At 38.9% G+C, this 72,089-nt stretch overlaps 1 protein-coding gene across 1 annotated transcript; it reads right to left on the bottom strand.

The window, feature by feature from the left end:
• Positions 1 to 21,428: 21,428 nt before the first annotated feature.
• LOC311296191 (uncharacterized protein) lies at positions 21,429 to 41,476 on the bottom strand. The gene is made up of 7 exons (XM_084417869.1): positions 41,010 to 41,476; positions 28,937 to 29,063; positions 23,989 to 24,408; positions 23,104 to 23,163; positions 22,573 to 22,692; positions 22,457 to 22,483; positions 21,429 to 22,256 (listed from the first exon to the last, which is right to left on the bottom strand). The coding sequence occupies exons 2-6, from the start codon at positions 28,974 to 28,976 to the stop codon at positions 22,473 to 22,475; spliced, it is 651 nt and encodes a 216-aa protein (XP_084273995.1). The 5' UTR covers positions 28,977 to 29,063; positions 41,010 to 41,476; the 3' UTR covers positions 21,429 to 22,256; positions 22,457 to 22,472.
• Positions 41,477 to 72,089: the final 30,613 nt, after the last annotated feature.

Raw genomic sequence — 72,089 nt, 5'->3', positions numbered from 1 at the left:
CCCTTCATAGGTTTGCTCATTCTGTCACTTGATTCCTGTTTAGAGTGACCCTGACTATTACTGTATTTATTTTCAAATAATTTTACTGTATAGTTTTGGAGAAATGTAAAGGCCAAATCACCCCAACCACCAAAGTGCATTCTAGCACTTATAACATGTCCTATTTTCAAACACTCATAAAAAGTGTTCCTTCATAGGTTTGCTCATTCTGTCACTTGATTCCTGTTCAGAGTGACCCTGACTATTACTGTATTTATTTTCAAGTAATTTTACTGTATCATTTTGGAGAAAAGTAAAGGCCAATCCACCCCAATCACCAAAGTGCATTCTAGCGCTTAAACCATGTCCCATTTTCAAACACTCATAAAAAGTGTTCCTTCATAGGTTTGCTCATTCTTTCATTTGATTCATGTTCAGAGTGACCCTGACTATTACTGTTATCATTTTCATGTCATTTTACTGTATAGTTTTGGAGAAAAGTAAAGGCCAAATCACCCCAATCACCAAAGTGCATTCTAGCACTTACAACATGTCCTATTTTCAAACACTCATAAAAAGTGTTCCTTCATAGGTTTGCTAATTCTTTCATTTGATTCATGTTCAGAGTGACCCTGACTATTACTGTATTTATTTTCAAATAATTTTACTGTATAGTTTTGGAGAAAATTAAAGACAAACTCACCCCAATCATCAAAGTGCATTCTAGCGCTTACACATGTCCCATTTTCAAACACTCATAAAAAGTGTTCCTTCATAGGTTTGCTCATTCTTTCATTTGATTCATGTTCAGAGTGACCCTGACTATTACTGTTATCATTTTCATGTCATTTTACTGTATAGTTTTGGAGAAAAGTAAAGGCCAAATCACCCCAATCACCAAAGTGCATTCTAGCACTTACAACATGTCCTATTTTCAAACACTCATAAAAAGTGTTCCTTCATAGGTTTGCTAATTCTTTCATTTGATTCATGTTCAGAGTGACCCTGACTATTACTGTTATCATTTTCATGTCATTTTACTGTATAGTTTTGGAGAAAAGTAAAGGCCAAATCACCCCAATCACCAAAGTGCATTCTAGCACTTACAACATGTCCTATTTTCAAACACTCATAAAAAGTGTTCCTTCATAGGTTTGCTAATTCTTTCATTTGATTCATGTTCAGAGTGACCCTGACTATTACTGTATTTATTTTCAAATAATTTTACTGTATAGTTTTGGAGAAAATTAAAGACAAACTCACCCCAATCATCAAAGTGCATTCTAGCGCTTACACATGTCCCATTTTCAAACACTCATAAAAAGTGTTCCTTCATAGGTTTGCTCATTCTTTCATTTGATTCATGTTCAGAGTGACCCTGACTATTACTGTTATCATTTTCATGTCATTTTACTGTATAGTTTTGGAGAAAAGTAAAGGCCAAATCACCCCAATCACCAAAGTGCATTCTAGCACTTACAACATGTCCTATTTTCAAACACTCATAAAAAGTGTTCCTTCATAGGTTTGCTAATTCTTTCATTTGATTCATGTTCAGAGTGACCCTGACTATTACTGTATTTATTTTCAAATAATTTTACTGTATAGTTTTGGAGAAAATTAAAGACAAACTCACCCCAATCATCAAAGTGCATTCTAGCGCTTACACATGTCCCATTTTCAAACACTCATAAAAAGTGTTCCTTCATAGGTTTGCTCATTCTTTCATTTGATTCATGTTCAGAGTGACCCTGACTATTACTGTTATCATTTTCATGTCATTTTACTGTATAGTTTTGGAGAAAAGTAAAGGCCAAATCACCCCAATCACCAAAGTGCATTCTAGCACTTACAACATGTCCTATTTTCAAACACTCATAAAAAGTGTTCCTTCATAGGTTTGCTAATTCTTTCATTTGATTCATGTTCAGAGTGACCCTGACTATTACTGTATTTATTTTCAAATAATTTTACTGTATAGTTTTGGAGAAAATTAAAGACAAACTCACCCCAATCATCAAAGTGCATTCTAACGCTTACACCATGTCCCATTTTCAAACACTTATAAAATGCGTTCCTTCATAGGTTTGCTCATTCTTTCATTTGATTCCTGTTCAGAGTGACCCTGGCTATTACTGTTATCATTTTCAAGTAATTTTACTGTATAGTTTTGGAGAAAATTAAAGACAAACTCACCCCAATCATCAAAGTGCATTCTAGCGCTTACACATGTCCCATTTTCAAACACTCATAAAAAGTGTTCCTTCATAGATTTTCTCATTCTTTCACTTGATTCATGTTCAGAGTGACCCTGACTATTATTGTATTTATTTTCAAGTAATTTTACTGTATCATTTTGGAGAAAAGTAAAGGCCAATCCACCCCAATCACCAAAGTGCATTCTAGCGCTTACACCATGTCCCATTTTCAAACACTCATAAAAAGCGTTCCTTCATAGGTTTGCTTATTCTTTCATTTGATTCCTGTTCAGAGTGACCCTGACTATTACTGTATTTATTTATAAGTAATTTTACTGTACCATTTTGGAGAAAATTAAAGACAAACTCACCCCAATCATCAGTGCATTCTAGCGCTTACACCATGTCCCATTTTCAAACACTCATAAAAAGTGTTCCTTCATAGGTTTGCTCATTCTTTCATTCGATTCCTGTTCAGAGTGACCCTGACTATTACTGTATTTATTTTCAAATAATTTTACTGTATAGTTTTGGAGAAAAGTAAAGGCCAACTCATCCCAATCACCAGTGCATTCTAGCACTTACAACATGTCCCATTTTCAAACACTCATAAAAAGTGTTCCTTCAAAGGTTTGCTCATTCTTTCATTTGATTCATGTTCAGAGTGACCCTGGCTATTACTGCTATCATTTTCATGTAATTTTACTGTATAGTTTTGGAGAAAAGTAAAGGTCAATTCACCCCAATCACCAAGTGCATTCTAGCACTTACAACGTCCCATTTTCAAACACTCATAAAAGTGTTCCTTTATAGGTTTGCTCATTCTTTTATTTGATTCCTGTTCAGAGTGACCCTGACTATTACTGTATTTATTTACATGTAATTTCTGGATGCGATCATTCCCTGTCCCCCCATATGGACGATCACAATGGTTGTATCATGTGTTTGTATTATATATGTGTAAATAATATATATGTATATATTCAGCACGTTGAAGCGGCTTTTGTGGATAGTTTATGTTCTCATTGTGAGGATATTACTATCACGGTGTTGAGATCGAGACTCGGAGTCCCCATTACCACGCCTCGCCCCGCTACGGCGCCGTGTGGGATGGGTGATCAGAGGATCATAGTGAGGCTACCCCGCCCGGTTACCAATCCCTGTGGGCCCCTCACTCCTCTATCACATCGCAGACAGTGGAGCCCAGTTGAGCACGCTGGTCCCTCTGTAATGGACAAGCTGTTTCATTCGGGCCTCTCCAGGGGACAGGATGCCGATTGCAGCATCGGAGGGTGAGCTGACCTTTGGAAATGATGACTCGGCTGCATTGTCTCCCTCTAGGAATGTAACGTTGCCCGAGCCATATCCAGAAACATCAGCTAGGCTGAATCGGGCTGCCGAGGCTGTTGGGCTCAACTGTAATCTTCCACCGTGTCCTGAACAGTCTCGGTTGGATGATTGGTATCTCGGGACGGGCCGCGCTGGTTCTCTGCTTGCTGCCCCAGTGCCTTTCTTTCCCCGAAGTGCATAGAGAGCTTACCAGGTTGTAGCAGTTTTCTGCCGCCCAAGCGCAGACGGAGGCCATCCGGCACATCCTGCCGCGGCAGCCCTCTGCTGCCACCCCGCCACCGGTGGCAGTTCCTCCACCTGCTCATCGCCAAGCATTTTCCTCAACCGCTGCTCCCGCTGGGCCTCCGCAGCAGCCTCCAGCCAGGCCTCAGCATAGAGCCGGCCGCAGTAGGGACGCCCAGCCCACTCTAGGTGCTGCCAAGCCAGGTGGCAAGAGACAGCGAAAGCGTTCCTGAGCGTGCCGCTCAGGGATGGAGGAGGGTGCTTTAGAGTTGGTCATCCACTCCCTCCCCCCGGATGAGGGCCGGGTGGAGTCTTTGTTTGTGTGTGTGTCTGTTCCACTGCTGGCTCCCAAAAAAAGGGCGGAGAAAAAGCGGTACCCACACTTCAAAGAAAGAGCAAATTCCCCTGTTCCTGGGCCCCAAGAGGGCAAGTCTGGTGGTGTCCACCTAGTGGAGTCAGGTATTTGTTCCCCCACACACTCAAATAACGCTTCGGGTTGCCTTCGGGCCTCTCAAGCCAGATCCCTGTCCTCCACCTCGCTGCCCCACCTCGGTACGTCTGTGGTTCCCTGGCCCTGGTCCGGTTTTGTCGAAGTCTAAAACGCTTCCAACCGATGCCCAGCCTGGCCCTATTCGGTACCTTCAGACCCAGCTTGGCACTTGGCACTTAGACGCTTTTGCATCTGAACTCTTCATTTATAATGCAATCATATCTGACATATACTGTAAAGCTTCATTGTTAAACACTTAACTTAAAATATGTATATTAATTTCTTTGAATTTTTATTGAATTGCAATGCAGCTTCCTTTAAGTCAAATTCGAATTGTAATTCTAGATCCTGTTTTTGACCAATTCAAATTCAAGAATTGAATAGGAATTAAGGAGTCATTCTCAATTCAATTCTGAATTGTGCACAAGCCTGTCCTCTGAGCACATTCTCAGGGATGCAGCACGATGGCACCCGCGTCTAGACCTTGGAAAGTTCCAGGTCTGGTTTTAGTAAGAACGGGACGCGGAGGTTCTGGTCTACTGCAATAATTGTTATGCAGTAGAGACCATCACTTCTGTGAGCACCCTCTAGAAAGATGCGAGCTTCTCTAATAGAAGTCGAACCTGTTCATTGAATTGAGTCTTGAATTGAGTCCCGAAGGTGTTTGATCACTTCAGTGCTCCCTTTTAAAAAACTGCTTGTGGTTTGGAGTGAGGGCTGTCCCCTCCACTTCAAAATGTTGTGGCTTCTATATTGATGCACAATGAGGCAGTGGATTTAAATCCAAGCGGAGTGCGATTTGATCATCAGGTCCCTGAGGCAAGCAAGGAGATATATTCGCCTTGCGTCCCCTCCTTACCTTCTTGGGTCTTTTTCTCTGGTGCTACTGCACTGCAGAAGACCACCCCTGAGCCATCGCAGGCAGTGAGTTAAAAATTCTGTTTTTTTTAAGAAACAGTTCTCCTGCTCGCATGGTCTCCACTAGAGGGTAGGGACTTGCTAGCTTTCGGTCAACGAGTTGTGCCTGGAATTCGGGCCGGCTAACTCTCACAAGTTGAGACCCCGGTCTGTGGAACAGCAGCCTCGCCCTTCTCCACCTCAGAGTTGCAGGGGGACTAGAGGCTTTTACCCAGGCACTGGAAGGTGGCAGCTCTAGTGGCGTTTTCCAGGGTTAAAGATCCCATTCAGTCGACATCGACTACATCTGACGTTCTCGACTGAAAGGGAATGTCCTGGTTGCGCATGCAACCCACCATTCCCTGAAGGAGGGAACGGAGGACGTAGTCCCTTTGCCACTATAGCCGGACCACCGCTGACTCCGAGTTCCGCTCGGCTCCTCAGCGAATAACAAGGTGTGTGTGCATCTGCTTCCGTATTTATGCCCGCGCGCAGGGGCGGAATGCGCAATGCGTCTCACGCACGCCAATGTGCACATTGGCTTGTTCTAACATGCTCGAAGAAGACAGGCTCCTTAGCGTGATCCCATTCAGTCTACGTCGACTACGTACTCCGCTCCCTTCTTCAGGGAACGGTGGGTTGCATACGCAACCAGGACGTTCTTCAAGATGCACATAGTTTTTTTTCTGAAATAAGAAAAGCAAAGAATTTATAAAAGTGTGATCATATTCAAGGTCAAGGACATGACACTGCATCAGTTTCATTTTACTTTGTGTTATCAACTCTCTTTCCTTATCTCTGTGACCTGTCACTTGCTGTTTGTGGATTTTCATTTAGAAAGATAATTTTAGAGTTCATCTCAATACCATATAATTGTAATGATTCTGTCAAGGAGGAGGGGAAATGAGGAATTCCATTTGAGCAGATTCAATAGACTGCAGATTAAGGTAAACATAAAAAAAACAGCTTTGCAGACATAATCATCATAAACAAAGACAACAACCAACAACAAAAGACTAAACTGACAGGTATATAAAACGTAGACATAAGAAACTAAACTAAAGGTGAGGAATTAGTAACCATGGACAAAAAAAAGGACTTCTCAAATGGATGGATGATGAACATAATATATTTTTTATAGTTAAAAACAAGGTTTTCACTAAATTAAAATGACAATAATACATAAAATGCAAGAAGACATTGTATGATGTATTTCCATGTAATTTTGTAAACTACTGTACATTAAATAATTTTAAATTACATGTGGTAATTATAAAATATGAAATAAGCATGGTATGTTTGCACTACAATGCCTTCAAAAATAAAAACCATTTAGTCTTTAACAATGGTTCATAATGACATGAAGACTGATACAGTAATAGTCAGGGTCACTCTGAACAGGAATCCATTGAAAGACTGACCAAACCTCTTTAGGGTTTGATTTTTGGGGTGAGTTTGCCTTTTCTCCAAAACCATACAATTAAGTGACTTGAAAATAAATACAGTGATAGTCAGGGTCACTCTGAACAGGAATCAAATGAAAGAATGAGCAAACATATAATAGAATGGTTGTACGTTCACGTTGTAAGTGCCAGAATGCACTGGTGATTGGGGTGATTTGGCCTTTACTTTTCTCTAAAACTATACAGTAAAATGACATGAAAATAAATACAGTAATAGTCAGGGTCACTCTGAACATGAATCAAATGAAAGAATGAGCAAACCTATGAAGGAACACTTTTTATGAGTGTTTGAAAATGGAACATGGTGTAAGCGCTAGAATGCACTTCGATGATTGGGGTGAGTTTGTCTTTAATTTTCTCCAAAACTATACAGTAAAATTACTTATAAATAAATACAGTAATAGTCAGGGTCACTCTGAACATGAATCAAATGAAAGAATGAGCAAACCTATGAAAGAACCCTTTTTATGAGTGTTTGAAAAATGGGACATTGTGTAAGTGCTAGAATGCACTTTGGTGATTGGGGTGATTTGGCATTTACTTTTCTCTAAAACTATACAGTAAAATTATTTGAAAATAAATACAGTAATAGTCAGGGTCACTCTGAACAGGAATCAAATGAAAGAATGAGCAAACATATAATATAATGATTTTTATGAGTGTTTGAAAATGGCACGTTGTAAGTGCTAGAATGCACTGGTGATTGGGGTGATTTGGCCTTTAGTTTTCTCCAAAACTATACAGTAAAATTACATGTAAATGATAACAGTAATAACCAGGGTCACTCTGAACAGTAATCAAGTGAAAGAATGAGCAAACCTATGAAGGAACACTTTTTATGAGTGTTTGAAAATGGGACATGGTGTAAGCGCTAGAATGCACTTTGATGATTGGGGTGAGTTTGTCTTTAATTTTCTCCAAAACTATACAGTAAAATTACTTATAAATAAATACAGTAATAGTCAGGGTTACTCTGAACATGAATCAAATGAAAGAATGAGCAAACCTATGAAGGAACACTTTTTATAAGTGTTTGAAAATGGGACATGTTGTAAGTGCTAGAATGCACTTCGATGATTGGGGTGAGTTTGTCTTTAATTTTCTCCAAAACTATACAGTAAAATTACTTATAAATAAATACAGTAATAGTCAGGGTCACTCTGAACATGAATCAAATGAAAGAATGAGCAAACCTATGAAGGAACCCTTTTTATGAGTGTTTGAAAATGGGACATTGTGTAAGTGCTAGAATGCACTTTGGTGATTGGGGTGATTTGGCATTTACTTTTCTCTAAAACTATACAGTAAAATTACTTGAAAATGATAACAGTAATAGTCAGGGTCACTCTGAACAGGAATCAAATGAAAGAATGAGCAAACATATAATAGAATGATTTTTATGAGTGTTTGAAAATGGCACGTTGTAAGTGCTAGAATGCACTGGTGATTGGGGTGATTTGGCCTTTAGTTGTCTCCAAAACTATACAGTAAAATGACATGTAAATGATAACAGTAATAACCAGGGTCACTCTGAACAGGTATCAAGTGAAAGAATGAGCAAACCTATGAAGGAACACTTTTTATGAGTGTTTGAAAATGGGACATGGTGTAAGCGCTAGAATGCACTTTGATGATTGGGGTGAGTTTGTCTTTAATTTTCTCCAAAACTATACAGTAAAATTACTTATAAATAAATACAGTAATAGTCAGGGTCACTCTAAACATGAATCAAATGAAAGAATGAGCAAACCTATGAAGGAACACTTTTTATAAGTGTTTGAAAATGGGACATGGTGTAAGCGCTAGAATGCACTTTGATGATTGGGGTGAGTTTGTCTTTAATTTTCTCCAAAACTATACAGTAAAATTACTTATAAATAAACACAGTAATAGTCAGGGTTACTCTGAACAGTGCATATCAAGTGAGTGAACGCTGAGCGTGACTGTCGCCGCTACTCACCGGTAGAACTTTGGCACAAACTTTGACAATACCAGCGAATTTTCAGACAGACAGTGTTTCAATCTGACTAAATTGAATCATTACATCGTCTGTACAACATTGGTTGCTGCTTATGACCAGTAACTGTTGGAGTATCGCTCTTCTGTGATCCCGACTGCGTTCTAACATTTTCACCGCTGATGCATACCTGAGGATCTCCGGCCCCCAAGCCTCTCTCCTGTGCAGGATGACGTGGATTCTCCGGTCAAGTTTCTGGTTCGTGCTTGGCTGGCTTCTGGTGTCTCTTGCCCACCTGCAAGCCGATGCTCTGTTCCAGTACTCTGTTGCTGAGCTTTTGAAGCTCCGACGCTATGTTGATGTCCTCCAGCCTTTACCTGGTTGCTCCATTCCTTCGGACATCTTCTTCCAGCCAAACCGGAGATACATCCACCGTGGATCGCGCGGTAAGCGCTTTTACAAGAACTCTTATTCCTCCATCCCAACTTGGCTTACCACACGCCGCTGCTCTCGTAACGCTAGCCGGGGAGCTAATCACAGTAGCCTGGCTAGCCTGCCCAAAGTGACTAACTCTGCCTGCAAAAGTAGCTTTGCCACCGTCAATTTCGGTCTCTTGAACATCCGCTCTCTCAATAACAAGGGTCCTCTAATCAGAGATGTCCTTATGGATTATAATCTTGATTTTTTATGTCTGACAGAGACCTGGCAGCTGACTAACGATTTTATTCCTCTTAACGAGTCTGCCCCGCCGGGGTTTGTTTACAATTGCCAGCCCCGTGCTTCCGGACGTGGCGGATGTCTTGCACTGTTTCATCGCGAGACCTGGAAAGTTGTGCCGATTCCTGCTTCTCCTCTATTTTCATCCTTTGAGTATTCTGCTTCATTGTTGCCTGGACCCTCTCCCACAGTTGTGGTCACTGTTTACCGTCCCCCAAAATATAACAAGGATTTTCTGAATGATTTCTCTCAGCTTCTCACCCATCTTTCAACCCTCTCCCATAACTTAATCATCCTGGGTGACTTCAACATTCATATGGACAATATCAGTTCTTTGCTCTCCAGAGACTTTTCATCTTGCCTGGAAAGCTTTGGTCTGCATCAATATATTGACTCTTCAACTCATTGTAAAGGGCACATACTGGATTTAGTCTGTTGTTCTGGCGTCACCCCCTCTGGCTGTAAAACTCACTCCGTTGCTTTTTCCGACCACATGCTCATTACTTTTAACATCACCCTCCCTCTATCTAAAATGACCCTCCCTCGCACCATCTACTTCCGGAATATCAAGGACATTAACATTGCCAGCTTTGCATCTGATATCAATAATTTTCCCAGTATATCTGCCTGTTGTTCACCTGATGAAGTAGTTTCTTACTACAACAAAAATCTTCACACTCTCTTGGACACCCATGCTCCTATGAGATCCAGATCAGTTTCCTTCACCCGTTCAGCACCCTGGTTCACTCCCGCCCTACGCCTTCTGAAATCTCAGGGCCGTCAGCTGGAACGCCTTGCCAATAGAACTGGACTCACCATTCACAACAATATGTACAAGGACCATGTTAATCTGTATAAGGACTCCCTCTCCTCAGCTAAATCTGCCTACTACTCCCATTTAATCCACTCTAATCATCACAATTCTAAAACCCTCTTTTCCCTTCTCACCTCCATTTCAAAACCTCCTGACTCTCTTCCCTACCATATGCAATCCCAGGACTTCTGCAATAAACTTATGTCCTTCTTTGTCTCTAAAATCACAGATATTCATAAACACCTGACTTCATCTGGAGTTGCAGTTTCTGGAGGCAACCTCAACACCCCTTATCCATCCTCAATAACTACTTTTTCCAGTTTCGACCTTCCCTCCGTTCAAGCCATTTCAGATATTATTCATAAATCTAAACCCTCCACATGTCAGCTCGACCCACTTCCCTCCACCCTGGTTAAATCATGCTGCTCTTCACTTGCCCCTCTCATCACTGAGATTATCCACTCCTCCCTAAGATCCGGTTCAGTTCCCCCTTCACTCAAAACTGCCTCGGTCACACCCATTCTGAAAAAACCTGGCCTGGACCCCACCAATTTCAATAATCTTCGTCCCAAATCCAACTAACCCTTCATATCCAAAATTTTGGAAAAATCTGTCGCTTTTCAACTCCATAATCACCTCATGTCCAACAGCATCTACGAGCAGTTCCAATCTGGTTTCCGTCCACTTCATAGCACCGAAACCGCACTCCTCAAAATTACTGATGACCTTCTCATGGCTTCTGATTCTGGACTACTTTCAATTCTCATTCTTCTGGACCTCACAGCAGCTTTTGATACCATTTCTCATCCTACCCTCCTCAGTCGACTATCATCCATTGGTATCACCCACATTCCCTTAGCCTGGTTTACTTCATACATTTCTGATCGCACACAGTTCATACAATTCAAATCCCAGAAATCCGTTACCTTCCCCGTCTCTGCTGGAGTGCCCCAAGGCTCTGTATTGGGGCCTCTCCTTTTTATCATCTACATCCTCCCTCTTGGTCACATCCTCCGTAAACACAACATTAAATTCCATTGCTACGCGGACGACACCCAGCTCTACCTCTCTACTAAACCTTCCTCCTCACTCCCACCAACCTCCCTCACCCTCTGTCTCCAAGAAATTCACTCTTGGTTCTCATCCAAATTTCTCAAACTGAACAGTTCCAAAACCGAAGTCCTCCTGGTAGGCACACCTCATACCCTCTCCAAAACTAATAAAGTTTCCATTGCCATTGATAACTCAATTGTCCTTCCCTCCCCTCAGGTTAAGAGTCTGGGTGTCGTCCTCGATAGCACACTATCTTTCCAGTCTCACATTAATAGCATCACCCGGTCTGCCTACTTCCACCTACGCAACATCTCTCGTCTCCGTCCCTCTCTCACTCCCCAAACCACCGCCATTCTGGTTCACAGTCTCGTCACATCTCGGATAGATTATTGCAACTCACTCCTGTTTGGTCTCCCCAATAAGTCGCTCCAGAAGCTGCAGCTCCTCCAGAACTCTGCTGCACGCCTGATTACTCTGACCCCCGTCTCTCATCACATCACTCCCATCCTGCAACAACTTCACTGGCTTCCCATCAAACAGAGGATCATCTTTAAAATAATTCTCATCACTTTCAAAGCAGTTCATAACATGGCTCCTCCATACATCTCAGATCTCCTCCATTTAAACATCCCGACCCGTTCACTCCGATCCTCCCATACCTGCCAGCTTTCCGTTCCCCCTGCCCGTCTTGTCACAATGGGGAGCAGGGCGTTTAGTCGCTCTGCTCCCCATCTCTGGAATTCCCTCCCTCCTGACCTCCGTACTATGGACTCATTTCACCTCTTCAAATCCAAACTCAAAACTCTTCTGTTCAGACAGTCATATTCCACCTGACCCATATCAGCTCATTGTTGTCTTGCCGCGGTTTAAACTTATTTGACTTTTTTAATGTTTTGATCTGCTTTGTACAGTGTCCTTGGGTGTCCTGATAAGGCGCTTTGAAATAAAATGTATTATTATTATTTTATTATTAACAGGAATGAAATGAAAGAATGAGCAAACCTATGAAGGAACACTTTTTATGAGTGTTTGAAAATGGAACATGGTTTAAGCGCTAGAATGCACTTCGATGATTGGGGTGAGATTGTCTTTACTTTTTCTCCAAAACTATACAGTACAATTATTTGAAAATAAATACAGTAATAGTCAGGGTCACTCTGAACAGGAATCAAATGAAAGAATGAGCAAACATATAATAGAATGATTTTTATGAGTGTTTGAAAATGGGACATGGTTTAAGCGCTAGAATGCACTTCGATGATTGGGGTGAGATTGTCTTTACTTTTTCTCCAAAACTATACAGTACAATTATTTGAAAATAAATACAGTAATAGTCAGGGTCACTCTAAACATGAATCAAATGAAAGAATGAGCAAACCTATGAAGGAACACTTTTTATAAGTGTTTGAAAATGGGACATGGTGTAAGCACTAGAATGCACTTTGATGATTGGGGTGAGTTTGTCTTTAATTTTCTCCAAAACTATAGAGTGAAATTACTTATAAATAAATACAGTAATAGTCAGGGTTACTCTGAACATGAATCAAATGAAAGAATGAGCAAACCTATGAAGGAACACTTTTTATGAGTGTTTGAAAATGGGACATGTTGTAAGTGCTAGAATGCACTTTGATGATTAGGGTGTTTGTCTTTAATTTTCTCCAAAACTATACAGTAAAATTATTTGAAAATAAATACAGTAATAGTCAGGGTCACTCTGAACAGGAATCAAATGAAAGAATGAGCAAACATATAATAGAATGATTTTTATGAGTGTTTGAAAATGGCACGTTGTAAGCGCTAGAATGCACTTTGATGATTGGGGTGAGTTTGTCTTTAATTTTCTCCAAAACTATACAGTAAAATTACTTATAAATAAATACAGTAATAGTCAGGGTCACTCTAAACATGAATCAAATGAAAGAATGAGCAAACCTATGAAGGAACACTTTTTATAAGTGTTTGAAAATGGGACATGGTGTAAGCGCTAGAATGCACTTTGATGATTGGGGTGATTTGGCCTTTACATTTCTCCAAAACTATACAGTAAAATTATTTGAAAATAAATACAGTAATAGTCAGGGTCACTCTGAAAAGGAATCAAGTGACAGAATGAGCAAACCTATGAAGGAACACTTTTTATAAGTGTTTGAAAATTGGACATGGTGTAAGCACTAGAATGCACTTTGGTGATTGGGGTGGATTGGCCTTTACTTTTCTCCAAAATGATACAGTAAAATTACTTGAAAATAAATACAGTAATAGTCAGGGTCACTCTGAACATGAATCAAATGAAAGAATGAGCAAACCTATGAAGGAACACTTTTTATAAGTGTTTGAAAATGGGACATGGTGTAAGCGCTAGAATGCACTTTGATGATTGGGGTGAGTTTGTCTTTAATTTTCTCCAAAACTATACAGTAAAATTACTTATAAATAAATACAGTAATAGTCAGGGTCACTCTGAACATGAATCAAATGAAAGAATGAGCAAACCTATGAAGGAACACTTTTTATAAGTGTTTGAAAATGGGACATGGTGTAAGCGCTAGAATGCACTTTGATGATTGGGGTGAGTTTGTCTTTAATTTTCTCCAAAACTATACAGTAAAATTACTTAAAAATAAATACAGTAATAGTCAGGGTCACTCTGAACATGAATCAAATGAAAGAATGAGCAAACCTATGAAGGAACACTTTTTATGAGTGTTTGAAAATGGAACATGGTGTAAGCGCTAGAATGCACTTTGGTGATTGGGGTGATTTGGCCTTTACATTTCTCCAAAACTATACAGTAAAATTATTTGAAAATAAATACAGTAATAGTCAGGGTCACTCTGAACAGGAATCAAGTGACAGAATGAGCAAACCTATGAAGGAACACTTTTTATAAGTGTTTGAAAATTGGACATGGTGTAAGCGCTAGAATGCACTTTGGTGATTGGGGTGGATTGGCCTTTACTTTTCTCCAAAATGATACAGTAAAATTACTTGAAAATAAATACAGTAATAGTCAGGGTCACTCTGAACATGAATCAAATGAAAGAATGAGCAAACCTATGAAGGAACACTTTTTATGAGTGTTTGAAAATAGGACATGTTGTAAGTGCTAGAATGCACTTTGGTGATTGGGGTGATTTGGCCTTTACTTTTCTCCAAAACCATACAGTAAAATGACATGAAAATGATAACAGTAATAGCCAGGGTCACTCTGAACATGAATCAAATGAAAGAATGAGCAAACCTATGAAGGAACACTTTTTATGAGTGTTTGAAAATAGGACATGTTGTAAGTGCTAGAATGCACTTTGGTGATTTGGGTGATTTGGCCTTTACTTTTCTCCAAAACTATACAGTAAAATTACTTGAAAATGATAACAGTAATAGCAAGGGTCAGTCTGAACAGGAATCAAATTGAAGAATGAGCAAACCTATGAAGGAACACTTTTTATAAGTGTTTGAAAATGGGACATGGTGTAAGCGCTAGAATGCACTTTGATGATTGGGGTGAGTTTGTCTTTAATTTTCTCCAAAACAATACAGTAAAATTATTTGAAAATAAATACAGTAATAGTCAGGGTCACTCTGAACAGGAATCAAGTGAAAGAATGAGCAAACCTATGAAGGAACACTTTTTATAAGTGTTTGAAAATGGGATATGGTGTAAGTGCTAGAATGCACTTTGATAATGGGGTGAATTGGCCTTTACTTTTCTCCAAAACTATACAGTAGAAAATAAATACAGTAATAGTCAGCGTCACTCATATGAGTGTTTGAAAATGGGACATTATGTAAGTGCTAGAACGTAAAATAAAATGGCAAAACTGTGACCTTTTATATGTAAAATGGCTGTGTGTGTGTGTGTGTGTGTGTGTGTTTTGAGTATCATATTTCATATATCAGGTATGAATGTATATTTCGTAGATCAGGTTTGTAGCTCATAGGCAATTCAATGAGAATTAACAGATTAAAAGGCACCAAAAGCCTGTTGTGTCATATTTGTCATTTACTTTAAAATGTAAGTAAATAAATAAATAAACAAACAAACATTAATACATGATGTATAATAATTAATGAATACTTTATATATACAAACATTAAAATCAGCAATAAAAATGCAAAACAATGAATGTATGATACACTGAAAAAAATGATTTATTGACTAAGTTCAACTTGATGCATTTGTTTAAATGTAGCTAAAATCAATTGCGTGGAACCACTTACGATAAAAACATTTAGAAAATTCAATGAATTTACTGAAATCATTGAATTTACTAAAAAAAAAATATCGTAAGTGGTTCCACGCAATTGATTTTAGCTACATTTAAACAAATGCATTAAGCTGAACTTAGTTCAACGTAATGCATTTGTTTAAATGTAGCTAAAATCAATTATGTGGATCCAATTAACATAATTTCTTTTAGTAAATTCAACTAGTCAATGAATCATTTTTTTCAGTGTAACTAACATTAATAATTGAATTTACATAATTGTATTTAAATTAAATTTACATTAATTAATAAAGTATAATAATTAATGTATCATATATTAAACATTAAAATTGACAAAAAATGAATGATGTATAATAATTAACATTAATATGAACATGAATAAATTATGTAATAATTAATGTAAATCATATATAGGCCTACAATTATTAAAATAATTAAAAATAAACAAACATAAAAGTCATATCTTAAAAAAATCATGAAAATGTAAAAAAAAGAATGATGTATAATAATTAACATTAATATGAACATGAATAAATTATGTAATAATTAATGTAAATCATATATAGGCCTACAAACATTAAAATAATAAAGATTAAACACAATTAAAAGTCCTATTTAATACAAAAATCATGACATTTAATTATTTATGTCCTAATAAGATGGAAAATAGCAGAAAATGTCAATTTTTCAATTTTTTTAATCAATTTTGGCCTCTTCCAGCACCCATACCGTAAGTACACAAATAGACGCGCATACTAAAAAAAATGTGCGGCTGGCTTGACCGTGTATTTTCAACGCGCGGCCCACTTGACCGCAGTAATATTTTCTTCTTTTTTTTGCGGTCCGAGTTGCGGGCGGGTTAGTTGAAAACGTCGGTCGGGTGCGGGTTGTTTATACATTGACCCGCGCATCACTGATGTGTATGTATATGACCTGACAAAAGTTAATGTGACTGAATGTATGACCGAGACATAAAGTCTCCATTCAAGGGTATAACATGATTAAATATGATAGACAAATCTAAACAATGTGTTAGTTATAGCTAAGATGTATCTTGATGTAGCCTCAGGAAAACAACCTTGGGGGAGGAACGACTACCTCCCACTCTTTGTCACACTCTGAGGCACTTTGTAATGACTGTATGACTGCTGACCTTTCCTTGCAAGGGAATAAATAATTGCTAAAGACAATTGATCCATGTTTGTCTCTCATTCAGTATTAGAAAATTGTTTGCCACCACATCATCATCATCATCATCATAAGGATTGCCAAAATGTGAACATGTTAACATCACTGAACTCTGTCATATGAGCTTTTTTAAATGTGAATCTAAAAATGAAACTAACTTACTCATGTCATTCTAAACAGGTTTGAGTTTTTGTAGATATATTTAGCTGGTATCTGAGTTCCTGACAGAGAATAAAATCAGCTTGTTGAAAATCTAAATTTAATTTATCATTTGTTTCATTAGTTTCTCCAGAAGTCCACGCCCCCTGCTGTGATTCAGTTGAAGCTGTGCTGCGATTGGTCGTCACTGCGCTGATGGGTGTGGCTTCTGCTGTTCTTCTGGTCAATGCATAGACAGTAAAATAAATGGACACAGCGACCCCATTGGATTCAATGGAGACAAGTGAAGTCAATTAGAAGCTCTCACTTCCTGATGGTCGAGCGTACTGCGCAGACTCAAACTGAGCTTGATGACGTAGATGTGACGTGACAACCCGTCTGTCTTCTAGTAGCTGTGCCAAGAGAAATCTGAATCATTCCCTTCCGAAACTTGCAGAGACGGAGAGTGCAACTCACTAAGGGATTTGAGAGTGCCACCATACTGTTGGTAGACTCATCCAGACATTGCATAAACTTAAACATCAACTCTTTGGGTTATGCAATTTTTAATTTTTTATAAAAAAAATAAAATAAAAACACAAACATTGATAAACATGTATTTGGAATGGAATTAACACTAGAAGTGCCAGAATTCCATAACTACTAGAACTGCCGCAAGCGGTCATTTTGACCGCTAGATTCCAAACTCTATATCTTTAATGATAAATACCCAATTGAGAGATTAATGCATTTATTGTATTAGGATATCTTTTAAAAACAAAACAACATCAAACTGTACATTTAAACAAGTTTAATTATACATCTATAAATAATAATATCCGTAGATGTCCAAAATGACGGGGCAGCTTGTTTTCATGTTTAGACTGTTCGATCGCGCCCGCGCCTTACACACACACACACACACACACACACACACACACACACACATTGCAGCATTGCAATCTTGACATCGCAGCCTGTTCATTATAGCCATAATAAAATATAATAATAAAATAGTCAACCTAACATATAAAAAATCCACTGCTCTGTTTATATAGTCAGTAGCAATTCGTACCATTTTGCGCATGTGAAGATTTTTTCCGTCGATATTGGAACGTGAGTGAAGTAGCCTACAAAGCATAATAAAGAATAGTTTACCATCCAAATACATCGCAAATGCTGAAACATTTTTATTCTAATTAGAGAGTTACGTGAGCCCAACGCCGCTTACTTTCACTTTCGCTTGAAAGTAGCCTATTTCATTTTGGCTTGTTTATAGTTATTTTTTTCATTCTTGTTCTGTTCTGAATATCATTCCATTTAAATGATTTGTTGTGGAATATGTTTTGTGTATTTTTTACCACATTTTATTGTTGTGTATATTGGTATATGTATAATAATACCGCGAAATTCAGTGCGGTCAATCTGACCGTCTATGGCCGAAATAGGTAAATATGTTCATTTGTTTTTTTGCCTTATGTGTAATTTATATGAAAAACATTTTAAATGAAAATACAGACACTTTCAGGAAAAGTCAGGTACCAGCAGGATTTTATTTATTTTTTCAACAAAGTTATTGCAGATATAAAATTCAAAACGGTCAAAATGACCGCCATGGCAGTTCTAGTGTTAAATAAGTATTTTGGGTGTCTTGTTCATTTTATTTATTTTCATATAAAAGCAACACAACTTGAATTACATCCAGTTTATAGCAACACTGTGCACGAGCGTGAATCCCGCGATATCCATCTTTGATCTCACAGGTATATCTGCCCCCTTTAGAGTGTTCAATGGTGTCAGGCAGGGAGGAATCTTGTCCCCTGTCTTATTTAATTTATATATGGATGAACTGTCAAGGAGACTTAATTGTTGCAACACTGGCTGTATGATTGGTGGTATGCTGGTGAATCATCTTATGTATGCAGATGACCTTGTTCCTTTTAGTCTGAGTAGTGCTGGGCAGCAGGAGCTTCTTAATATACTGTATGCTCTGACTATGGGGTGGAATTTGCTATAAAATACAATTCCAGCAAAAGTGCTGTTTTAATATGCAGAACGAAAACGGATAAATGGCTTAATTTTCCTGTGTTCATGCTAGCCAATAATTGTCTTGAGGTCTGCAAAAAGATTAAATACCTTGGTCATTGTATTACAGATGATATGAACGATGATGATGACATATACAGACAGTGTTATAAGTTATATGCACAGGCAAACACCATAGCACGTAAGTTTAGCTACTGTTCTACTCAAGTTAAAGTGGCTCTGTTCAAAGCTTACTGTACACCACTCTATACTGCCCATCTGTGGTCTTCTTACAAAAAATCCAGCATGCAGAAGTTACAAGTTGCCAAATGATGCAATGAGAATTTTACTCAAGGTTCCCAGAGGAGGGAGTGCTACTCAGATGTTTGTATCTGTAGGAGTAACCACACTGAAAGCACTTTTAAGAAATTTGATGTTTAAGTTTATGCAATGTCTGGATGAGTCTACCAACAGTATGGTGGCACTCTCAAATCCCTTAGTGAGTTGCTCCAGGTACACATCCAGACTGAGAGTGCATTGGATGAAATGTCTGTATGTATTTTAATTCTTGTATTTGCTTTTTTTTAATTTTTATTGTTTGTTTGCTTGTTTGTTTTTATCTGTCCTGTCTTGCGTGGCTTTTAGACATGAGTCTGGCAAATAAACTGAATTGAATTGATCAAAGCAACATGGACATGTTTTAACACGAACTGCAGAATTCGGCAACTTTAGTAATATCATGTTTATTTATCTATAGCACTTTATACAATAGCTTAAAATCAAGCAGCTTTACCGTATTAAACATGAAAAACAGTGTCAGTGTCTCATTTCAGCAGAAGTACAACTTTATTTTCTACTATAAAGCGGCTCAGTGTGTTCATGTTTTCACTCGTGAGGATATCTGACCTCGACGGACTGAAGAGGAGAAATTAACCAGAAAAGATTTCCATGTGAAAGAAGGTAGAGCCTCCGTGCACACCTACCCAAGTAGTGCTCACTGCAGAGTCAAATGACGACCAGCTCCTCCTCTCTGGACATCTAAAGGGGTGGAGCGATAGAGTTGTGGATAGGGTTAGGGTGTGGTTGGATATTCTAGCTCCACCTATTAGGCCCAAATTACATTCGCTCATCCTCACTGGAGCTCTGGATTTTATAGCTTCATTCATTCTTTTTTATCAGTCCTCAAATGTGGTTTTCCTGTGGAGTTTCATTTAAAATAAAAATCAAAAAATCAAACAAAAAGCTGAGGAAATCGTGTTTTCGGAACAATGATCAAAACACAGATTAAGATCGGTCCGTGTAACGCTTTGTTAACATAAGTTATCTTGCGCTTTTAATTGCCTCGGCTATCGTCCTGTCAATCATTCTCATTCTCGCGGGTCGCGGCTATGATTACAGTTTCAGTAAAAATGTATTTCACCATCATCGGTACCCACCCTCAGCCGATTGGCATTACAGTATTTGCACCCACCATCCCGTGGCAAAACGGAGCGTCTAAAAGAAAAGTTCTGACTGCTGATCTGAACATTGGTCAGTGAGCCTCTCCCGCTCCGCGCTGTCAAGCGCAGCTTCACCACACACAGCTAAATAAAACAGGCTGGTGGCAAACTAATAATTAATATTTCTGATGTAATGATTTGATTTCTGTGAAACGTGTAAAGTTGCACAGAAGAAAGCCCAATAGGACCTGCCCTGTACAGTTTAAGAATCTGTAGCCATAGTAGAGGACTATTATTTTGTTGAACAGACCTGACCAGGGGTGCGTTTCCCGAAAGCATCGTTGGCCAACTATGGTCGCAAGTTCCGTCGTTACCAATAGAGTTCAATGGACATTGCGATGAACTTGCGACCATAGTTGGCCAACGATGCTTTCGGGAAACGCACCCCAGAGCGACAACTGATGACGTCACATGCTCAGATTTGCTTGACCAATCGGCGGAAGGGGGCGTGTCAGGCCGCCCAGATGTGGAAAACGAATTTTGAAGTCATTTATTCGTTTTTTTGCCTGTGAACCAAAAAAACGAAAAATCAAGCCGAAATCTCGTTTTTTCGTTTTTTTGAAAAAACGAATAAAGGGGCCGTTTTCTCATTTCTGATTATTAAATTTCAAATTGAACAAAGAACTGCAAAGCGTTACACGGACCAAGATCAAATCCATCAACAAAGCTTGCGTTAGTGTTATTTGGTGGCCAAAAACATGAACATTCTTTAATATTTCATTTTATTCTTTAATGCCTTCCATTTTTTATTTCTTTAATTAGGCCAAAAGACCTACTAATTTTTCTCATTTTTTATTAAATGTTGCTATTTTCATTTTGTTTCATAATTTTATGCAACAACGCAACCCCACGAATACAAATGTAAAAATATTTGTCATGCCAATAAATCCCTGTAGAATTGAAGAGAAAACTGAATATTACCGAACTGATAAGAGACGACTCGACGCTGGCGATGTTTATGCCCTAAATCAATACATGATTAACTAACTGTATTTCTCAATGTACATTTCTGAAATGCACTTTCTGTAAAGCTGCTTTGAAACAATATGTATTGTGAAAAGCGCTATACAAATAAATTTGAATTGAATTGAATTGAATATATATCTGAATCATACATATGCTTTTATTATAAATAAAGGGGTGTCATAAGAATAAACTATGAATTCAGAATCAGATTTGAATGACGGTTGAATAAAAACACATTTACAGCATTAAACAGTTTATTAAAAAAACAAAACAAAAAAACAAAAAACAAAGCATAAATGTACACCTCTTCACATATGGGGAAAAAATAAAATGTAAGAGTCTGTTGTTTCTGGATGCATTTTTTTTCCCTATTTACTTTCTCCGTAAGGAATTCGCTAAAATAGTTCTAAACCATTCACCAAACCACCAACAGGAATCAGGAATAGGAATAGGAACTGTGTATGAAAATAAAGAAATAAGGTTTTAAGACTGTTCTAAATATAATGAACTACAATTCCACGATTGAACATTTGCCACAATTCTATGATTCATTTTTCTTCATTTTTCTTCAGGGTTATGGGTAATACAAATTATATTGTGTACTTTGTCAATGAAATACATTTGGTTACTTATGTTGAATACTGACTGAAGGTTTCAGCAGATCCATACACCTTAACTTCAGACATCACAGTAAATCTTAAAGGTTTATACAGAATGATTAAAAACATTTTTCTATCTGGAGAAAATTATGAGGACTTTAACTTCCAGAACCAACAACAATAAAAGTGCAATTCAAGTCATTCAAGTTTCAAAAGTGTCTGTAAATATTACAGATATTAATATCATTACTTTTTTAAAAGAGAAAGTGAAAGTTCTGAACTGTGTCATAACAGCCAACAGTAAGTGCTTTATCATTAATAAGAAACCTGCAAATCATTTCATGTTTCAGCTCATTTTCCCATAAATGATTTTAGAGGAATATTATAGGATACGTTTGTTGTAGCTGATATTATTCTATGGGAATAATGTTGCTGTAGCGATCCTCTCAGATCATGCGTCTTTCTCCGTCTAAGAAAGCAACAAATCACAGATGATAAAAGAAATTAGTGCTGTTTATAGCTACAGAAAATCAGCACATCTGTCATCTATCAGTGAATGAGATCCTATTTGAAATGTTTATTTCCCTATCAGGATGAGTTTTTCAGTGCATGTGAAATCAAACACAGATCTATACAGTACATACACACTACAGTAGTGCAGTATTTTACCTCATATGTGGATTTTCTACGGAACCCCTGCTTTGACAAATAAACACAAATAAACATCAATTTTGCAACATGAAAGAATGTTTCCTCTCAATACAGTATCTGTAGGTGATACTTGCCCCTTCTAGAGCTCCAGTGGCAATGGTAAATCACACCAGCAGCAGTTACACCTGCAAACACCAGAACAGCAACAACTATTCCTGCAACAGGACCTGGAGACAGACCTGAAGCTGGATCAGCTAAAGAGAAACAGACATTAGTGTGAGTGAATCTGACTGTGTTTCTACCATTATCCCTGGAAATAACCCATTCAAAGCAACTTGATTGAAAACGTAACAGTGCATTGATTAAACACTGATTTTCTACTGTACTGTTTATTTTAAGCCCTTTTCCCTGCAATTAATTTTAATGGTGTATACCTTCTTTTAACATTATTTTATCTTTTTTAATATTTTCTTTTTAGCCATGAATCTTTTTGATTACTATAAAAAAATAAATAAAAAAAAATTACGTAAAAACTTTGAATTATCTTTTGTATAAAATGGTCTATAAATAAACTTGCCTTGCCTTAAGAACATACATTTTTTGTTCAATTTATTTTAAATTGGGACAAAGGATGAATATAAATTACAAAAAAGAATGAAACATACTCTTGCCGGTCTCTGGCTCTTTTATTTCCTTATTGGGATCTGCCTTACCAAGATCAGCAGCTGGAAAACACAAGAGAATAGAAATAAAGAAATACAAAACACAGATTAGAAAGAAAAGAAACTATGGATAATTATGGCTTTTCTCTTCATTTGCAGCTGCATAAAAAAAAAAAAAAAAAAACCCAACAAGCTCCCTGCAGCGGCTCATCACTAATACTAATATCACTCATCACTAGTATCAGCATTGCTGAACAAGATAAGGAAACATCACAAGTCAGAATGATCAGTTATGATGAAAAATGTAAAGCATTCAGAAAAAGGTTCTTAAAAAAAACAATTACTCATTTTCAAAAACATTGTATGAAGTATTTACAGAATATTTCTCCTAAATATGACTTGTCAGAGCAGGGATGGGCAACTCCGGTCCTGGAGGGCCACTGTCCTGCAGAGTTTAGCTCCAACCCTAATTAAACACACCTGAACAAGGCAATCAATGCTTTCAGGATTACTAGATAGACAGGTGAGTTTTTATCAGGGCTGAAGCTAAACTCTACAGGACAGTGGCCCTCCAGGACCGAAGTTGCCTATCCCTGTCATAGAGTGTCAGTTTATTTTTTTACCAGAATAGAAATACAGTTTTTAACTATATATGTTGCAATTAAACGAACAGCTTGGCAATGAAAGTTGAATATCTGTTTAATGTTGATTACTATGACAGAAATCAGTTTGTACAGTAAAACCGGTTATGTATATATGAGCAATAACATACAGGGAAAGAGTAAACAGATCTGATATTCCCTCTTAAAACAGTCCAAAATGAAAAAAAAATAATTTACAGTATTCAATCTGCAAAATACTTCAGAGTAATTACATTGATTGACTCACCACTGACAGTCACGCTAAATATTTTGAATGTGGTGCCCATGTTGCTGTTTTTTTTGTTAGTTTTTGTGGGGTCACACTTGCTGTTTCTGTTCAAGCTTTGGCTGGTTCCTGAGCTCTTGCTTTGGATGATATTTGCTTCATAACGTCCAGCATGTTCAGTTGTGATGTCTCTGATGGTCAGAGATCCAGTCTCATAGTCCACCTCCAGTCTGCCTCTGAATCTCCCGTCTTCTCCATCATATAAACAGCTCTTACTGGCCTCTCCGTTGATCATAGCTATGCGAGTGTCGTTGAAAAAAAACAGCACTGGTTCATGTTGTTGTTTGGAAACACTAGTGTTTAGAGTGACTGAACCTCCCATCATCACTGACACTGACACTGGCACTGGCTTCTCTTCATCTGTAACACCAAACACACCTGCTGTGCAGACACAAATAAACAGCTACTTTATGTTTGTGAGGACATGAAATCATGCGTTTCAGAAATGCGTTAGAGCTTGACAAAACTGGTAGACACAAATTACAGAACAGTTCTTTCACAGCTTTCTTTTATATATTGAAAACCTAAATATACAAAGATCCTACTGAAAGTAGTATAAAGAATTATTATTTATCAGTTCAGAATATAGGCTAGAACAGAATACAGAGTTCTGCACTGTAATCCCAGACACATTTATAAAACACGTTCAAGGTGTACATCAAACCGGATCATCATCTACTCAACAATAAATCAAACACTGTGTGGGCATAGGAAATTTGAAGTCAGGTCAACTTTATGCTAATGAGCTATGACGGGGTTCGGCAGAAACCAATCGGAATGTAGAAGTGCTCCGCTTGAGAAGACTCCAGAGAACGCAGTCCTGTAAACTTTGTTTCCGACCAAACATTAGTTCCTGTTTGCAAGCCGCTGTGACGGGTTTCCCTATAATAGCCTATACGATGTGTCCCATGCATTTAAAGGGATAGTTCACGCAAAAATTAAAATTAGTCCATGATTTACTCCACGCCCGCCGACAGGGGGGGACAAACGGGTCTGTTGTCCCGGGCCCAGGGTAGAGGGGGGGCCCAAAAGTGGGCCCTCATTAAATTATTAAATATAAAAATAAATAAGGCCTATTTGTGGAAAAAAATATGTAATATTTGAGTTACATAAAAGCTTTTTATTTGTTTTCTTCCTAATTGTCCTTGAAGGCCAAGAACCCCCCCACCCCCAACACAAAAATGGTTTGGCCACTGATCAAAAATTTGATGTTGACATTTGATTTGAAGTTCAGAACTCTCAAAATGTCCGGCCAGCACAAGTCCGGTGCTCAGAAAATGAAAGAAAAGAGAAGAAGAGAAGAAGAAAATAGAGCCCTGGGAGATTTTCTAAACAAATATTTTTTAAAAAAGGTGGTGACGGTGAAGCTGGAACTAGTAAAGTCAACGGAGAGCAAGGTAAGAAACAGCGCAGCCAACGTTTACGAGCCTTGTCAGGAGTTTTCCTGCGTTGAATTTTTTTTGGCGGCCGCCAAAGCAAATTTTTGTCCTGCCAAAGCCTTATTTGATCGGTAAGTGATGTAGAATAGAATGACTCAGAGAGAGAGAGAGAGCGCCACGGTCGCGCGCGCGCGCTCTCTCTCTCGTCTTCAAACAACACGTAGAGCGCTGTCTTGCTCTCTCTCCCTCATGCATATTAATCAAAATCAATTGACACTATAGTAAAAGGTCGGAAGACCGCAGTTTCACGTGGAGCATTTGGAGATTTTTTTCTCCTGAATTAGCCGAGTGACTTGTGCTAAAAAAAAAAAAGAAAAAAAAAATTGCCTTATTTTCTCTAAAAAGCGTGCCGCCCATTCGGACATAAACCACAATTTCAGTAAACGAAAAAACCTATCCAGTGATGAAATGTTTTCTGTGTTGACACAAATCTTGTGCGATGTCCTAAACTGCCGAGATAATCACACAATGCGTGCCGTAGGCTCATAGACTGTGCGTAGGCCACAAGTCCACCAATGACACCACGTCCGATACGCATAATACGAATGATTCCTTTGAACCATTCACTTTAATGAAGGGTTAAAACAACTGATCTGTCCAACACTGAATTGGTGTATTTAAAAAAAAAAAAAAAAAAAACCTTTACAATAATCTTCCATTTATTAAACTCTAGTTAACTACATTAGTTAACATACTATTAATAAACTGCACTTCACCGGCATTCTTAAGGGATAGTTCACCCAAAAATGAAAATGCTGTCATCATTTAGGCTACTCTTCCTCAAGTTGTTCCAAACCTGTATAACTTTCTTTCTTCTGCTGAACACAAAAGAAGATATTTTTTTTCCTACTATGTAAGTCAATGGGGTCCATCAGTCGTTTGGTTACCGACTTTCTTCAAAATATCTTCTTTTGTGTTCAGCAGAAGAAAGAAAGTTATACAGGTTTGGAACAACTTGAGTAAGTGTAAAAGATGACAGCATTTCCATTTTTGGGTGAACTATGCCTTTAATATCAATTTTAATATTCTTGCTACTAATAGCCTACATTATTGAAATCAAAAGTTGTATTTGTTAACATAGTTAATGCAGAGGAGAGGAAGAGCAAGGGAAAAGGATAGATCTGGGCGCCGGGGGGGGGGGCATCTAAGATTATCTCGTCCTGGGCCCAGGCAAGACTGTCAGCTGGCCTGATTTACTCACCCTGAAGCCATCTTAGGTGTACTGTGTATTTGACATTCTTCTTTCAGACGAATACAATCAGAGTTACATTAAAAAAAAAAAATGTCCTGGCTCTTCCAAGCTTTATAATGGGAGTGAATGGCTGTCTGTCTTTGAAAGTCCATCAAAGCGCATCCATTCATGATTCGAGTCTCTGGGGTTAATAAAGGTCTTCTGAAGTAAAGCGATGCTTTGTGTAAGAAAAATATCCATATTTAAAACTTTCTCGATTAAAATAACTAGCTTCTGGCAGACAGATGTACGCATCAATTTACGGTGGAAGAGTGACCCTTGAACTTGAACGTAAAGCTAGTTACTTTGTCAATAAAGTTATGATGATACGATCTCAGCCAGCGATACGATATTTGCTATTCTAAAGATAACAAATCAAAGATACGATTCGATTCAGGGCTATATCAATCGATTTATTGATATCGACATTATATGCGGCAAGTTTACAGAACCAGTTACTTTTTTTTAACTCAAGTGCAGCCAAAATATATATCATGAACATTTATAAAACCATTTAAAAACTGCACACCCTCTCCCGATTGGGAAATTTAAAACGGAAGAGTTTATTTGCAAAAACAGATCATTCCGTTCTTGTTAATTTTCATAAATGATGTTTTTATTTATTGTGCATTCCAAGTCCATCAATCAAATTGCAGCTGGGTTGTTTTAAGTAATAATAACTAAAAAAATACAGTGTTGTTGGCATGGCAGCAAGCCATAATTGTGACGCTCTCGCCGGCAGCGGTGTGACTGTGAACGCACAGTAAGATGCCACCAGTGGTCTCTATGATGCTTTTGGGAAACAAACGCCCTGAGATGTCAGCATCCTTGCCTAACTCATCATCAGGGTTGGGGAGTAACGGAATACATGTAACTGCGTTATGTAATCAGGAAACAAAAATCCAGTAACTGTAATCCGTTACAGTTACGTCAAAAAACGTAGTAATCAGATTATAGTTACATTTTGAAAAAAGGGGGAATAATTTCAGGATTACAATGGTTTCATTTAAAACTAAATAAATAAGTATTTTGGCATAACACTATATTAAGCGCTGCTTGATTATACAGTAGTTCCTGGTTCTGTTGCCAGTAATGACTTGGGTGTGCCACGCGCTGGTGCATGCGCAAATAACAGCTTTGTACAATCTCCTCAGACGCAGATTGAATCACTGCTGCTAGTAGAAACGATGCTGCCTGCGGGTAAAATCGATTTTAATTCATGGAAATCCCGCTGCTATTTTGTAGAAATTAGGAGAGTAGCTTTTTTAGTACCCAAAATGTCCTTTCTTAATCTTTTCTCGCGTAACGGGATGTTCGCTGTAACGTAGGGGAACTCCCACTGCCAGTGCCAACGCCCCAAGTTCAGTCAGGCAAATTAAGAAAGATCACGGCTTTAGTCAACATGTAGGCCTATTTTAAAATAAACTTATATGTCGATTGTGTAAATTTTTTAAATGTTGTGTTTTTATTTTTTAGTTAAAAATTAGTTAAAAATAAAACAAAATAATCTGTAATACCATACATTAGCCACTAGATGTCTGTATATCCCTTTACATAAATATATATTCAGGCCTGTGTGTATATTTTGCAAATATTGTACACTGCACCAAATTCTTAATAAATAAAATATATATATTTATTTTTTTAATAATATTCCTTCTTGCTTGACTTTATTTATATACTTGACCTTGAAGTAATCCAAAAGTAATCAGTTACATTACTTTCATATTATAGTACTTGGATTACGTTACTGAATACTTTTTTTATGAAGTAATTTGTAACTGTAACGGAATACAGTTTTAAAGTAACCCTCCCAAGCCTGCTCATCATTGCCTAAGTGCAAATATGAACTTTCAACTATCAAAAAAAGTTAACATTGAACTTACAGGTTCTATAATGATCCATTGATTTTTTGCCAGTTCTTTTTTTAACCTTTTCACAGAGATGAGTATAGCATTTATTGCCTTTGAATTATTATTATTATTTTTTCTAGAATATTACAAGTTGTGGATAAATGTTTTGGTGGGGCTCTGCTGCCCCTTTCGTAAGAACTAGTTCGACCACCTAGCAGAGCCAAGCCTACCTTTTGGACTGACCAGCCTATCTTTTCATGTAACTAACTTTGAACATTAATGACATAAGTCATATAAGTCTTTGTGAAAAGAATTAATGACTAACTTAGTCTAAACTGTTTATACAACCTGCCATATTAGTAAAGAATCATCACTGCTTTACTTACAGAGGGTAAGGAGCACAAAACAGCCAGTCATTTTCTCCATTTGAACTTCTTCTTTAATGTTTTATGGCGGTATGGCATATTCCACCACCTACTGGGATGGAATCTGGAGCATTGACGTTGAGGAAAACTACATCAAAAAAAACAAAAACAAACAGACAAACATAAATTTTACAAAATTACATATACGTCTTAAATCCTGTCCATTAACTCTGTGTCTTTAAGATATTTAAATAGAATATTGAACACTCTTACTGTGTGTTCACACCAAACACAAATAGAGTGTCAAATTCGCATCTATCGCGTCTAGTTGGACGCTTGAACATTTTAAATCCATTCGCACATCCAGAGCGAAATTGCCGCGCATGAAAAGCAAAAGATTGAAGAGAAATTGACACGTCTGAGGCGAAATCAGCTTCTTGTGGGAGGGGCAAGTGCTAGGCGGTTGTCTGTTTGCAAAATGGCTGATGTTGATCGAGCATTCTTCGAGAGAGTTACCGCATCGGAGCGAGGATCACCCTTGCGTGCACACATGCGCAAAAACAACAACAACAAAAAAAAACGCCTGAGCACAATAGAATAGGAGCGCAATAATTATAACAAAAATATACATATTTCTAAAATATTTTTTGTTGAACAATAAATGTGCCGTATGAAGAATTTTAAACCTACAAGCAAGTTATTACTATAACCCATTCTTATAATTAATTATTAATTTATTTAAGTTTGTTCATCTAAAACTTTATTTGACAGTCTAGATTTTTGATGACCTGTTTTGTGCATTTAATATTTAGACTCTAATATAGAGCCTCGATTTCTGTTGAGACATTCAGATGGTAGAGTCAGAATTTGGCGTTAACAGAATGAGAACATGGATCCATCATGCCTTGTTACCACTGTGCAGGCTGGTGGTGGTGGTGTAATGGTGTGGGGGATGTTTTCTTGGCACACTTTAGGCCCCTTAGTGCCAATTGGGCATCGTTTAAATGCCACGGCCTACCTGAGCATTGTTTCTGACCATGTTCATCCCTTTATGACCACCATGTACCCATCCTCTGATGGCTACTTCCAGCAGGATAATGCACCATGTCACAAAGCTCGAATCATTTCAAATTGGTTTCTTGAACATGACAAGGAGTTCACTGTACTAAAATGGCCCCCACAGTCACCAGATCTCAACCCAATATAGCGTCTTTGGGATGTGGTGGAACGGGAGCTTCGTGCCCTGGATGTGCATCCCACAAATCTCCATCAACTGCAAGATGCTATCCTATCAATATGGGCCAACATTTCTAAAGAATGCTTTCAGCACCTTGTTGAATCAATGCCACGTAGAATTAAGGCAGTTCTGAAAGCGAAAGGGGGTCAAAAACAGTATTAGTATGGTGTTCCTAATAAACCTTTAGGTGAGTGTATGTGAATGGACGAAAGACCCAGAAGCACAACCACCTTTCACACACCCTGACATAGTCAATTACCTGGTTTATGCTATCAGTGCATAAACGATGCAAGAGTTTAGAAGCTTTAAGTCATTAAGCTTATGAACAATTCTGCAAGACTTACAAACCCACAAACCTGTAAAAGTTTGGGGCTCAGTCATAAGTGAGGTTTCAGGCTGGTTTAAAGTACTTCTTCCTGCCTCTATTGGCGCTTTTCCACTGCATGGTACGGCCCGGTTCGGCTCGCCTCGGCGCGGAACGGTTCGGCTTGCTTCGCTTTTCCACTGCGTGGTACGACTCGACTCAGTACGGCACGGTTCGGTTCGCTTTAGCTCGGTTGCTTTTCCACTGCAGTTAGTACTGCTTTAAAGTGGGTGGGACTGATCGTTATAGTTGCCGTCTCTACTGCCATGAAATCATCAAATTAAATGCGAATTTTTCATTCCGTGTTTCCCCATCCGCTCTTCGGCAACCAACGAGAGGAACGTCTGCCGCTCGTCCACTGACCACTATTCAGCCATTTATTTTTTTGAAGTTTATACTCTTTTTTTTTTTTAAGCAAATACTTTTAAAACAGGCGCTACAGTGTTGGCTGTTGTCTACTGGCTATTTAAATCTAGCGGGTTTAGTGTCTCGTGTCATAAATACAATGACGCTGGTAGAGATGATTCTGTCTGACCAATCAGTGATCTGCAGTGTTTTCACGTCACATTTTAGTATCGGTACGGTACGCTTGGAACCTCAACAGAGGTGGTACCATTTAAAGCGAGCCGAAGCGAGCCGTACTGTACCGTGCAGTGGAAATGCGCCATAAGTGAGCCGTGCCGAACTGAGCCGTACCGTACCATGTAGTGGAAAAGCGCCATTAGTATTAATGCTCATGGGTAGCCTAAATGGGTTCCATTCAGACCTTAACATTGAGTATTTTACTGTTATGTGTCAACAAGATTCAACAAGATATTTTCACCTGGCTATACACAATGTTTAGATCTGTTGTGGTATTTATGCAAATTAGCACATACGTAATTAGATTATGCACCGTTTGTCCATGTTAACAAACAATTTAAAAAAACTTGTAATACAATTTTTGTTTGTCTTGATGCAAGTAATCAACTCAGTAATGTTCATGGTGATATCTAAAGGTTACAATTTTTGCCCTATTCACATGCACAGTAAAATCTCCAGTGTTGAAATCCTGGTGTTAAGGACTTTTAGAGTAAAGAGTTCATTTTCTGGTGTTGAATTTCAAGGGATTAACACTGCTAGTGTAAACCGCACCCTCTGGCTGGTGAAAATATGTGGAGTTAAATTAATAACACAGAGAGAGTGTAATTAGTTACATCCGGGACATTTACGCGCTGGGCGCGATCCAAACGATCTGAAACTTTTTTCAAAGACGCCATTTTCTTTGACTCGCGATGCAAGGCATACGAGGAGGGAAAACGCATCAATTAAGTGTTTTATCACATTTATACATGCATTTTATAACATCATATTGTTTTATAACAATATGTATGTGCTGTGCACTGCTAAACCGCTCTCAGAGGGACATTTTCCATGACGCGCTAAGCGGAGCAGTCCAGGATGATGTTGCTTTTTAACAGGGAAACGACGAAAGTAAGTGTTTTAACTCATTTACAATGTATTTTATAACATATTGATTTATAGCGATATTTAAATGCTCCGCACGCTTAAATGAGACGAAACTTTTTTCAAAGGCGACGTCTTCTTTGACTCGATACGGACGTCATTGATTGACAACAGACACGGAAGAGAATACAATGCTGAATAAAGTCGTAGTTTTTGTTATTTTTGGACCAAAATGTATTTTCGGTGCTTCAAAAAATTCTAACTAACCCAACTGATGTCACATGGACTACTTTGATGATGTCTTTATTAGCTTTCTGGACAAGGACAGTATACCGTGCATACATTTTCAATGGAGGGACAGAAAGCTCTCGGACTAAATCTAAAATATCTTAAACTGTGTTCCGAAGATGAACGGAGGTCTTACGGGCTTGGAACGACATGAGGGTGAGTCATTAATGACAGTTTTCATTTTTGGGTGAACTAACCCTTTAAAAATATCATCATTAAGTGTTCCAAAGATGAGCAAAACTCTTACTGGTTTGGAAAAACATGAGGGTGAATAATTAATGACAGAATACAAATTTTTGGATGAATTAAGTCTTTAATTTACTTGGAAATCAGTAAATTCAAGTCTTAATCTAACCAAAATAGTTTCTTGTTTGAGTCACAAAAGTCTAAGATGGCTGAACTTTTTCCACCATAAACTTGCTGTATTTATAAAACACAAATTGTATTTATTTTTAATTGGTCTGGTTTTGTGTTGTCTAGGGATCCAGCACTCCAGGATTTTTCGAGAAAGTTGGATATGCACAGCCTTGAAACAACTATGCACTGTACTTTACTGTTGGCAACTGGACACAACTGATCCACTCATATTCTGCAATTGTTTTTCATCTGCTGAATGTTGTTGACCCAAGCACTGCTGTACTGTTGCAAAGTCGAAGGTACTGAATCAACTTCACTGACACAGAGCTTACATTCACTGACATGTACAGGACTTGAGGTATTACATACCATTTGAATAAGCAGCTTTCATATAATTCTGGTGACAGAAATGCCCATATTGTGCCTTCATCATTTATTTTAAAAGTTAACCTATGATGTGAAGGGGCTTGGTAGTTAATAAAAAAATAGTTTGTTAAAACAACTCTTTGCATTTTGCCTTTATTTTTAACTTAACAATGAACAGAATTCTACTATGATCCCAGACTGAGGTTACAATTTAACTTTCTGGATTGTTTTGAAATAAAGGTTTGAAAGAGTAATGTAGAGTGATGCGTTTATTTCAAATTGAATTTATTCTTTTCAGATTAAATTATTTAACAGTTCTTTAAAGTGGGTAATGCAGAACACTAATTAGAAAAACTGGTAACTCCTTCGTGTTTTTATTTGTAAAAATGTGTTTCATCAACACCAGGATGGTGTAATATTTGACTCCTATAAGGTTTGTGATAAATGTTAGGTCAACACCAGAAGAGTGTAAAATTTTAACTGCACCCAGGCCCAGCTCTGTAACAGTGTTGTTGTTCTCTGCATTGGTGTTAATATTTTAATCTCTTAGTGTTCATATTGTAACACTGTGTCGGTGTTGCGAGAGGCAACACTTTTGAAAGTGTTGAACTAACACTTTGTGGGTGGTTCCCATATACACACTTTTAAAGTGTTGAAATTAACTCTATTGGTGTTGATTTCCGGATTTCAAATTTACTGTGTGAGTAAAAGAATGAATAGGCGTATGAGTAGGCTATATTTGGGTCTTTTTCAAAACTTTCCCCTAATGGGATTCTTCGGGACTTTTTTTTTTTCCTTACTCGGGACATATTGAGGATACAAAATCAGTTGAGTTTGCAATTTGTTCAACCTTTTTTCATAAAATGACTGTACTATACATCACAGACACAGATAACGTGTTCAGATCACTGGTAACACAAATATAAAGTGTAGCGCACCCTACCCTTAACCTTTAATAGGGCGGAGCACCCAGGTTCTAAACAATGTCTCTCGACTTTATTATTGTCTCTCCTATTACCCTAGTTGCCTACTAACCCAACAGAGAAAAACGTACTTGGTTACTTACGTAACCTCGGTTCCCTTAGAGATAAGGGAACGAGTACTGCGTTGCAAACGCTGAGGGAAAACTCCTTTTCTCGAGAATATTGAAGCCTTTATTTTAAAACGCATTGCTGCAGCATAAGCGAGAGCATCAAGCTCGCGCGAGCTAGCTGATAGGCTGTGCTGCAGGCAACTGCACGAACCAATGGCGAGAGAGCAGAGGCGCGTGAACCAATCAGAGAGCTTGGCGCCCTGCCATACTCGAGCGCGCCAAATAGGGCGTGGCAGGAGAGTATAAATACAGAGAAATCTCGCCATAAAACAGGTCTAATCGACTGAACGAAAATACCTGATGTTCGAGAATAGCACGGCAGGGCAACGCAGTACTCGTTCCCTTATCTCTAAGGGAACCGAGGTTACGTAAGTAACCAAGTACGTTCCCTTACGAGAACGTTCTCTCGTACTGCGTTGCAAACGCTGTGGGAACACTTTTTAAAACGCCGTGCTAAGTCTCGTGACTACTCTAATCCAGGGATCCCGGGATAGAAAGAGTAGCCAGAATACCACAGACCAGAACATCGGGCCTAAAGATATATAGCGTGTACATAGACTAGGGCAAAAAGGCCAGCCTACGTAAAGTTCCCTTACAACTTAGAGAACTAACCTGGATCCAGAGAGCCAGGGTTAGATGGAGAGAACTCGTGCTTGTAAAGCCGGGATCTCTAAGTTATAAAATCTTGCAAATGTGGACGGAGTTGACCAGCCTGCCGCCGCACAAATGTCTTCAATAGGGACACCACTAGTCCAAGCCCACGAGGAGGCGATGCCTCTCGTAGAGTGAGCCCTGACACCTATGGGGCAGGAGAGGCCCAGTGAGGTGTATGCAAGAGCAGTAGCATCAACTATCCATCTGGATAGCGTGAGTTTCGTGACCGGCAACCCCTTGGTTCGGCCCCCGAAACAGACAAAGAGCTGTTCAGACTGTCTAAATGAGGCTGAACGCTCCAAGTAAATTCTCAACGCTCTAACAGGGCAGAGCGTGTGAGCATCACTGTCTTCCCCCGAAGCTGGGAGAGCTGACAGCGAAATTACCTGTGCTCTGAACGGAGTAGAGAGCACTTTAGGTACATAACCGTGTCTTGGCTTTAAAAGGACTTTAGAGTCGTTAGGGCCAAACTCAAGACAGGAAGCGCTTATGGAAAGCGCGTGTAAGTCCCCTACTCTTTTGACTGACGCCAGTGCCAGTAAAAGAGCGGTTTTCAGGGAAAGGGATTTTAGGTCCGTTGACCTTAAAGGTTCAAAGGGAGGTCCCTTCAGGGCCCGTAGAACCAGTGAAAGATCCCAGGCCGGCACTGAGGGCGGCCGAGGCGGGTTGAGCCTCCTAGCTCCTTTAAGGAAGCGAACAATAAGGTCGCATTTTCCCAAAGAAGAGCCAGCCACCAGAACGTGAAAAGCCGCGATGGCTGCCACGTATACTTTGAGTGTTGACGGGGAACGTCCCGCGTCCAGCATCTCTTGGAGAAAGGAAAGAACCATTGGCACTTCACAAGTGTACGGGTCGAGGTTTCGAGCCTGACACCAGCTGGAAAACACTGACCATTTAAGGTGGTAGAGACGTCTAGTAGACGGAGCTCTAGCCTCCAGAATAGTATTCAGGACGCCCTCTGGGAGGTCCTGGGGTAGCCGTTGAGTGGCCAAGCATGAAGGGCCCACAAGTCGGGACGGGGGTGCCAGATCCTTCTGTTCGCTTGAGCCAATAAGTCGCTCCTCAGAGGAATTGGCCAAGGGTCTGAAACAGACAGCTGCATCAACTCTGGGAACCAAGATCGGGACCGCCAGAGAGGAGCTATCAGGAGGGTCGCACACCCCGTGTTCCTGATCCGTTCGATGACCTGAGGTAACATCGAGACCGGAGGAAACGCATAAAGGGGACGATTGGGCCAGTCGTGGGCCAGCGCGTCCCTTTTCTTCGAAAAGAAGATTGGGCAGTGACAGTTGTCTTCTGAGGCGAAGAGGTCTACCTCTGCCTGCCCGAAGACTTCCCATAATAGGAGAACTGTCTGGGGGTGGAGTGACCATTCCTCTGGGGGAACGTTGCCCCGAGAGAGCATGTCTGCTCCTATATTCAACGTGCCCGGCACGTGAGCTGCTCTGAGCGAGCGCAGATTGGTCTGAGCCCATAGTAGCAGCTGAGTCGCTATGGCGAACAGATTGCGGGATCTGAGGCCGCCCTGGCGATTTATGTAGGACACCACCGACATGTTGTCCGTCCGGACCAAGACATGGTGTCCTGCCAGGTGTGGAAGGAAGGTTTTTAGGGCTAGAAAAACTGCTCTCATCTCGAGGCAGTTTATGTGTAGGCGTTTCTCCGAGCTCGACCAGAGGCCGGAGGCAGGCCTGCCCTCGTACAGGGCTCCCCAACCTGAGTTGGAGGCGTCTGTCGAAATGACCCTCCTTTCTGAGACCACTCCCATGCTTACGCCCTGCTGATACCAGCTGGCGTTCATCCAGGGGGCCAGTGCTAGGATGCAATGCTGGTCCACCCTGATATTCAAGATACCCGAACGCCAAGCGTGAGGGGGCACCCGAGGTGCTAGCCACAGCTGAAGAGGACGCATGCGCAGTAGGCCTAGTTGGAGTACTGAAGCTGCCGAAGCCATAAGGCCCAAAATCCTCTGATACGTTCGAAGGGGTACATAAGCGCCCTTCGTGAACGACGCGGCGAGCCGCTGGATCGAGAGAGCACGGGTTGATGTGGGCCATGCTCTCATAAGTACGGAGTCTAGAACTGTTCCCAGGAACGTGATACGTTGACTGGGCGACAGAATACTCTTGGAGAAGTTCACTCTGAGCCCCAGGCATTCCAGATGACTGAGAAGCCAGGCTTTGTGAGTATTGGACTCCGCCTCTGACTGAGTCAAAATGAGCCAGTCGTCGAGGTAGTTCAGGATGCGCATTCCCCGCTGTCTTAGGGGGGAGAGAGCCGCATCCATGCATTTCGTGAACGTACGAGGTGCCAGTGCCAGTCCAAAAGGTAGAACTGTGTACTGGTATGTCTGCCCCTCGAAGGCGAATCTCAAGAATGGCCTGTGGTGGGGGTTCACTTGTATGTGAAAGTACGCATCTTTTAGATCCACTGAGAAGAACCAATCGCCTGGGCGAATTTGCGCCAGGATGTGTTTGGTTGTAAGCATTCTGAACGGCCGTGTCATGAGGGCTTTGTTCAGATGTCTGAGATCTAAAATGGGTCTTAAGCCGCCGTCCTTCTTCGGAACGAGGAAGTAACGGCTGTAAAACCCTGACTCGCTTAGTGCAGCGGGAACTCTCTCGATAGCCCCCTTTGCCAGCAGACCCTGTACTTCGGTGCGGAGGACGTGGGACAATGTGCTCCTTACCGAAGTTTGAATAACAGCTCGAAAGCGTGGTGGTCTGCGGGAGAACTGAAGCGAGTAACCGCGCTTTATAATGTTCATTACCCACTCTGAGACTCCGGGTATGGCCTGCCATGCCATAGCCCGATGAACCAGAGGTATAATCATGTCTGAAGACTGAGCGCCTGGAGACGGGGGCTCGACTAGACATGGAAGTGAAATTCTGCTCGATTTGTGCTTTTTGTGGGTCGCTGTTAAAACAGCGTTTGTGTGCAGAGGTGCATGAAGAATAACAGGCCCTATTTCTGCATTTAAAACCACTCCAGCCGCCTGAGCTGAAGAGGGGGCTGTGAGAAGCGTTCGAGCGATCTTCGGGGCTGGTCCGGCCGCGGCGGGACATGAACCCCTCTTCCTGTCGGTTAGGACGGCTTCTTAGGCTCGTGGTCGAGCGTGAGCTTCGGCCTGGGTCCCTGGCGCTTGGGGAATGGGTACCGTTTCGCCTGCTTTAGGTGCTGACCGGTTTCAGCCGCTGGGCGGGGCTGGTGAACCTGAGGCACTGGCTTTTCCGGCCGCGGCGCGCTCTTGGGGCGCCGTGAAGCCGAGCTGGAGCGTTTGGGGAGAAAGTGCTTCATAGCACTTGAAGCCTTCTGTGCTTCAGTGAAACGCTCCGCGAAGCCGTTAACAGATGGGCCGAAGAGACCAGATGTGGAGATCGGAGAATCCAAGAAGGCGGTTCTATCTGCGTCCTTGATCTCCGTCAAGTTGAGCCACAGGTGGCGCTCAAGCACAATCAAACTGGCCATACTGCGGCCGAGGGCTTGTGCGGTGGTCTTCGTGGCCCGAAGCGCCAAATCTGAAGCACTACGGAGGTCTTTCAGGGTGTCCGGGAAAGAGCCTGACTCATCCAAGGAGCGGAGGAGCTTTGCTTGGAACGCCTGAAGTGTAGCCATGGCGTGAATCCCCGAAGCAGCTTGGCCAGCGGCGGTGTAGGCGCGGGCGGCCAAAGCTGAGGTAGCCCTGCAAGGCTTAGAGGGCAGCGCCATTTTGGACCTCCAACTGCCTGCAGTGGGAGGGCACAAATGAACGGCGACCGCTTCCTCGATGGGGGGAAGAGACACGTAGCCCTTCTCTTCAGCGCCGTCGACAGAGGAGAGAGTATGAGAAGCTGAAGAGCGCGTTCGCGCTGAAAAGGGCGCGCGCCAGCTTTTAGTGAGCTCCTCGTGAACCTCCGGCAGAAAGGGGGCGGCGCGCTGACGGGGGGCCTGTTGGCGGCCCGGCAGGTACCATTCGTCGAGGCGGCCTCTCGTAGGTTCAGCTGGGGAAAGCCAGTTGAGTCCTAGTTCGTCGACAGCGCGAGACATGACACGGCAAAGTTCGGCGTCAATGCTCGCACGTGCGTCAGGACGATCACACAGAGAGGAGGGGGCGGGGTCCACAGAGCCCGACCATTCCTCGCTCTCAGATGCCGCCACAGAAACTGCGTCATCATCCTCCGCGGATCCGCCAAAGGAAACGAGTCCCACCGCTTCGAGAGAGGGGCGTTGATCGCTCCTCGCGAACAGAACCGGAGATGGGGGGGAGGGCGAAGCACGCGGGGAGAGACCCGGCGTGAGCTCTTCAACCTCACCGCTTTCAGGGATCCTCTGATCTCGTCGCTTCTTCCTACGGGGCTCGTGGGGCGCCGAAGACGGAAGTGAAGCGGGTTCACCCTCTGAAGTAGCGAGGGTGAAACGTGACCGGAGAACCGCCATGGTCATGCTGTCACAGTGTGGACAGCCGCCTTTAGTGAGCGCTGACTCGGTGTGCTCAGGACCGAGGCAGACAGCACACAGTGTGTGTCTATCAGACACGTGCAGGGAAACCCCGCAGGAATCACAAACGGGCATTTGAATCAACGCCGTTTACGCGCTGTGAAAACAGCGATTTGCTCTTTTGTGAGATAGCAAAAAAGGATACTCGTCGGATGCCACAGGGAAACGCTCAGCCGGCGATGCAATGAAGATCTGCCAAGACGCGAAGCTGTTCCGCTGAAGGGCTTTTCCACGACGAGCGGCTTCTCTCTGGAGATTTCAGCGAAGAGGTGAGTCTCGAAGCTGAAGGAGATTAGATCTGTTTTATGGCGAGATTTCTCTGTATTTATACTCTCCTGCCACGCCCTATTTGGCGCGCTCGAGTATGGCAGGGCGCCAAGCTCTCTGATTGGTTCACGCGCCTCTGCTCTCTCGCCATTGGTTCGTGCAGTTGCCTGCAGCACAGCCTATCAGCTAGCTCGCGCGAGCTTGATGCTCTCGCTTATGCTGCAGCAATGCGTTTTAAAATAAAGGCTTCAATATTCTCGAGAAAAGGAGTTTTCCCTCAGCGTTTGCAACGCAGTACGAGAGAACGTTCTCGTAAGGGAACACCCTCAATCCACACAAAAGGTAAGTTTAAAGAAGTTAACAATAGGATTTATTAAAACAAAAAAGGAAACAATAATAAAATAAAATGAATAGTGATTCAATTAAGACTGTATTGAATCAGAAAGTCTGATGTGTATTTTACATTGATAAATACCTCTTAAAATACCGTTTAAAGTCCGTGTGAACCGGAAGTTGCAAACGACTTTTCTCCAGTGTCGTGACGCATTTCCCACTGAAAAGGAATATTGAACAGAGGGCAGACCTATTTTTTACAGTCTATGGGGCAGACACTCTAGCGCTCCTGCTCTCCATCTCTGAAAGATAACGACGGCTAACAATTTTGTTCTGTGTATTAACTTGCACGGATTAATTTTTCACCATAAGACTAGTAATATGCGCTAACAAAGTAGGGTCAATCTTGATTTCAGTTGGACTTTAACTATTTCACGATCTCAGCAATAGGCAAATAACCGGAATGAATTTCACATTAAATGGTATTCATTCACTCCATGGAACGCACTGAGCGTGATAGTCACTCATTTCGGTCTTTTGTCACGCACTCCGCCACACGTTGTATTTCACAAGCGGAAAAACTATTTATAATATATTTAATTTGCCGCAGCGCCCAAAATTTCTCTGGCCGCACCGCGCTCACTATGAAACCGGCAGAAGTCAAGCGCGTCTCCCCGGGAGTTCTGGACTGGTTCTTTAGTCGAGCCTGCCTCTTATCAGCAAATCAAAAGAAAGAAAGAGGCTACACAATAGCCAATCAGAAAATAGCACTATTGTATCTGGGTGAGATTTAACGCAACAAGCAATGAAAAAAAGCATATCCTGGAATGTTTCACTTGATTCTGCTACAGCCGTCTTTCGAAAGTTTCGTTCACAGTCAGGAAACCACTCCGAGCACAGAGTAAGTCATGATCTCCTGTTTTAATGTTACAACAAATGCACAACTTGTTTAACACAAACACTGACAGCTTAGAAAATGTTTCCCAGATAATTAGCATTAGTTTTTCACGAGTGTCTGTTAGCCAGCCTGTTCACTGACCTGCTCAGAACAAGTAGTCTCTAGGCCTAGTCATATTTTCATTATCACACGATGACTGACATAGTCACATAAACATCTCTCTCTCCAATAGGCTTAGTAATTTTTATTTATAATTATTAATAACAACAACAAAAAACACTAATATTAATGAAACAACCCCAATCAACAGATCACCTGAACGCCTGATGAACTCCGAGATTTTCCTCCACGGTAGTCGGCAGAAGGGCGGCGCGGTTCTCTCCACTATGTCAGCGGGTATAAAAGTGCGGCCTGGTCCGGATCAAGGAGCACTATTTCAGACACAGAAATTACTTGTCCTCGAAATAAACTAAACTCAGATGACTATTTGCGGTCAAACGCTAGTTAGCCGTCTGGTTTCTCACTCTCAGTCTCAATAATGAACGAAGCTTCGTGCTGTGCTGGGAAGCAGGCTCAGATGAAAAATAACCGTAGCCTACTTCTCTTGTAGCCTACATAGTATAAAACACAAGCAAAAACAAAAAAAAAAGCCTTCAAAACACTGGATATAAGTTTAACACACTAATTGAATAGATAAAATCGCTATCTTTTTAGTCTTAACCTCACAACTCGCGGAACTCTCACATTTAGTGATGGGTCGTTCGCGAATGACCAGGTGCAGTGAACATGTGAGTCCTATAGACCTTATGTAGCCCCGCCCCTTTTCAGCGCTGCGCTCGTTGTCTTTTGACTTCCTGTATTTTCACAGAAAATCTTGCGTATTTATGAATGAACGGCTTGTTTTAAAATCTTCTCGGTCTACTAACAGTTGTTAATACATCTGCTTTAAACATTACAATCCTCATGATAACTTTCGTTAACTTTACATTAAGTAAATCCACTTCAAAAGCTATTACTCTTGGACAGCAGTGACATAGGAATATACAGAGCGACCGCAAAAACGGAAGTTCAAAGACAATATTCTTAAGAGGGCGGCGCCCTCGTTTCTTTTTTTTTCTTTCTTTTTTTCTTGTTTTTTCTTTTTTTTTCTTTAGCTAAATTACAAACATTTCAAGTACAATGCAACAAAAAACAAAATGAATACAAGGCATTGTAAATACAATTCAAAATATAAACCAAAGAATAAGAACATCAACTTAAGTATAAATGTACATAATAACAATAATAATAATAATAAAAGTAAATACAGAAATCAAAGTTGATAATATCAGGGCAGTTATATGTATTTGAAAAGTTTTAAAATTTGTATTGTTTTTATAAGCTTTTTGTTTTGTGATCTCATGTTTGAATATATAGTATATTGTGAGATCAGTGTTATAAAAGGTAATATAGGAGGGTTTCTTTTGAGTTATTTTTGTCTTATGAATATAAAACTCAGCCAAAATAATTAAAAGATTAATGATATATAGTAAGACATCTGTTTAATTTTTTTTGTCATGTCTATTTTAAAGTCAGTCCAAAAAGAAATAGAAAAAGGGCAATACAAAAATAAACGTTCAATATCTTCAAGTGTTGTGTTACAAAAAGTGCATTTATCACAAACAGTATGAATATATCTTCTAATGGTTGCATTTACAGGATAACATCTATGAATCATTTTGTAGGTAACACTTTAGAATACTGTATCTTACTTACTGCATAACTAATAAGTAATTATTGAAGAACTAATAGGTAATTATTCATTAACTACTTCTTCACTACTGTTAACTACTAAGGAATTTGTGTTAACTAATCAGTATGTACTATATTTTTATGATTGTGTTAAGTAACAGTTAGTTAATCAATAAATAATTAATTCTGTCATAACTCTTGAAGAACTACTACTAATTATCTACTAATTAAGGTTCAAGAAAAATAACTAAGAAGTAACTACTAATGAACAGTCATACAAAACTAACCTCAGATTAGTTTTTATATTTTATATACAGTACTGTGTGTGTCTGTTTTCCTCAGCATAGAATGCCATTGAGTAAATTCATGTTTGAGGCAATGACTGAGGGAAACTGAAAATATAGGGAACTTATTAGTAATTCATAAATAATTATCAAATAATTCTGCAGGAATTACTTAGAACCTGGAACAGTATTCTAAAGTGAGAATATAGGGAACTCATTAGTAATTAATAAATAATTATCAAATAATTATCTAGGAATTAGGCTACTTATAACCTGAAACAGTATTCTAAAGTGAACATATAAGGAAATTAATTGGTAATTAACAAATAATTATTAGATAATTCTTCAGGAATTACTTGGAACCTGGAACAGTATTCTAAAGTGAGAATATAGGGAACTCATTAGTAATTAATAAATAATTATCAAATAATTATCCAGGAATTAGGCTACTTATAACCTGAAACAGTATTCTAAAGTGAACATATAAGGAAATTAATTGGTAATTAACAAATAATTATTAGATAATTCTTCAGGAATTACTTGGAACCTGGAACAGTATTCTAAAGTGAGAATATAGGGAACTCATTAGTAATTAATACAGAATTACCACATACTTCTGACTCAAATCAAACTTACTGTAAAAAACACATTATTAACGGTATTATCTAAACCTTTGTAAAATAGATAAGTTATCATACATTATGATACATTTTGCTAATTAAATAAAAAGTTTGCTTATTTGCAGATCAATATATAGCCTAGTAAATGTCTGCCCTTATCTTTCTTATTAGTGCTGAAGAATGACTAAAACTGGCTAGAAAATAAAATAAAAAAACATTGATCAGTGCTTTTTACTTTTCAAGTAATTACCTTATACTTTTACTAAGGTAATTTTGAAAATGAATAGGCCAATAGTTTATCATTTTACTGGAGTAATATTTTATTGGGTTATCTGTACTTTTACTCAAGTACTTGATTTGTGTACTTCATCCACCACTCCACTGCTAAAATAAAACGGTTTATTGTAACCACTGTGTATGACTGTTCATTAGTAGTTACTTCTTAGTTAATTTTCTTGCACATTAATTAATAGATAATTAATAATTGTTCTTCAAGAGTTATGACATAATTCATTAGTTATTGATTAACTAACTGAAACTTAACACAATCATACAATTCTATTACATACTAATTAGTTAACACATCTTCCTTAGTAGTTAACAGTAGTGACTTAAGTGTTAATAAATAATTATCTATTAGTTCCTCAATAATTCCTTATTAGTTATGCAGTAAGTAAGATACAGTATTCTAAAGTGTTACCATTTTGTACATTACTTCTTTTACTTTATTAGAAATAACATACGTATAGGGCAGGGATGGGCAACTTCGGTCCTGGAGGGCCACTGTCCTACAGAGTTTAGCTTCAACCTTGAACAAAATCACCTGCCTGTAATTTTCTAGGAATCCTGAGGACATTTATTAACTTGTTCAGGTGTGTTTGATTAGGGTTGAAGCTAAACTCTGTAGGACAGTGGCCCTCAAGGACCGAAGTTGCCCATCCCTGTTATAGGGTAATGTCCAAATGCTGTTTGTTTGTTTGTTTGTGTGTTCAGTTATAAATGTATGCTGTGTAAAAAAAAAAGAAAATGATAGGCCAATAACTCAAAACAAACAATAACCCATATAGATAAAATATAAATGATAATGTTATTAGAGAAATGTGAGCAAAGGGCTCTTGAACAAGACTGTTGGATGTGCCTTACCAAGTTTGAGGAGAAGTAAAGTCCAAACATTCATTAACCTTGTGACAGCGGAAAGTTCATGTGAGTATTTTGTTAAGGTGACAAAAGACCAGCGACAGCGCCATCTGTCGTAACAACAGCCTGTGTTAATGAAAGTGCGAAGCCAACAAGTGAGTGTGAGACTAATGGTGAAGGTGTGTGGGACCCACCTGTGGACGTGTGTCATTTGTCTTTTGAACAGCAACAGAAAGTCAGGCAAATGCTGCGAGAGGAACGTCATTCCTTCTCAAAATCAGATGAGGATGTGGTGGAAATTCATTATTTCTTATATGTATTTTGTTTTCCAAACTGTTAATCTCATTTGATTATGTGTTTCTGTGAGGGTTTCTAACAGCTGAATTGGGGGCAGGAAAGAGCAGATGTAATAAACCAGATAGGCCGGGGAGATAACAAACACCTGGGCACGAGAAAGAGTTTTAGTCAAGGAATACAGGGTGTCGTTTAGTAGGGTCCCATGCCCCCTCCTGAGGGATGCAGGAGGTAATTTAGGTCGTAAATGAAGGCCTTTTGGCTCCTCAGGGACAAAGAACAGTATGACCTGCTCAGGGGGGTAGAAAACCAGTCCAGGCCAGTGGAAGATAGAAGACATCCTTTGGAAAATTACAGAAAACTAAGTAGGTGTGGTCAAGATGTTAGAAACCTGTATAAAATGTCTCAGTTTTATTATGTCAATAGGCATTCTGTTTCACAACTGGGTGGCTGCGGTTGTCAAAAGAATCCTCAGAAGAATAAACCCTTTTCTCATTATTACAATTTTGCCTCTTAATGCTTCTTACGCCTGTTGATGCTGTGTTTCTCATTGAAAATTGAAATTTGCTATTACAAGGACATCGGGTGTGCCAAAGACCTACACTTGAGCATCAGTTTAACAGATCAGGCACCTGTTGTGCGAATGTATACATCTGTTCCAAAACCGCTGTACCAAGAAATGAAAGACTATCTTCATGATTTGATCGCCCAGGGTTGGATTGAAAAATCTAATTTGCCTTATTTTTGCCCAATTGTGTGTGTCAGAAAAAAAAAAGATGTACTGATTACAGGGACCTCAACTGGAAAACAGTGCCTGACCGTCAACCGATTCCCAGAATACAGGACATTACTGGATGGCTTGGAAGGAAATAGATGTTTCTCTTTACTGGACCAAGGAAAGGTGTACCATTAAGGTTTTATGGCACCAGAAAGTAGACCGTTGACAGCCTTTTGTACACGGTTGGGGTTATATGAATGGGTCTGTATACCCTTCGGGCTCATGAATGCGCCTGCTGCATTCCAGCAGGTCATGGAAGGATGCTTGGAAGGACTACGAGATGACATGTGTACCTTACCTGGACAACATCACTAAATCCTTTGATGAACACGTTGAGGCGGTAAGAAAAGTCTTACAGCGGCTGCGGTTGCATGGAGTGAAATTGAAGCCAGAGAAATGTGAGTTGTTCAAAGATGAGGTCCGCTACTTGGGAAGGATAGTTTCAAAGGAAAGGAGCAGGATGGATCCAGCAGATAATGTAGAAGTGACAGCACTGAAGGAAAAGAGACCCACCACAGTTGGAGAATTGAGGAAGGTCTTAGGCTTGTTAAGTTACTACCGGCCTTACATTAAAGATTTCACGAGGATTGCTTTCCCTGTATGATCTGCAGAAAAACGACAGTAACAAAATACAAAAAAAAAGGACTTACTTCGAGAGTCATGTGGTTCCATCAAGTCATTTGGTTGAATTGACGGAGCAACATCAGGAAACATTCAAAAAACTGATTGATTGTCTAGTCAAGCCGCCTGTGGGGTTCCCAGACTTTACAAATCCGTTTGTACTGCACACCGATGCATCAAATCAGGGACTGGGAGCTGTCCTGTATCAACACCAGGAAAAGAAATTGAGAGTGATTGCTTGGATCGAGGACATTAACGACAGCAGAACAGAATTACCATTTGCACAGTGAGAAATTGGGGGGCCGGTGGATATGGAGGGTCTCATAAGAGCAGGTGGAGTGATGGAGGGTCTCATAAGGGTGGCGTGAACTCAAAAGCCCTTCCAATATTTATCCTTATTTTCACAAGGGCCCAGTTGCAGTATCTTTTTTTCTGTAGCCACTCTGAAGTCCGAAGTCTTTTGAATTTTACAACAGGTGAATCTCCAGTTGTCACTGGTGATTGTCGTTTTAACCTTTCTGGATCCACCATCAAACTGGCTATAATCAACATCCTCACACGCAATATAGCCTACTTGCCGAGACATCTTCTTTATGTGTACAGATGTGACGTAATAACGCAAAGACATGCTCAAATTTCCTGTGGAAATCCACCAGTACCACTGGATTTAAAAATATTATTACAAGCTTACCGGTTTGAATCGAGCTAAGACAAGCATATATTGAACACCGGCTGGTTTTGTCAAATTTATTTTGGATTTGTTTTTAACCTGTTAGGCTGCAACCCCACTTTTGAAAAATCCCCAGAAATGGCATACCCAAACTGAAACAGATACAGTTCATGAACCCTTTGTACTAAAAACACAAGTATGATCTCATTTGAAAGCTGACACCTGGCAGTTTTTTGTAAATGTAGAATTAATTATTGTCAAATTGAAAAAAATTGTTATAAATAGCTTCAAAGTTTCGTAAAGTTATTAGAAATGTATTTTTATGAAACATCTTCATGAAAATAAAATTGAAGTTGGCATTGTATCAATCTAGAAATGCACTGCAGCTAAAGCCACATGTCTGACCATGTTATATTTAAAATCTGAAGATGATAACTCTAAAACTCTGTATTTAGTTATGTTTTTCAAGATCATGTCATATGACTTTATTTTGATTAGACTCTAAAATGCAACTGATGTTTATTGTCATCTTCTAAGCATCTATTCAGTCTATTGTCTCTATTGTTTTGTGGTGCAAACGAGCCCCATTCAGTCTCAGTCTCCCCTGCACACATTAGCTAGCATGTTAGCTTAGCTAACAATTTATGAGATTAAAACCATGTTTGTGCTCCAAACGTACTTTATAACGCAAGTTGAGTGTTTTAAATAACCTTCTGTGATGATTTGGCTTCAGATAAAAAAAATCAGACAAAAAAATTATTATTTTATAGTATTCTGCACGATGATAAAGTTTATATCGATTAGCATTACATTATAAATATAATCATTATTATGAAAATACCTGACATGGCTCGAAGAATACAGGTAAATTAAATATCATTGCAATCAAATTGTCTTCAAAACGTCTTTACAAACAGGTGTGTGAGTGGTTACAAACAATTTTTTTTCCCTCTGTTCATTTTCAAAAAAAGAAAAAAAAACATTAAAATGCAACAAGTACGCACTTAAAGGAGTAGTTCACTTAAAAAAAAAATAACTTTTGCTGATAATTTACTCACCCCCATGTCATCCAAGATGTCCATGTCTTTCTTTCTTCAGTCGGAAAGAAATTAAGGTTTTTGATGAAAACATTCCAGGATTTTTTCACATATAATGGACTTGAATGGGACCCAAACGGTTCATGGTCCAAATGACAGTTCCAGTGCACGATGAAGAATGAGATGACCAAACGGTCGATTGAAATTTAAAAGACTGATTCGCGCTTCAGGGCAGTGATGAGTACTGAAGGATCCAAATTTAAGAATATGTTTAAGATCTGCTGATCTTACTTCCTTACATAACATCACATGAAAAACTAAGGTGAATTACACTGTATTGGGCATTCAAGGTGAACATGATGGCATCAATTTACTGATCAGAAGTCAGCTTTAAGTCAGCTGTCTAAACGTTGTAATAGTCAGGGGTGTTGTTAGTCTTTGATCTTCCAACTAAGAGTTGGACTGTGTGTGAATGTTACCTAGTCTAAGGTCTCGTGACCATTTGTTGTGTATACCATTTGGGGGGGGGGTACCATTATCTCAGTTGGGGGCAATTGCCTCTATTGTCTTTATAGATGATTAGATTTAGTGGTTACCTCTAAGGCTGTGTGTATGTTTAGCACCTTTAAGGACAGCCCACTGAAAGACCTATAAAGAAACCATGTAAAGTTTGTTAGCCAGAATGATTTGGGAAGAACTGCAATAAAGTGAAGTCCTCAATAAAGAAAAACTTTGTTTGAACGTGATCCCCAACGTCTCCTGGTCTCTTGCTTCGACGAAGAAAAAGTTTTCAACAGTACATATGTTGTCCAGTGGTTGTCCAGACACCCTAGACACAAACTTAAGCAATGGCCCTGAATGGTGGTTCAATGACAACATTGTGACAACCCTGTAACAACCTTCACCACACAACGCAGTTATAACAACATTTTGGCTATGTTGTTAAAACGTTGTTAGAAGGTTGGGTACATTGTGCCAACGTTCTGTGTTTACTGGGACGCCAAACGTTAATTTACCGCAGTACCACATTTAACAAACATTTGTTTGTTGAACAGCTGTTTGGCATCACTTTTAGATAAAGTTTAGACATCCATCAGTTTTCTTCTGTTGTCTTGCATGCATTGGATGTGGTTACTGTGCTTCCTACATGACATGGTGGAGGGACAGTTACTATGGTAAAAACATTGTAAATGTGTGGTCTTTTTACATGATCCCTTTCTCACCACAGGTGAACTTCAAATTAATATAAATGAAAACTAACTTTATAATGCTGCTGTCTGTTTGGATTATTTGAATTTCACACAGCTGGAAAACACGGCATTCAATTTGAAACACAACATTTCATTCATACACACGGGTAGATGATTGACTACTTTTCAAGAGACAGAAGGAAATCCTATCTGTACGTGTCTTGAAGTCATCAAAAATCCATATCTTTTTATAACAAACCACTTTGAATAGCTGGGAGAGTTTAAAACGTAAAAAAAAAAAAAAACAAAAAAAAAAAAACAATGCATTTAGGCTAAAGTTTCTGTGGCATATCTCCATCTGCCGGTAAAGGCGCCAATTTAGGGAACGCTTTTATGGGTCGTGTTTAAAACTGCGGTCAAGTGGGCCGCGCGTTGAAAATACACGGTCAAGCCAGCCGCACATTTTTTTTAGTATGCGCGTCTATTTGTGTACTTACGGTATGGGTGCTGGAAGAGGCCAAAATTGATTAAAAAAATTGAAAAATTGACATTTTCTGCTATTTTCCATCTTATTAGGACATAAATAATTAAATGTCATGATTTTTGTATTAAATAGGACTTTTAATTGTGTTTAATCTTTATTATTTTAATGTTTGTAGGCCTATATATGATTTACATTAATTATTACATAATTTATTCATGTTCATATTAATGTTAATTATTATACATCATTCTTTTTTTTACATTTTCATGATTTTTTTAAGATATGACTTTTATGTTTGTTTATTTTTAATTATTTTAATAATTGTAGGCCTATATATGATTTACATTAATTATTACATAATTTATTCATGTTCATATTAATGTTAATTATTATACATCATTCATTTTTTGTCAATTTTAATGTTTAATATATGATACATTAATTATTATACTTTATTAATTAATGTAAATTTAATTTAAATACAATTATGTAAATTCAATTATTAATGTTAGTTACACTGAAAAAAATGATTCATTGACTAGTTGAATTTACTAAAAGAAATTATGTTAATTGGATCCACATAATTGATTTTAGCTACATTTAAACAAATGCATTACGTTGAACTAAGTTCAGCTTAATGCATTTGTTTAAATGTAGCTAAAATCAATTGCGTGGAACCACTTACGATATTTTTTTTTTAGTAAATTCAATGATTTCAGTAAATTCATTGAATTTTCTAAATGTTTTTATCGTAAGTGGTTCCACGCAATTGATTTTAGCTACATTTAAACAAATGCATCAAGTTGAACTTAGTCAATAAATCATTTTTTTCAGTGTATCATACATTCATTGTTTTGCATTTTTATTGCTGATTTTAATGTTTGTATATATAAAGTATTCATTAATTATTATACATCATGTATTAATGTTTGTTTGTTTATTTATTTATTTACTTACATTTTAAAGTAAATGACAAATATGACACAACAGGCTTTTGGTGCCTTTTAATCTGTTAATTCTCATTGAATTGCCTATGAGCTACAAACCTGATCTACGAAATATACATTCATACCTGATATATGAAATATGATACTCAAAACACACACACACACACACACACACACACACAGCCATTTTACATATAAAAGGTCACAGTTTTGCCATTTTATTTTACGTTCTAGCACTTACATAATGTCCCATTTTCAAACACTCATATGAGTGACGCTGACTATTACTGTATTTATTTTCTACTGTATAGTTTTGGAGAAAAGTAAAGGCCAATTCACCCCATTATCAAAGTGCATTCTAGCACTTACACCATATCCCATTTTCAAACACTTATAAAAAGTGTTCCTTCATAGGTTTGCTCATTCTTTCACTTGATTCCTGTTCAGAGTGACCCTGACTATTACTGTATTTATTTTCAAATAATTTTACTGTATTGTTTTGGAGAAAATTAAAGACAAACTCACCCCAATCATCAAAGTGCATTCTAGCGCTTACACCATGTCCCATTTTCAAACACTTATAAAAAGTGTTCCTTCATAGGTTTGCTCATTCTTCAATTTGATTCCTGTTCAGACTGACCCTTGCTATTACTGTTATCATTTTCAAGTAATTTTACTGTATAGTTTTGGAGAAAAGTAAAGGCCAAATCACCCAAATCACCAAAGTGCATTCTAGCACTTACAACATGTCCTATTTTCAAACACTCATAAAAAGTGTTCCTTCATAGGTTTGCTCATTCTTTCATTTGATTCATGTTCAGAGTGACCCTGGCTATTACTGTTATCATTTTCATGTCATTTTACTGTATGGTTTTGGAGAAAAGTAAAGGCCAAATCACCCCAATCACCAAAGTGCATTCTAGCACTTACAACATGTCCTATTTTCAAACACTCATAAAAAGTGTTCCTTCATAGGTTTGCTCATTCTTTCATTTGATTCATGTTCAGAGTGACCCTGACTATTACTGTATTTATTTTCAAGTAATTTTACTGTATCATTTTGGAGAAAAGTAAAGGCCAATCCACCCCAATCACCAAAGTGCATTCTAGCGCTTACACCATGTCCAATTTTCAAACACTTATAAAAAGTGTTCCTTCATAGGTTTGCTCATTCTGTCACTTGATTCCTGTTCAGAGTGACCCTGACTATTACTGTATTTATTTTCAAATAATTTTACTGTATAGTTTTGGAGAAATGTAAAGGCCAAATCACCCCAATCACCAAAGTGCATTCTAGCGCTTACACCATGTTCCATTTTCAAACACTCATAAAAAGTGTTCCTTCATAGGTTTGCTCATTCTTTCATTTGATTCATGTTCAGAGTGACCCTGACTATTACTGTATTTATTTTTAAGTAATTTTACTGTATAGTTTTGGAGAAAATTAAAGACAAACTCACCCCAATCATCAAAGTGCATTCTAGCGCTTACACCATGTCCCATTTTCAAACACTTATAAAAAGTGTTCCTTCATAGGTTTGCTCATTCTTTCATTTGATTCATGTTCAGAGTGACCCTGACTATTACTGTATTTATTTATAAGTAATTTTACTGTATAGTTTTGGAGAAAATTAAAGACAAACTCACCCCAATCATCAAAGTGCATTCTAGCGCTTACACCATGTCCCATTTTCAAACACTTATAAAAAGTGTTCCTTCATAGGTTTGCTCATTCTTTCATTTGATTCATGTTCAGAGTGACCCTGACTATTACTGTATTTATTTTCAAGTAATTTTACTGTATCATTTTGGAGAAAAGTAAAGGCCAATCCACCCCAATCACCAAAGTGCATTCTAGTGCTTACACCATGTCCAATTTTCAAACACTTATAAAAAGTGTTCCTTCATAGGTTTGCTCATTCTGTCACTTGATTCCTTTTCAGAGTGACCCTGACTATTACTGTATTTATTTTCAAATAATTTTACTGTATAGTTTTGGAGAAATGTAAAGGCCAAATCACCCCAATCATCAAAGTGCATTCTAGCGCTTACACCATGTCCCATTTTCAAACACTTATAAAAAGTGTTCCTTCATAGGTTTGCTCATTCTTTCATTTGATTCATGTTTAGAGTGACCCTGACTATTACTGTATTTATTTATAAGTAATTTTACTGTATAGTTTTGGAGAAAATTAAAGACAAACTCACCCCAATCATCAAAGTGCATTCTAGCGCTTACAACGTGCCATTTTCAAACACTCATAAAAATCATTCTATTATATGTTTGCTCATTCTTTCATTTGATTCCTGTTCAGAGTGACCCTGACTATTACTGTATTTATTTTCAAATAATTTTACTGTATAGTTTTGGAGAAAATTAAAGACAAACACCCTAATCATCAAAGTGCATTCTAGCACTTACAACATGTCCCATTTTCAAACACTCATAAAAAGTGTTCCTTCATAGGTTTGCTCATTCTTTCATTTGATTCATGTTCAGAGTAACCCTGACTATTACTGTATTTATTTATAAGTAATTTCACTCTATAGTTTTGGAGAAAATTAAAGACAAACTCACCCCAATCATCAAAGTGCATTCTAGTGCTTACACCATGTCCCATTTTCAAACACTTATAAAAAGTGTTCCTTCATAGGTTTGCTCATTCTTTCATTTGATTCATGTTTAGAGTGACCCTGACTATTACTGTATTTATTTTCAAATAATTGTACTGTATAGTTTTGGAGAAAAAGTAAAGACAATCTCACCCCAATCATCGAAGTGCATTCTAGCGCTTAAACCATGTCCCATTTTCAAACACTCATAAAAATCATTCTATTATATGTTTGCTCATTCTTTCATTTGATTCCTGTTCAGAGTGACCCTGACTATTACTGTATTTATTTTCAAATAATTGTACTGTATAGTTTTGGAGAAAAAGTAAAGACAATCTCACCCCAATCATCGAAGTGCATTCTAGCGCTTAAACCATGTTCCATTTTCAAACACTCATAAAAAGTGTTCCTTCATAGGTTTGCTCATTCTTTCATTTCATTCCTGTTAATAATAAAATAATAATAATACATTTTATTTCAAAGCGCCTTATCAGGACACCCAAGGACACTGTACAAAGCAGATCAAAACATTAAAAAAGTCAAATAAGTTTAAACCGCGGCAAGACAACAATGAGCTGATATGGGTCAGGTGGAATATGACTGTCTGAACAGAAGAGTTTTGAGTTTGGATTTGAAGAGGTGAAATGAGTCCATAGTACGGAGGTCAGGAGGGAGGGAATTCCAGAGATGGGGAGCAGAGCGACTAAACGCCCTGCTCCCCATTGTGACAAGACGGGCAGGGGGAACGGAAAGCTGGCAGGTATGGGAGGATCGGAGTGAACGGGTCGGGATGTTTAAATGGAGGAGATCTGAGATGTATGGAGGAGCCATGTTATGAACTGCTTTGAAAGTGATGAGAATTATTTTAAAGATGATCCTCTGTTTGATGGGAAGCCAGTGAAGTTGTTGCAGGATGGGAGTGATGTGATGAGAGACGGGGGTCAGAGTAATCAGGCGTGCAGCAGAGTTCTGGAGGAGCTGCAGCTTCTGGAGCGACTTATTGGGGAGACCAAACAGGAGTGAGTTGCAATAATCTATCCGAGATGTGACGAGACTGTGAACCAGAATGGCGGTGGTTTGGGGAGTGAGAGAGGGACGGAGACGAGAGATGTTGCGTAGGTGGAAGTAGGCAGACCGGGTGATGCTATTAATGTGAGACTGGAAAGATAGTGTGCTATCGAGGACGACACCCAGACTCTTAACCTGAGGGGAGGGAAGGACAATTGAGTTATCAATGGCAATGGAAACTTTATTAGTTTTGGAGAGGGTATGAGGTGTGCCTACCAGGAGGACTTCGGTTTTGGAACTGTTCAGTTTGAGAAATTTGGATGAGAACCAAGAGTGAATTTCTTGGAGACAGAGGGTGAGGGAGGTTGGTGGGAGTGAGGAGGAAGGTTTAGTAGAGAGGTAGAGCTGGGTGTCGTCCGCGTAGCAATGGAATTTAATGTTGTGTTTACGGAGGATGTGACCAAGAGGGAGGATGTAGATGATAAAAAGGAGAGGCCCCAATACAGAGCCTTGGGGCACTCCAGCAGAGACGGGGAAGGTAACGGATTTCTGGGATTTGAATTGTATGAACTGTGTGCGATCAGAAATGTATGAAGTAAACCAGGCTAAGGGAATGTGGGTGATACCAATGGATGATAGTCGACTGAGGAGGGTAGGATGAGAAATGGTATCAAAAGCTGCTGTGAGGTCCAGAAGAATGAGAATTGAAAGTAGTCCAGAATCAGAAGCCATGAGAAGGTCATCAGTAATTTTGAGGAGTGCGGTTTCGGTGCTATGAAGTGGACGGAAACCAGATTGGAACTGCTCGTAGATGCTGTTGGACATGAGGTGATTATGGAGTTGAAAAGCGACAGATTTTTCCAAAATTTTGGATATGAAGGGTTAGTTGGATTTGGGACGAAGATTATTGAAATTGGTGGGGTCCAGGCCAGGTTTTTTCAGAATGGGTGTGACCGAGGCAGTTTTGAGTGAAGGGGGAACTGAACCGGATCTTAGGGAGGAGTGGATAATCTCAGTGATGAGAGGGGCAAGTGAAGAGCAGCATGATTTAACCAGGGTGGAGGGAAGTGGGTCGAGCTGACATGTGGAGGGTTTAGATTTATGAATAATATCTGAAATGGCTTGAACGGAGGGAAGGTCGAAACTGGAAAAAGTAGTTATTGAGGATGGATAAGGGGTGTTGAGGTTGCCTCCAGAAACTGCAACTCCAGATGAAGTCAGGTGTTTATGAATATCTGTGATTTTAGAGACAAAGAAGGACATAAGTTTATTGCAGAAGTCCTGGGATTGCATATGGTAGGGAAGAGAGTCAGGAGGTTTTGAAATGGAGGTGAGAAGGGAAAAGAGGGTTTTAGAATTGTGATGATTAGAGTGGATTAAATGGGAGTAGTAGGCAGATTTAGCTGAGGAGAGGGAGTCCTTATACAGATTAACATGGTCCTTGTACATATTGTTGTGAATGGTGAGTCCAGTTCTATTGGCAAGGCGTTCCAGCTGACGGCCCTGAGATTTCAGAAGGCGTAGGGCGGGAGTGAACCAGGGTGCTGAACGGGTGAAGGAAACTGATCTGGATCTCATAGGAGCATGGGTGTCCAAGAGAGTGTGAAGATTTTTGTTGTAGTAAGAAACTACTTCATCAGGTGAACAACAGGCAGATATACTGGGAAAATTATTGATATCAGATGCAAAGCTGGCAATGTTAATGTCCTTGATATTCCGGAAGTAGATGGTGCGAGGGAGGGTCATTTTAGATAGAGGGAGGGTGATGTTAAAAGTAATGAGCATGTGGTCGGAAAAAGCAACGGAGTGAGTTTTACAGCCAGAGGGGGTGACGCCAGAACAACAGACTAAATCCAGTATGTGCCCTTTACAATGAGTTGAAGAGTCAATATATTGATGCAGACCAAAGCTTTCCAGGCAAGATGAAAAGTCTCTGGAGAGCAAAGAACTGATATTGTCCATATGAATGTTGAAGTCACCCAGGATGATTAAGTTATGGGAGAGGGTTGAAAGATGGGTGAGAAGCTGAGAGAAATCATTCAGAAAATCCTTGTTATATTTTGGGGGACGGTAAACAGTGACCACAACTGTGGGAGAGGGTCCAGGCAACAATGAAGCAGAATACTCAAAGGATGAAAATAGAGGAGAAGCAGGAATCGGCACAACTTTCCAGGTCTCGCGATGAAACAGTGCAAGACATCCGCCACGTCCGGAAGCACGGGGCTGGCAATTGTAAACAAACCCCGGCGGGGCAGACTCGTTAAGAGGAATAAAATCGTTAGTCAGCTGCCAGGTCTCTGTCAGACATAAAAAATCAAGATTATAATCCATAAGGACATCTCTGATTAGAGGACCCTTGTTATTGAGAGAGCGGATGTTCAAGAGACCGAAATTGACGGTGGCAAAGCTACTTTTGCAGGCAGAGTTAGTCACTTTGGGCAGGCTAGCCAGGCTACTGTGATTAGCTCCCCGGCTAGCGTTACGAGAGCAGCGGCGTGTGGTAAGCCAAGTTGGGATGGAGGAATAAGAGTTCTTGTAAAAGCGCTTACCGCGCGATCCACGGTGGATGTATCTCCGGTTTGGCTGGAAGAAGATGTCCGAAGGAATGGAGCAACCAGGTAAAGGCTGGAGGACATCAACATAGCGTCGGAGCTTCAAAAGCTCAGCAACAGAGTACTGGAACAGAGCATCGGCTTGCAGGTGGGCAAGAGACACCAGAAGCCAGCCAAGCACGAACCAGAAACTTGACCGGAGAATCCACGTCATCCTGCACAGGAGAGAGGCTTGGGGGCCGGAGATCCTCAGGTATGCATCAGCGGTGAAAATGTTAGAACGCAGTCGGGATCACAGAAGAGCGATACTCCAACAGTTACTGGTCATAAGCAGCAACCAATGTTGTACAGACGATGTAATGATTCAATTTAGTCAGATTGAAACACTGTCTGTCTGAAAATTCGCTGGTATTGTCAAAGTTTGTGCCAAAGTTCTACCGGTGAGTAGCGGCGACAGTCACGCTCAGCGTTCACTCACTTGATATGCACTGTTCAGAGTAACCCTGACTATTACTGTGTTTATTTATAAGTAATTTTACTGTATAGTTTTGGAGAAAATTAAAGACAAACTCACCCCAATCATCAAAGTGCATTCTAGCGCTTACACCATGTCCCATTTTCAAACACTTATAAAAAGTGTTCCTTCATAGGTTTGCTCATTCTTTCATTTGATTCATGTTTAGAGTGACCCTGACTATTACTGTATTTATTTATAAGTAATTTTACTGTATAGTTTTGGAGAAAATTAAAGACAAACTCACCCCAATCATCAAAGTGCATTCTAGCGCTTACACCATGTCCCATTTTCAAACACTCATAAAAAGTGTTCCTTCATAGGTTTGCTCATTCTTTCACTTGATACCTGTTCAGAGTGACCCTGGTTATTACTGTTATCATTTACATGTCATTTTACTGTATAGTTTTGGAGACAACTAAAGGCCAAATCACCCCAATCACCAGTGCATTCTAGCACTTACAACGTGCCATTTTCAAACACTCATAAAAATCATTCTATTATATGTTTGCTCATTCTTTCATTTGATTCCTGTTCAGAGTGACCCTGACTATTACTGTTATCATTTTCAAGTAATTTTACTGTATAGTTTTAGAGAAAAGTAAATGCCAAATCACCCCAATCACCAAAGTGCATTCTAGCACTTACACAATGTCCCATTTTCAAACACTCATAAAAAGGGTTCCTTCATAGGTTTGCTCATTCTTTCATTTGATTCATGTTCAGAGTGACCCTGACTATTACTGTATTTATTTATAAGTAATTTTACTGTATAGTTTTGGAGAAAATTAAAGACAAACTCACCCCAATCATCGAAGTGCATTCTAGCACTTACAACATGTCCCATTTTCAAACACTTATAAAAAGTGTTCCTTCATAGGTTTGCTCATTCTTTCATTTGATTCATGTTCAGAGTAACCCTGACTATTACTGTATTTATTTATAAGTAATTTTACTGTATAGTTTTGGAGAAAATTAAAGACAAACTCACCCCAATCATCAAAGTGCATTCTAGCGCTTACACCATGTCCCATTTTCAAACACTCATAAAAAGTGTTCCTTCATAGGTTTGCTCATTCTTTCACTTGATTACTGTTCAGAGTGACCCTGGTTATTACTGTTATCATTTACATGTAATTTTACTGTATAGTTTTGGAGAAAACTAAAGGCCAAATCACCCCAATCACCAGTGCATTCTAGCACTTACAACGTGCCATTTTCAAACACTCATAAAAATCATTATATTATATGTTTGCTCATTCTTTCATTTGATTCCTGTTCAGAGTGACCCTGACTATTACTGTATTTATTTTCAAATAATTTTACTGTATAGTTTTAGAGAAAAGTAAATGCCAAATCACCCCAATCACCAAAGTGCATTCTAGCACTTACACAATGTCCCATTTTTCAAACACTCATAAAAAGGGTTCTTTCATAGGTTTGCTCATTCTTTCATTTGATTCATGTTCAGAGTGACCCTGACTATTACTGTATTTATTTATAAGTAATTTTACTGTATAGTTTTGGAGAAAATTAAAGACAAACTCACCCCAATCATCGAAGTGCATTCTAGCGCTTACACCATGTTCCATTTTCAAACACTCATAAAAAGTGTTCCTTCATAGGTTTGCTCATTCTTTCATTTGATTCATGTTCAGAGTGACCCTGACTATTACTGTATTTATTTTCATGTCATTTTACTGTATAGTTTTAGAGAAAAGTAAAGGCCAAATCACCCCAATCACCAGTGCATTCTGGCACTTACAACGTGAACGTACAACCATTCTATTATATGTTTGCTCATTCTTTCATTTGATTCCTGTTCAGAGTGACCCTGACTATCACTGTATTTATTTTCAAGTCACTTAATTGTATGGTTTTGGAGAAAAGGCAAACTCACCCCAAAAATCAAACCCTAAAGAGGTTTGGTCAGTCTTTCAATGGATTCCTGTTCAGAGTGACCCTGACTATTACTGTATCAGTCTTCATGTCATTATGAACCATTGTTAAAGACTAAATGGTTTTTATTTTTGAAGGCATTGTAGTGCAAACATACCATGCTTATTTCATATTTTATAATTACCACATGTAATTTAAAATTATTTAATGTACAGTAGTTTACAAAATTACATGGAAATACATCATACAATGTCTTCTTGCATTTTATGTATTATTGTCATTTTAATTTAGTGAAAACCTTGTTTTTAACTATAAAAAATATATTATGTTCATCATCCATCCATTTGAGAAGTCCTTTTTTTTGTCCATGGTTACTAATTCCTCACCTTTAGTTTAGTTTCTTATGTCTACGTTTTATATACCTGTCAGTTTAGTCTTTTGTTGTTGGTTGTTGTCTTTGTTTATGATGATTATGTCTGCAAAGCTGTTTTTTTTATGTTTACCTTAATCTGCAGTCTATTGAATCTGCTCAAATGGAATTCCTCATTTCCCCTCCTCCTTGACAGAATCATTACAATTATATGGTATTGAGATGAACTCTAAAATTATCTTTCTAAATGAAAATCCACAAACAGCAAGTGACAGGTCACAGAGATAAGGAAAGAGAGTTGATAACACAAAGTAAAATGAAACTGATGCAGTGTCATGTCCTTGACCTTGAATATGATCACACTTTTATAAATTCTTTGCTTTTCTTATTTCAGAAAAAAAACTATGTGCATCTTGAAGAACGTCCTGGTTGCGTATGCAACCCACCGTTCCCTGAAGAAGGGAGCGGAGTACGTAGTCGACGTAGACTGAATGGGATCACGCTAAGGAGCCTGTCTTCTTCGAGCATGTTAGAACAAGCCAATGTGCACATTGGCGTGCGTGAGACGCATTGCGCATTCCGCCCCTGCGCGCGGGCATAAATACGGAAGCAGATGCACACACACCTTGTTATTCGCTGAGGAGCCGAGCGGAACTCGGAGTCAGCGGTGGTCCGGCTATAGTGGCAAAGGGACTACGTCCTCCGTTCCCTCCTTCAGGGAATGGTGGGTTGCATGCGCAACCAGGACATTCCCTTTCAGTCGAGAACGTCAGATGTAGTCGATGTCGACTGAATGGGATCTTTAACCCTGGAAAACGCCACTAGAGCTGCCACCTTCCAGTGCCTGGGTAAAAGCCTCTAGTCCCCCTGCAACTCTGAGGTGGAGAAGGGCGAGGCTGCTGTTCCACAGACCGGGGTCTCAACTTGTGAGAGTTAGCCGGCCCGAATTCCAGGCACAACTCGTTGACCGAAAGCTAGCAAGTCCCTACCCTCTAGTGGAGACCATGCGAGCAGGAGAACTGTTTCTTAAAAAAAACAGAATTTTTAACTCACTGCCTGCGATGGCTCAGGGGTGGTCTTCTGCAGTGCAGTAGCACCAGAGAAAAAGACCCAAGAAGGTAAGGAGGGGACGCAAGGCGAATATATCTCCTTGCTTGCCTCAGGGACCTGATGATCAAATCGCACTCCGCTTGGATTTAAATCCACTGCCTCATTGTGCATCAATATAGAAGCCACAACATTTTGAAGTGGAGGGGACAGCCCTCACTCCAAACCACAAGCAGTTTTTTAAAAGGGAGCACTGAAGTGATCAAACACCTTCGGGACTCAATTCAAGACTCAATTCAATGAACAGGTTCGACTTCTATTAGAGAAGCTCGCATCTTTCTAGAGGGTGCTCACAGAAGTGATGGTCTCTACTGCATAACAATTATTGCAGTAGACCAGAACCTCCGCGTCCCGTTCTTACTAAAACCAGACCTGGAACTTTCCAAGGTCTAGACGCGGGTGCCATCGTGCTGCATCCCTGAGAATGTGCTCAGAGGACAGGCTTGTGCACAATTCAGAATTGAATTGAGAATGACTCCTTAATTCCTATTCAATTCTTGAATTTGAATTGGTCAAAAACAGGATCTAGAATTACAATTCGAATTTGACTTAAAGGAAGCTGCATTGCAATTCAATAAAAATTCAAAGAAATTAATATACATATTTTAAGTTAAGTGTTTAACAATGAAGCTTTACAGTATATGTCAGATATGATTGCATTATAAATGAAGAGTTCAGATGCAAAAGCGTCTAAGTGCCAAGTGCCAAGCTGGGTCTGAAGGTACCGAATAGGGCCAGGCTGGGCATCGGTTGGAAGCGTTTTAGACTTCGACAAAACCGGACCAGGGCCAGGGAACCACAGACGTACCGAGGTGGGGCAGCGAGGTGGAGGACAGGGATCTGGCTTGAGAGGCCCGAAGGCAACCCGAAGCGTTATTTGAGTGTGTGGGGGAACAAATACCTGACTCCACTAGGTGGACACCACCAGACTTGCCCTCTTGGGGCCCAGGAACAGGGGAATTTGCTCTTTCTTTGAAGTGTGGGTACCGCTTTTTCTCCGCCCTTTTTTTGGGAGCCAGCAGTGGAACAGACACACACACAAACAAAGACTCCACCCGGCCCTCATCCGGGGGGAGGGAGTGGATGACCAACTCTAAAGCACCCTCCTCCATCCCTGAGCGGCACGCTCAGGAACGCTTTCGCTGTCTCTTGCCACCTGGCTTGGCAGCACCTAGAGTGGGCTGGGCGTCCCTACTGCGGCCGGCTCTATGCTGAGGCCTGGCTGGAGGCTGCTGCGGAGGCCCAGCGGGAGCAGCGGTTGAGGAAAATGCTTGGCGATGAGCAGGTGGAGGAACTGCCACCGGTGGCGGGGTGGCAGCAGAGGGCTGCCGCGGCAGGATGTGCCGGATGGCCTCCGTCTGCGCTTGGGCGGCAGAAAACTGCTACAACCTGGTAAGCTCTCTATGCACTTCGGGGAAAGAAAGGCACTGGGGCAGCAAGCAGAGAACCAGCGCGGCCCGTCCCGAGATACCAATCATCCAACCGAGACTGTTCAGGACACGGTGGAAGATTACAGTTGAGCCCAACAGCCTCGGCAGCCCGATTCAGCCTAGCTGATGTTTCTGGATATGGCTCGGGCAACGTTACATTCCTAGAGGGAGACAATGCAGCCGAGTCATCATTTCCAAAGGTCAGCTCACCCTCCGATGCTGCAATCGGCATCCTGTCCCCTGGAGAGGCCCGAATGAAACAGCTTGTCCATTACAGAGGGACCAGCGTGCTCAACTGGGCTCCACTGTCTGCGATGTGATAGAGGAGTGAGGGGCCCACAGGGATTGGTAACCGGGCGGGGTAGCCTCACTATGATCCTCTGATCACCCATCCCACACGGCGCCGTAGCGGGGCGAGGCGTGGTAATGGGGACTCCGAGTCTCGATCTCAACACCGTGATAGTAATATCCTCACAATGAGAACATAAACTATCCACAAAAGCCGCTTCAACGTGCTGAATATATACATATATATTATTTACACATATATAATACAAACACATGATACAACCATTGTGATCGTCCATATGGGGGGACAGGGAATGATCGCATCCAGAAATTACATGTAAATAAATACAGTAATAGTCAGGGTCACTCTGAACAGGAATCAAATAAAAGAATGAGCAAACCTATAAAGGAACACTTTTATGAGTGTTTGAAAATGGGACGTTGTAAGTGCTAGAATGCACTTGGTGATTGGGGTGAATTGACCTTTACTTTTCTCCAAAACTATACAGTAAAATTACATGAAAATGATAGCAGTAATAGCCAGGGTCACTCTGAACATGAATCAAATGAAAGAATGAGCAAACCTTTGAAGGAACACTTTTTATGAGTGTTTGAAAATGGGACATGTTGTAAGTGCTAGAATGCACTGGTGATTGGGATGAGTTGGCCTTTACTTTTCTCCAAAACTATACAGTAAAATTATTTGAAAATAAATACAGTAATAGTCAGGGTCACTCTGAACAGGAATCGAATGAAAGAATGAGCAAACCTATGAAGGAACACTTTTTATGAGTGTTTGAAAATGGGACATGGTGTAAGCGCTAGAATGCACTGATGATTGGGGTGAGTTTGTCTTTAATTTTCTCCAAAATGGTACAGTAAAATTACTTATAAATAAATACAGTAATAGTCAGGGTCACTCTGAACAGGAATCAAATGAAAGAATAAGCAAACCTATGAAGGAACGCTTTTTATGAGTGTTTGAAAATGGGACATGGTGTAAGCGCTAGAATGCACTTTGGTGATTGGGGTGGATTGGCCTTTACTTTTCTCCAAAATGATACAGTAAAATTACTTGAAAATAAATACAATAATAGTCAGGGTCACTCTGAACATGAATCAAGTGAAAGAATGAGAAAATCTATGAAGGAACACTTTTTATGAGTGTTTGAAAATGGGACATGTGTAAGCGCTAGAATGCACTTTGATGATTGGGGTGAGTTTGTCTTTAATTTTCTCCAAAACTATACAGTAAAATTACTTGAAAATGATAACAGTAATAGCCAGGGTCACTCTGAACAGGAATCAAATGAAAGAATGAGCAAACCTATGAAGGAACGCATTTTATAAGTGTTTGAAAATGGGACATGGTGTAAGCGTTAGAATGCACTTTGATGATTGGGGTGAGTTTGTCTTTAATTTTCTCCAAAACTATACAGTAAAATTATTTGAAAATAAATACAGTAATAGTCAGGGTCACTCTGAACATGAATCAAATGAAAGAATTAGCAAACCTATGAAGGAACACTTTTTATGAGTGTTTGAAAATAGGACATGTTGTAAGTGCTAGAATGCACTTTGGTGATTGGGGTGATTTGGCCTTTACTTTTCTCCAAAACTATACAGTAAAATGACATGAAAATGATAACAGTAATAGTCAGGGTCACTCTGAACATGAATCAAATGAAAGAATGAGCAAACCTATGAAGGAACACTTTTTATGAGTGTTTGAAAATGGGACATGTGTAAGCGCTAGAATGCACTTTGATGATTGGGGTGAGTTTGTCTTTAATTTTCTCCAAAACTATACAGTAAAATTATTTGAAAATAAATACAGTAATAGTCAGGGTCACTCTGAACATGAATCAAATGAAAGAATTAGCAAACCTATGAAGGAACACTTTTTATGAGTGTTTGAAAATAGGACATGTTGTAAGTGCTAGAATGCACTTTGGTGATTGGGGTGATTTGGCCTTTACTTTTCTCCAAAACTATACAGTAAAATGACATGAAAATGATAACAGTAATAGTCAGGGTCACTCTGAACATGAATCAAATGAAAGAATGAGCAAACCTATGAAGGAACACTTTTTATGAGTGTTTGAAAATGGGACATGTGTAAGCGCTAGAATGCACTTTGATGATTGGGGTGAGTTTGTCTTTAATTTTCTCCAAAACTATACAGTAAAATTATTTGAAAATAAATACAGTAATAGTCAGGGTCACTCTGAACATGAATCAAATGAAAGAATTAGCAAACCTATGAAGGAACACTTTTTATGAGTGTTTGAAAATAGGACATGTTGTAAGTGCTAGAATGCACTTTGGTGATTGGGGTGATTTGGCCTTTACTTTTCTCCAAAACTATACAGTAAAATGACATGAAAATGATAACAGTAATAGTCAGGGTCACTCTGAACATGAATCAAATGAAAGAATTAGCAAACCTATGAAGGAACACTTTTTATGAGTGTTTGAAAATAGGACATGTTGTAAGTGCTAGAATGCACTTTGGTGATTGGGGTGATTTGGCCTTTACTTTTCTCCAAAACTATACAGTAAAATGACATGAAAATGATAACAGTAATAGTCAGGGTCACTCTGAACATGAATCAAATGAAAGAATGAGCAAACCTATGAAGGAACACTTTTTATGAGTGTTTGAAAATGGGACATGTGTAAGCGCTAGAATGCACTTTGATGATTGGGGTGAGTTTGTCTTTAATTTTCTCCAAAACTATACAGTAAAATTATTTGAAAATAAATACAGTAATAGTCAGGGTCACTCTGAACATGAATCAAATGAAAGAATTAGCAAACCTATGAAGGAACACTTTTTATGAGTGTTTGAAAATAGGACATGTTGTAAGTGCTAGAATGCACTTTGGTGATTGGGGTGATTTGGCCTTTACTTTTCTCCAAAACTATACAGTAAAATGACATGAAAATGATAACAGTAATAGTCAGGGTCACTCTGAACATGAATCAAATGAAAGAATGAGCAAACCTATGAAGGAACACTTTTTATGAGTGTTTGAAAATGGGACATGGTTTAAGCGCTAGAATGCACTTTGGTGATTGGGGTGGATTGGCCTTTACTTTTCTCCAAAATGATACAGTAAAATTACTTGAAAATAAATACAGTAATAGTCAGGGTCACTCTGAACAGGAATCAAGTGACAGAATGAGCAAACCTATGAAGGAACACTTTTTATGAGTGTTTGAAAATAGGACATGTTATAAGTGCTAGAATGCACTTTGGTGGTTGGGGTGATTTGGCCTTTACATTTCTCCAAAACTATACAGTAAAATTATTTGAAAATAAATACAGTAATAGTCAGGGTCACTCTAAACAGGAATCAAGTGACAGAATGAGCAAACCTATGAAGGGACATTTTTTATAAGTGTTTGAAATTGGAGATGGTGTAAGCGCTAGAATGCACTTTGGTGGTTGGGGTGATTTGGCCTTTACATTTCTCCAAAACTATACAGTAAAATTATTTGAAAATAAATACAGTAATAGTCAGGGTCACTCTGAACAGGAATCAATTGACAGAATGAGCAAACCTATGAAGGAACACTTTTTATGAGTGTTTGAAAATAGAACATGTTGTAAGTGCTAGAATGCACTTTGGTGATTGGGGTGATTTGGCCTTTACTTTTCTCCAAAACTATACAGTAAAATTACTTGAAAATGATAACCGTAATAGTCAGGGTCACACTGAACATGAATCAAATGAAAGAATGAGCAAACCTATGAAGGAACACTTTTTATGAGTGTTTGAAAATGGGACATGGTGTAAGCGCTAGAATGCACTTTGGTGGTTGGGGTGATTTGGCCTTTACATTTCTCCAAAACTATACAGTAAAATTATTTGAAAATAAATACAGTAATAGTCAGGGTCACTCTAAACCGGAATCAAGTGACAGAATGAGCAAACCTATGAAGGAACATTTTTTATAAGTGTTTGAAATTGGAGATGGTGTAAGCGCTAGAATGCACTTTGGTGATTGGGGTGATTTGGCCTTTACTTTTCTCCAAAATGATACAGTAAAATTACTTGAAAATAAATACAGTAATAGTCAGGGTCACTCTGAACAGGAATCAAGTGACAGAATGAGCAAACCTATGAAGGAACACTTTTTTATGAGTGTTTGAAAATAGAACATGTTGTAAGTGCTAGAATGCACTTTGGTGATTGGGGTGATTTGGCCTTTACTTTTCTCCAAAACTATACAGTAAAATTACTTGAAAATGATAACCGTAATAGCCAGGGTCACTCTGAACAGGAATCAAATGAAAGAATGAGCAAACCTATGAAGGAACACTTTTTATAAGTGTTTGAAAATGGTACATGGTGTAAGCGCTAGAATGCACTTTGGTGATTGGAGTGGATTGGCCTTTACTTTTCTCCAAAATGATACAGTAAAATTACTTGAAAATAAATACAGTAATAGTCAGGGTCACTCTGAACAGGAATCAAGTGACAGAATGAGAAAACCTATGAAGGAACACTTTTTATGAGTGTTTGAAAATGGGACATGTGTAAGCGCTAGAATGCACTTTGATGATTGGGGTGAGTTTGTCTTTAATTTTCTCCAAAACTATACAGTAAAATTATTTGAAAATAAATACAGTAATAGTCAGGGTCACTCTGAACATGAATCAAATGAAAGAATTAGCAAACCTATGAAGGAACACTTTTTATGAGTGTTTGAAAATAGGACATGTTGTAAGTGCTAGAATGCACTTTGGTGATTGGGGTGATTTGGCCTTTACTTTTCTCCAAAACTATACAGTAAAATGACATGAAAATGATAACAGTAATAGTCAGGGTCACTCTGAACATGAATCAAATGAAAGAATGAGCAAACCTATGAAGGAACACTTTTTATGAGTGTTTGAAAATGGGACATGGTTTAAGCGCTAGAATGCACTTTGGTGATTGGGGTGGATTGGCCTTTACTTTTCTCCAAAATGATACAGTAAAATTACTTGAAAATAAATACAGTAATAGTCAGGGTCACTCTGAACAGGAATCAAGTGACAGAATGAGCAAACCTATGAAGGAACACTTTTTATGAGTGTTTGAAAATAGGACATGTTATAAGTGCTAGAATGCACTTTGGTGGTTGGGGTGATTTGGCCTTTACATTTCTCCAAAACTATACAGTAAAATTATTTGAAAATAAATACAGTAATAGTCAGGGTCACTCTAAACAGGAATCAAGTGACAGAATGAGCAAACCTATGAAGGGACATTTTTTATAAGTGTTTGAAATTGGAGATGGTGTAAGCGCTAGAATGCACTTTGGTGGTTGGGGTGATTTGGCCTTTACATTTCTCCAAAACTATACAGTAAAATTATTTGAAAATAAATACAGTAATAGTCAGGGTCACTCTGAACAGGAATCAAGTGACAGAATGAGCAAACCTATGAAGGAACACTTTTTTATGAGTGTTTGAAAATAGAACATGTTGTAAGTGCTAGAATGCACTTTGGTGATTGGGGTGATTTGGCCTTTACTTTTCTCCAAAACTATACAGTAAAATTACTTGAAAATGATAACCGTAATAGCCAGGGTCACTCTGAACAGGAATCAAATGAAAGAATGAGCAAACCTATGAAGGAACACTTTTTATAAGTGTTTGAAAATGGTACATGGTGTAAGCGCTAGAATGCACTTTGGTGATTGGAGTGGATTGGCCTTTACTTTTCTCCAAAATGATACAGTAAAATTACTTGAAAATAAATACAGTAATAGTCAGGGTCACTCTGAACAGGAATCAAGTGACAGAATGAGAAAACCTATGAAGGAACACTTTTTATGAGTGTTTGAAAATGGGACATGTGTAAGCGCTAGAATGCACTTTGGTGATTGGAGTGGATTGGCCTTTACTTTTCTCCAAAATGATACAGTAAAATTACTTGAAAATAAATACAGTAATAGTCAGGGTCACTCTAAACCGGAATCAAGTGACAGAATGAGCAAACCTATGAAGGAACATTTTTTATAAGTGTTTGAAATTGGACATGGTTTAAGCGCTAGAATGCACTTTGGTGATTGGGGTGGATTGGCCTTTCCTTTTCTCCAAAATGATACAGTAAAATTACTTGAAAATAAATACAGTAATAGTCAGGGTCACTCTGAACAGGAATCAAGTGACAGAATGAGCAAACCTATGAAGGAACACTTTTTTATGAGTGTTTGAAAATAGAACATGTTGTAAGTGCTAGAATGCACTTTGGTGATTGGGGTGATTTGGCCTTTACTTTTCTCCAAAACTATACAGTAAAATTACTTGAAAATGATAACCGTAATAGCCAGGGTCACTCTGAACAGGAATCAAATGAAAGAATGAGCAAACCTATGAAGGAACACTTTTTATAAGTGTTTGAAAATGGTACATGGTGTAAGCGCTAGAATGCACTTTGGTGATTGGAGTGGATTGGCCTTTACTTTTCTCCAAAATGATACAGTAAAATTACTTGAAAATAAATACAGTAATAGTCAGGGTCACTCTAAACCGGAATCAAGTGACAGAATGAGCAAACCTATGAAGGAACATTTTTTATAAGTGTTTGAAATTGGACATGGTTTAAGCGCTAGAATGCACTTTGGTGATTGGGGTGGATTGGCCTTTCCTTTTCTCCAAAATGATACAGTAAAATTACTTGAAAATAAATACAGTAATAGTCAGGGTCACTCTGAACAGGAATCAAGTGACAGAATGAGCAAACCTATGAAGGAACACTTTTTTATGAGTGTTTGAAAATAGAACATGTTGTAAGTGCTAGAATGCACTTTGGTGATTGGGGTGATTTGGCCTTTACTTTTCTCCAAAACTATACAGTAAAATTACTTGAAAATGATAACCGTAATAGCCAGGGTCACTCTGAACAGGAATCAAATGAAAGAATGAGCAAACCTATGAAGGAACACTTTTTATAAGTGTTTGAAAATGGTACATGGTGTAAGCGCTAGAATGCACTTTGGTGATTGGAGTGGATTGGCCTTTACTTTTCTCCAAAATGATACAGTAAAATTACTTGAAAATAAATACAGTAATAGTCAGGGTCACTCTGAACAGGAATCAAGTGACAGAATGAGAAAACCTATGAAGGAACACTTTTTATGAGTGTTTGAAAATGGGACATGTGTAAGCGCTAGAATGCACTTTGATGATTGGGGTGAGTTTGTCTTTAATTTTCTCCAAAACTATACAGTAAAAATATTTGAAAATAGATAAAGTAATAGTCAGGGTCACTCTGAACAGGAATCAAGTGAAATAATGAGCAAACCTATGAAGGAACACTTTTTATGAGTGTTTGAAAATAGGACATGTTGTAAGTGCTAGAATGCACTTTGGTGATTGGGGTGATTTGGCCTTTACTTTTCTCCAAAACTATACAGTAAAATTACTTGAAAATGATAACAGTAATAGGCAGGGTCACTCTGAACAGGAATCAAATGAAAGAATGAGCAAACCTATGAAGGAACACTTTTTATAAGTGTTTGAAAATGGTACATGGTGTAAGCGCTAGAATGCACTTTGGTGATTGGAGTGGATTGGCCTTTACTTTTCTCCAAAACCATACAGTAAAATGACATGAAAATGATAACAGTAATAGCCAGGGTCACTCTGAACAGGAATCAAGTGACAGAATGAGAAAACCTATGAAGGAACACTTTTTATGAGTGTTTGAAAATGGGACATGTGTAAGCGCTAGAATGCACTTTGATGATTGGGGTGAGTTTGTCTTTAATTTTATCCAAAACTATACAGTAAAAATATTTGAAAATAGATACAGTAATAGTCAGGGTCACTCTGAACAGGAATCAAGTGAAATAATGAGCAAACCTATGAAGGAACACTTTTTATAAGTGTTTGAAAATGGGACATGGTGTAAGTGCTAGAATGCACTTTGATAAAGGGGTGAATTGGCCTTTACTTTTCTCCAAAACTATACAGTAGAAAATAAATACAGTAATAGTCAGGGTCACACATATAAGTGTTTGAAAATGGGACATTATGTAAGTGCTAGAACGTAAAATAAAATGGCAGAACTGTGACCTTTTATATGTAAAATGGCTGTGTGTGTGTGTGTGTGTGTGTGTATGTGTGTGTGTGTGTGTGTGTGTGTGTGTGTGTGTGTGTTTTGAGATCAGGTTTGTATAGCTCATAGGCAATTCAATGAGAATTAACAGATTAAAAGGCACCAAAAGCCTGTTGTGTCATATTTGTCATTTACTTTAAAATGTAAGTAAATAAATAAATAAACAAACAAACATTAATACATGATGTATAATAATTAATGAATATTTTATATATACAAACATTAAAATCAGCAATAAAAATGCAAAACAATGAATGTATGATAATTAACATTAATAATTAAATTTACATAATTGTATTTAAATTAAATTTACATTAATTAATAAAGTATAATAATTAATGTATCATATATTAAACATTAAAATTGACAAAAAAATGAATGATGTATAATAATTAACATTAATATGAACATGAATAAATTATGTAATAATTAATGTAAATCATATATAGGCCTACAATTATTTAAATAATTAAAAATAAACAAACATAAAAGTCATATCTTAAAAAAATCATGAAAATGTAAAAAAAAGAATGATGTATAATAATTAACAATAATATGAACATGAATAAATTATGTAATAATTAATGTAAATCATATATAGGCCAACAAACATTAAAATAAAGATTAAACACAATTAAAAGTCGTATTTAATACAAAAATCATGAAATTTAATTATTTATGTTCTAATAAGATGGAAAATAGCAGAAAATGTGTCCGAAAATCAATTTTGGCCTCTTCCAGCACCCATACCGTAAGTACACAAATAGACGCGCATACTAAAAAAAATGTGCGGCTGGCTTGACCGTGTATTTTCAACGCGCGGCCCACTTGACCGCAGTAAAATACTGTACCCGACCCGCTTCCTGACCCGCATTTTTTAAAAGTAGCTTCCACTCCCCAGTCTTCACCTTTTCTCTTGCCGCCTCCATCTCTACCTGCAGACTGAGCTCGTGTGTCATGGTTATTCAGCCAGTAAAGTGTAGGCCTAGAGCATGTGAGCGGAGTGGAGCGGGAGCGAGCGGATCTTGGACAGAGCGCAGAGCGGCATTTTTAAAAGGACGGAGCGTCGCCCTGTTTCCCGCTCCAATTTCGCTCCGCGCACACCACGATTCTGAAGCATGCTCAGTCAAGCCTGACTCGTCTACTGTTGATGACTGCAAGATGGATTCTATTTTCAGTCAAAATTCGGCTCAATAATGGAGTTAAAAAAGTAGGCTACTTCAAAAAGGAAAATAAGAAGTCATACAGGTGTAGCCTACTATAATATAAAACTAACTATAATGTGGTAGAAGAAAACGAATGTGATTGTGGAGACATCGTTTCAGTCAGTAAAGGTTCATTTTGGAATCTAAAAAGACACATCTCTCGAAAAAAACATGCAGTGTGCTATGTGAACACGCTGGGAAGAAAGCAAAAGGTTAGCAAATTGAATACGGTAACTTGTAACAAAGTGTAAATTAAATATAGCGTAATATTCAAACAATTGATACAAGCCCATTTAAATTTTAATCCTGCGCGCTGCGCAAAAGTTCAGTTATATAAGAATGTTGGCCTAATAGTTAATTTAGCCTACTTTTAAAACGTTTATGTATTTTTTAAAATATTTTTGTTTATATAAATTTTATTTATATTATTAGGCCCATTTATTCGTTTTATTTTACAGCAGTTTGTGTGTACAATGGATATAAGCCCATTTAAATT

Source organism: Rutilus rutilus (genome assembly GCF_951802725.1).
Source record: "Rutilus rutilus genome assembly, chromosome: 8".
Lineage (NCBI taxonomy): Eukaryota > Metazoa > Chordata > Actinopteri > Cypriniformes > Leuciscidae > Rutilus > Rutilus rutilus.
This window is presented reverse-complemented; position numbering and strand designations above follow the sequence as displayed.

What these genes read in the sequence shown, in the direction of transcription:
- LOC311296191 (XM_084417869.1), bottom strand. Translation starts at nt 28,976, where the DNA reads ATGGAGAAAATGACTGGCTGTTTTGTGCTCCTTACCCTCT. An exon ending in TTTTGTGCTCCTTACCCTCT is followed by an intron (nt 24,409 to 28,936) that starts GTAAGTAAAGCA and finishes GTGTCTGCACAG; the next exon opens with CAGGTGTGTTTGGTGTTACA. An exon ending in AGAGCCAGAGACCGGCAAGA is followed by an intron (nt 22,693 to 23,103) that starts GTATGTTTCATT and finishes GTTTCTCTTTAG; the next exon opens with CTGATCCAGCTTCAGGTCTG.